General features: G+C 39.8%; 4 protein-coding genes across 6 annotated transcripts; 1 reads left to right on the top strand and 3 right to left on the bottom strand.

The window, feature by feature from the left end:
- Positions 1-1,076: 1,076 nt before the first annotated feature.
- Positions 1,077-5,732, bottom strand: LOC116692067 (matrix metalloproteinase-19). Its single transcript, XM_032520064.1, has 9 exons — positions 5,214-5,732; positions 3,242-3,330; positions 2,966-3,096; positions 2,651-2,863; positions 2,232-2,477; positions 2,045-2,143; positions 1,741-1,905; positions 1,495-1,622; positions 1,077-1,412 (listed from the first exon to the last, which is right to left on the bottom strand). Exons 1-9 carry the CDS (start codon positions 5,328-5,330, stop codon positions 1,173-1,175), a joined length of 1,428 nt encoding a protein of 475 aa, XP_032375955.1. The 5' UTR covers positions 5,331-5,732; the 3' UTR covers positions 1,077-1,172.
- Positions 5,733-8,224: 2,492 nt separating this feature from the next.
- pym1 (PYM homolog 1, exon junction complex associated factor) lies at positions 8,225-15,310 on the bottom strand. The gene is made up of 3 exons (XM_032520097.1): positions 14,964-15,310; positions 9,654-9,747; positions 8,225-9,449 (listed from the first exon to the last, which is right to left on the bottom strand). The coding sequence occupies exons 1-3, from the start codon at positions 15,049-15,051 to the stop codon at positions 8,945-8,947; spliced, it is 687 nt and encodes a 228-aa protein (XP_032375988.1). The 5' UTR covers positions 15,052-15,310; the 3' UTR covers positions 8,225-8,944.
- Positions 15,311-16,413: 1,103 nt separating this feature from the next.
- On the top strand, positions 16,414-36,096 carry spats2 (spermatogenesis associated serine rich 2). Of its 2 annotated transcripts, none has more exons than XM_032520062.1 (13): positions 16,414-16,548; positions 18,746-19,030; positions 20,818-20,897; positions 21,713-21,821; positions 22,342-22,391; positions 22,546-22,768; positions 23,305-23,484; positions 23,674-23,809; positions 26,432-26,490; positions 29,942-30,051; positions 30,289-30,391; positions 32,635-32,780; positions 32,900-36,096. In XM_032520062.1, exons 2-13 carry the CDS (start codon positions 19,006-19,008, stop codon positions 33,155-33,157), a joined length of 1,479 nt encoding a protein of 492 aa, XP_032375953.1. In that variant the 5' UTR covers positions 16,414-16,548; positions 18,746-19,005; the 3' UTR covers positions 33,158-36,096. The 2 variants fall into 2 exon arrangements, with proteins under 2 accessions (XP_032375953.1, XP_032375954.1); XM_032520063.1 differs by lacking the exon at positions 16,414-16,548 and adding an exon at positions 17,942-18,106.
- Positions 36,097-39,098: 3,002 nt separating this feature from the next.
- On the bottom strand, positions 39,099-52,042 carry pan2 (poly(A) specific ribonuclease subunit PAN2). Of its 2 annotated transcripts, none has more exons than XM_032520040.1 (26): positions 51,898-52,042; positions 51,120-51,430; positions 50,851-51,020; positions 50,623-50,743; positions 50,412-50,489; positions 50,056-50,326; positions 49,220-49,565; positions 47,867-47,963; positions 47,531-47,650; positions 47,304-47,423; positions 47,075-47,203; positions 46,750-46,949; positions 46,169-46,317; positions 45,930-46,036; positions 45,724-45,822; positions 44,955-45,046; positions 44,462-44,606; positions 44,211-44,348; positions 44,032-44,091; positions 43,858-43,948; positions 43,613-43,770; positions 41,796-41,939; positions 40,670-40,849; positions 40,467-40,560; positions 39,440-39,643; positions 39,099-39,341 (listed from the first exon to the last, which is right to left on the bottom strand). In XM_032520040.1, exons 2-26 carry the CDS (start codon positions 51,405-51,407, stop codon positions 39,307-39,309), a joined length of 3,636 nt encoding a protein of 1,211 aa, XP_032375931.1. In that variant the 5' UTR covers positions 51,408-51,430; positions 51,898-52,042; the 3' UTR covers positions 39,099-39,306. The 2 variants fall into 2 exon arrangements, with proteins under 2 accessions (XP_032375931.1, XP_032375933.1); XM_032520042.1 differs by having other exon boundaries at positions 39,452-39,643.
- Between the last annotated feature and the right edge of the window lie 8,906 nt (positions 52,043-60,948).

The following is a 60,948-nucleotide window of genomic DNA, read 5'->3' as shown; positions in this document are numbered from 1 at the left end:
TGGAAAGCTAAGAAATAAAGTACAAAGACTATTTGGCAGAATGCTAGTGGAAGTGACTCGTAAGGGAGCTAATGAGGGAACAGGTGAGTGGGGAATTAAACAAAATGGTGAATTACTAAACAGGAATTCAAAACCATGACATATGTAGCATTTGTCAAGATTAGATTGGATTGTAATTCTTTTAAAGTTCAAGTATTAATTATGTAGTAACAAGAAATTCAAACCAACATACAGTATGCAATTAAGGATATATCTCAGAAAAATGGGGAATAACCAATAAATCACTGATGTGATCACTACTGTTTTTGAAATATTGTCTTGTATACATGTCTGTTAATGCAAAACAACACAAAACGGCATTAATTCACTGACAATTATGGCATAATAATGCTAAATGCTAAAAAGAACATTTAGCAAAAGTAGAGAAATGTAAAGGCAGTTACTCAGCAATGCCGATTTACAGTTTGCAACATTAACCGTCAAAAGCTAGCACTATTTATTTTCCCAGTATGACAAAGGCATGAGCCGCCCTATTCTGCCTCTGATTGGAGATTACCCTAACAAATCTCTCCTCATGTCCAGACCCAACCAACCAACGCAACAAGTACTAGCCAATCAGAGGCAGAGTAGGGTGGGTCATGACTTCAGCATCCATACTTACAATCCAATACAGTGTGTGTGTGTGTGGTGTGTGTGTGTCTGCGTGTGTGTGTGCGTGCGTGCGCGTGTGTCTGTGTGTGCGTGCGTGTGTGCGTGTGTCTGTGTGTGTGCGTGTGTGTGTGTGTGTGTGTGTGCGTGTGTCTGTGTGTGTGTGTGTGTGTGTGAGTGTGTGAAAAGAAAAGAGCCTATTAGCGTCATTACATACTATAGATGCTTTATTTTGATTGGCTAACAACGTCCAATCCTACTGAAAAAAACACCATAAAGTCTTAGTTTGTCTTATTCAATTTCATGCATGTTAATAGCTACTTCTTAAATAATAATATAAACAAAAAAAAGAAACATAACACACAAATATGTATTCTGCGGTTGATTTCATGCAGACCCCCCCCCCCCCCTCCCCCTCACACAAGGGATTTGGGGATCAAATAAATAAGCGTTGCTCACAGTTGTCATACTCAATCATTGTGCAGGACGAAGTGTGTGTTGAATCCCTGGTGGCCTCTGGTGGCTCAGTCGTCACACTGCATCCAGTGCGTGGCCGTGTTCAGAGGGTAGGCCTTCTCCACTGCTCGGTAGTTCTGGTTTACACGCCAGTACTGGGTGCCTTTAAACAAGTATACATGTCCGTTTGTCCATGTGACTGCAGCATTAGGGTTGCTAGGTGCCCCGTCGAAGAGTTTTCCAATAGGTTTGGGATATGAACTGAAGTCTGTCGTGCCAATTTCATCCCACTGCCAGTATCCAGAGCCCTGAAATAGCCCGGCAAATGGACGAGACATTCAACAAAAAACTCTCAAAACAAATAGAAGGAAATATTGTGTTTTCACTTACTTTGAAAAAGACAAGTTGTTTGTTCTTATTGAAGTAAAAGGCAGAGTCAATATCAGCCGGGATATTGGCCAAGCGTTTGGGGAAGCCTTGGTCAAGTTTAAAGCCAGTGTATCTCCATACTTTGTCTTCTGTGAAAGAACACGTGAAGAGAACAAATGCCTTCTTTAAACACTGCATTGTAAAAATGTTAAAATCCTACCAGCATCGTACATCAAACCCTTGTGGGAAACTATGAAATGAATTCACCTTTCAGAAAATAGGACTTGCTGGTCCGCTGAGAGTGAACAGCTGCATTGAGGCTCCCCGGCAGCTCCTTCCACAGTGCAGAGATTAATATGGGAGTGTTGTAGCCAGAGCTGGACAGCGTCCACACATACTGACCACTGAAGACATATGTCTTACGCAAAGGACCTGCAGGGACACAATGCAGGAGAAAACATACAGCTAAGTACAGTAAGAAGGTACAACTCCAAAATGACTGTATTAGTATCAAAATACAGAGTCTTTTTTCTTTATTGAGTGCAGTGTGGCAGCATCAGAGTCTCTATACCCAACATTACTGCATCCACAGAGGCCTTGCAAGGATCTGGAATAACTCCTGGCAATAGCTGACTTGGATTTCTAGATGGAGGAGTCTTCTCTGGCTTTCCTGAATAGGGACAACACTGCATATAGCATAAGTTGTACTTTAACAAACACCCACACACCCTGACACTGTGACTCTATTCTGCCTTTACCGTATAAAGCCTGGATCCCTTGGATGTCATCTGGATGTAGCCTGAAGTCGGAGCGGTATCCGTTGTAAACAGGTCCCATCAGTGCGCTGTAGTGTTGTGAGTGGCCCAGGCCGAGAGCGTGGCCAATCTCGTGGGCTGCAACAATCCTCAGGTTGGAGCCGGAGCTCTTACCCTCTGTCCACACTTCGTCGTTGTCGAAATGCACAATGCCTGACTCAGGGGCGTCAGCGTGAGCCAATACATGACCTTAATATAAAGTAAGAACTCTTCAATGAATTGTTTCAATCAATTAGCACCATATATCAAAGGTTTTCCAATTCAATGTGTCTGAAAGCACTGAGATTAGAAAACTTTCCCCGGTTTTCTTAGAGACATTCAGAGATTGTCAAGTTTTTAAAACGTAAGAAAGTTGCTCCTACCTCGTCCATCAAAGGGAACTGGACACGTCTTGTCTTTTCTGTGAAAGGAGATTTTGATGTCTGCTCTTCCTTGCTGCAGCTCCTTAAACTTTAAAGGTGACACATCGCTCCAGTACTTGAATGCACTCTGGATTGCCAAACGGGTCTTTCCCTGACCCAAGACAGGGGTGTAATTGTAGATGCGGTAGGTCAGCATCTTCTTGCGCCAGTAACCTGTTCAATTAGGAAACATTAGGTGACATTTTACATGCATGTATCAGACAATGCTACAGTAACAATTAGTATCGATTGTGTAACATGAATGCAGTTACCCACCCAGGACTCGATATTTAAGAGATCTGTCATTGAAAGAGTCTTGTAGTCCACATCGAGGTTTGTTCATCATCGCCAGAGTGGCTGAATCTAGTTTTCCTGATATTTTCAGGTTTGTCACTTTCTGAAAGATTCTAATAGACAAAGAAGAGACAAAAAGTTGTGACATTTGCACTGGTTCAAATAAACAAACAAACCTGGGTAAAGGTAAAAAATAAAACAGAGGGACACATGTTAATCTACCTTTAAAAATAGATCAAATGGATGAAACATGGTCACCTTAGGGCTTCCACTATCTCCTCAGGTGGATGCTTCTGGCCTTCACTGTGCAGTGGGATGTGCAGATAGTCATACTGCCTTAAATACGCCTAAAGAAAGAGCACTAATTGTAAACAGGGTATGAAGTATTTAGGTCATCTGCTCATACAAAAGTACCAATACCATACTAAACAAATACTCCAAGTCCGGCATTCAACATTCAAGTTTCAGAGTCACAATTTACTTACTAAGCAGGCTGTTTCCTGTCATATTACTGTTGTATTATTTGATCATTATTACATGTATTTTACAGGTAAGCAGTACTTTGACTACTTCGAGTACGTGTTTGACTACACGTTCTGTGATGCCATGTTCAACTGCTACACTGCGGTGCCCTGCTACGTCCTGCAATGTCCTGCAACGTCCTGCAACGTCCTGCTACGTCCTGCTACGTCCTGCTGTGCCTTGTAATGCCGCACAGCGTCCTGCTATGCCATGAACTACTACAAAGAACTTCTACAAACTACTAATTTTTTCTATTTTTATTGCCACTCTTCATTCTAACCCCAACCGGCCCGTCAGACACCGCCTACCAAGAGCCTGGGTCTGACCGAGGTTTCTGCCTAAAAGGCAGTTTTTCCTCGCCACTGTCGCACTGTTGCTTGCTCTGGAGGAAACTACTAGAACTGTTGGGTCCTTGTAAATTCTGGAGTGTGGTCTATCTGTAAAGTGTCTTGAGATAACTCTTGTTATGAATTGATACTATAAATAAAATTGAATTGAATTGAATTACTTTATATAATGAGGTCAGGTAGTTAAATCTACAGTTTTTTTATGATTGTGTGTTTTGTTTGTAAACTCATGATCAGAAAAGTAACTATATGTCAACGTACATGTACTGTATGTACTGGTGCACACATGTAAAAAGACTTTTGTCAACCAGAATTATTACAACAATATGTTTTGTTCCCTGAATGAAATGCTAACTACCTGGGCAGCATTGATGTTATCAGAACCAATGGTTGGTGAACATTCACTTAACCCTCGTGTTGTCCTCGGGTCAAATTGACCCGGTTTCCTGTATATCAATGTTCTTCTTAATTATGCAAATGTAAATCCAAACAACATGATTGATTCCACACAACGCTCTTTGTCAAGTACAACTCTATTTTCATTAATTTTGGGGTGTCTTATTCAATTTTATAGCATTTAAAAAAAATATTGGAGTGGTTTTGAAATTGTATTGAGTATAAGTTGACATATTCCAGTCCGTGATTATCCATCAACATACATTTCTTTAATTTCATTATAAATAATTCCTAATTTCTGCTTTTCTGACTCAAACATTTGGTATGATTTCCTATAAATGAGCTTTATTGACCATAAAATCCAAAAATTACTGTGAAACTAAAGTTAATAAGGTAGTGTTACGTAGTGTAGAAAACATAAAAAAAAAAGCAACAAACACTGAAGTGGCAAAAGTGTTGAAAAAGTGACAAAAACATTGATAAAAAGTGTCAACAAAAGTGTGGATTTTCAATTTTGACGGGAAGACAACACGAGGGTTAACTCCCTAATAAGTACTTCATGCCAAAATCATCGCAAGGTAGTTTTAAATGATTTGAACCATCCAAATTAAAAGTTACAACGATTTGTATACAGTATGTTTTACAACTGAAAACATGTCTTCCTCTTTTTGTCAAACAAAAGTATGGAGTTACTTATGATTGCATAATTTAGTTTGAATAATATTCGATAATCACAAGTGTTACCATACGGATGTACATGTATATATACACTAATCCTCTTCAACTGTGAAAAATATTCAGGTCAAAGATTTAAAATAATGGATTTTGTTTAAGTACAGCTACCAAGGAATACTTAACCAGAATTCTTTTTTGTTGTTGCAATTTTGTAGGTTTAAATTCTCAGTTTAGGTTTGTGTTGTGTAAATGTATGCTTCAGCGTCTCAACATGTTCTACATTTTCTTACCACAGCTTCTGTAAAGTCTTCTCTGCTCAGGGCGACGGATGAAGCTGGTGTCAGCAGAACAACAAGCAACATTAACTCCAGACGATTTTCCATTTTCCAGTTCGGGGGTTTATCCATTACGCTGTCAAACAATAACTTCTCAACTGATAACAAACAAGTTGTGGGCCTCTCTAAGCATCGCTGAACACTGCAGTTTCTCCATCTACATCCATCCTCTGAGTATAAGTCCTCCCTGAGGTGTTTTTGTTTTGGGATTCAGTTTTTATACCATCTAGTGTCGGTTCAGGACCCTCCTCAAAGCCACGTAATTAACATTTACAAGGAATGTGATGTGTGGATGACAAAAAACAACACATATTTCAGACACCACCAGCGTGATCACGCCTTCTCGCACCATCATTTAGAGCCACTTGTCTCGAAGAGTTTAAGAATAACTTTGGAGTACTTTTGTTTAAGTCAGAGGAAGCAAATAAATCAAGTATTAACTTGCCCACCATCTACTGAAGGTGATGACTTATAACCAGTCATGTCATTGCGGTGAAAGAAAAAACATTTTTTTCAGATGACATGACAGATGTACCAGAAATACTGCGTTATGTTGGTGAAACGTGTACAATATTCACCAATAAATCTTCACATTTTTCACTTCATGGTTACAGCTGCATGAAGAAAAACAACTAACCACACTTCCTCCTTGAGACAACAGCTTATTATATTGTTCCAAGTGTAGGAGGCCATTCAAGAAAAAACAATGACGCCCCCGTGTAACCATCACTACAAATCGTCCTCTGAATGGAAACAGAGAACGCCTCATTTTTCTGCTCTAACAGCTCATAAAACATGCACGGCAGATGGGAACGAGACTCAGACATGTTTAAAACAATTAGTTTCTAAATTTAAGCGCTGGTTCAATTTGAATGTCACAAACACTGGACAACCCCTTATTTCTCATTAAGGGGTTGTCCTAGGTTCAGGCATATCCCTTTCCTTCTGCCAACTTACAACCTAACAATTGATTGTTATTGAGGCATTAAGCTTGCTGGAAGCATAACAATACCAAAACTAAGAATTTAAATGTTATTTCCATGGTATGGGAAAGTTCAATTTATATTTCTGAACATGTGCTACTCACTCTTAACGCCAGAAATCAGCGAGGTAGGTTTCAAACTTTTGATGTCATCAAGTATTAAGTCTGGAGCTGCTCCATAGACAATCAATTAGAGACAGATTTTTTTCCTTTTTAATACCCGAATGAGTTTACTTCTAGTTTTCCTTAGCGTTCTCAGTTTTGAAACAGAAGTAGTATACACGTACTCAGACTTTTCCCTGAGGTGCTCTTCAAAATCCTTTCCATTCATGTCTATGGAGCACTTCAAGACTTTAGACTTGATGACATCACAGATTTAACATTTGGCACTCTAGTTTTTGGATTTGGGAGATTGTTGTTCACGTTAACTAATATTCTTGGACCATCTTTGACCATAGGAATGAACATGTATGAATAAAAGAAGGATTCCGGTGTTTTCAGTAGTTACAGACTGAGACGACATACTAATTGAAGGTTTTGAATATGTAGTGTGTTCACAAATTCAGTATACTTAAACGGTTTACTAAAATATGCTTGTTTTTGGAATATGCTGTTGACGCAAACTATTCTACCACAATGCAATGCACAAAGGAAAGGGAAGTGGTTAAAATAAAAAAAAATTAAATAAATTGTGTATGTCGGTTAGCTCTTGGAAGATCTCTGAAAACAAAAGACGAAATACTTGGAAAACCTTTTTGCTTTTATTTGTGAAGTTTCACAGGCAGCTCTAAAGTCACATTTGTTTTGACGTCCCATAGTGCACATATTCTATCATTTCCTGTTTATATGAAGCAATTTGGTTTGTTGATTTTATATTTACAAACTGCAAAAAAAGTTATACTTTACTAATAGTATGTATATACTGTATACAAGGAGATTGTAGTATGAAATCAGGATGGATTAGATTAAAAAGATTAAAATTGGATTTTATGGGGTACTTTATTGACTTTACACATCCTTTTTCTTTCTTTTTTCCTAAATATTTAAGAACAGGTCACAAATATGTAGCTTCATGAAGAGAGGCTCAGCCATTCGCTAAAACAGCTGGACACTGTGGCCTTTAGCAAATGTCACTCATCAAGAGTTAATAGTGTATCTGAATGGACCTATTTTCAGCTGCGGATTTACACACAACTGGTGGTCTAGTGCAGGGATCTTCAACAGAGGGTCCGGGACCATTAAGGGGTCCTCCGAGTTACCAAATAATTGTTAATTTTTTGAACGTTTTTCATTACAGAAAAATACTTTGCACATCCATAACGTGAGACAGGTGCGTCGGAGGGGGGAAAGTAAAGTTGCAAAGCAACTCCTGCACCCCGTCTTAACTGGATTCTTTTGAATGATTTTTACAAAATTAAAATGTCTTAACATGATTCCAAAAAATTATCAAATATAAATCAGTCTTTTTATGAGAAAAAAACACACATTGATGCTAGGCTTAAAGACCTATAGAGTAGGTAAGGTAGTCACTAAGTTAGAGTTAATCCTAAGGATTCACCGCGCAACATAAAAACATGATTGATAAAATCATCAATATCCTATGCACTAAAAAGGTATGTATAAAGGCTTTAGGCTGCCCACACATTATTGTAGGCCCAGTTTAATACGCAATTTGATTTATTACAATATATGTAGGGGTCCCTACTTTGTCTCTCTCACAGTTACTGGGTCCTTGACTTGAAACACATTGAAGACCCCTGGTCTAGTGGATTTTTCACAGAAGCAGGGTGGTGTACATGTACGTTGGATCAACTCATAGTAACTAGTGGCCATGTTCATCATAATAAAAGGAACATGTCACCAGGTGCAACAGTGTGGCTCATTGATGTAATTTATAGTACTTATGATAGTTTTTTTGTTTTAACAATGGAGCTCTATGGCACAGAGGCTACAGAAACAATACTTGTCAGTACAAACAATTAACTATTGGTTTTGGTCTTTTTTATGGGATTTGTTGACAACAGGAAACATATACAATATCACCAAGTGTATAACTTGTTTCCAAAACATCCCATGACACCATGTTTTGCCTTCCAAAATAATTTCCATTCAGGAAACTCAGTAACTGTTCGTTTTACTACTAATAACCAATATGAGATAAACATTTTATGCAGCATGTAGTTTTAATTAATGTAATGAATTTATAAACAATGGCTCAACATCAGTGTGACTACAAGAGGCCACTTGATCATTGACAAAAAAATGGGTTAATTCTTAGAGCAGACAAGTCGACAAACTGTATTCTCTTGAACAGAAAATATTTTATATGAGAGTTAATACCTGTTGTGACGAAAAAGTACAAAATGCAAAGCACAGACACGCACAAAACAACTCACAATGTCTTTAAAAGATATTTATAAATGAGTGGCCCAGCCGATAAGTGTATGAGCAGGAGTCGTATTGTTATCTGGTGATCTGAATCTAGAAAAGAGGCCGCTCAGATTGGATGTGGTGCCTGCTACGTGGCCTTTCTGTCATGATCGGCTTAAAAGGTGCAGGGACTGTGTTCACTTCCAGAGTTCATCATGGATATCAAATAGGTAGAATATGTTAAATGGAAGCCATGATCTACAAAGCTGCAAGGGTCCCTTCCCTGTCTTGTAATATGTAGTCTGTTCAACTCTTCTGCTTTTTCTTTATTGCTTCAAGAGTCACGCTCGAGCTGCTGTAACTCATCTTGTAAGATCTTAACCCGACCCAGCTTTTCCAACTGATCCTTTGTTGGCTCTGTTATTTCCCCTGAGTCCACCTTCTGCTGCAATTCCTCAGCTTGCCGCAGCTTCTTTTTCAGGCCTTTGATCTTCTTGGCCTTTTCGGCTGCTTCTGCCGACGAATCACTGGGAGACGAGGCAGAAACCGGCGCCTTCGTCTTGTTTGAAGACTCCGCGCAGTCTGAAATGGACACGTTCTCGACAGCGTCGCTCACCGAGTCCACGTCCGCATCGACGTCGCCGTCCTGGTGCTGCTGGTGTTTCCGTTTTTCTTTGCGTTTCATGTTGCGTTTGGCAGACTTCGACAGACCGGCTGTCTCGCTGTCCCCGCAGCCGGGGATCTTTTGCTGCTGCTTTGTCGGAGCGCCCTCGGCCGGGTTCATCCCGGGTGGCAGGTCCGGTTTGCTCTTGAAAAACTTCACAAACTTGTTTTCGTAGCTGAAACAGCGAGGAACAGAAATGCAGGATTAAAAACTGAGGTGAGGAGATGAAAATGACATTTTGCTCAAGAAATATTCAACTAATATAACAAATATGGGCCCGTTCTAACTTATCCCTACTTGTTGCAAACCCCACTACTTTCTCAATAACATTAGGATTTACACATTCTGTGTACAACTGTAGGGAAATAACACCACTTACACTGGCACTTCTTCCTGGGGGGTATAACCGTCCTTCACCCGCCTCGGCTTCCTCCATGTTCCATCAGGTCGCTGAGTGGCAGCAATGTATTTCCCTGAAGAGCAACAGGTACACCATTTTAGAGTGCTGGTATATTTGCATAGATAGTGTACATTTTTTTGGAGCCAGCAGACCTTTATGTTAGTTGCAGGCTGGCTTTAAATGTCATCAAGACCAAGAAAATACCTCGGTGCTCACTGGAATCCTTTGGAGGTTTGTCAAAACTGCATTCTCTTCTCCTTTGATTATTGCTCTGTTGTATGTTTGTTGCCTGTCCAAGGACTTTAGATGAAAAAAAGCCTTTTTCCTACATTTATGTAGACTGCCCCAGTCATTTTTTTTTAAAACTCCAAACTACCCCAAAATCTGTGTTGTTGAATATTAGCTGGAATTGCACCCAACAGGTGACATGTTAATTCTATTTGAGATGATCTTTATAAAAAATTGTGTAAGCATGACAGGGAATTTCTGGACAATTAAACATAATGACCATGTACACTAAAGACATAAATCATAATTGTAAGAGCCAGGTATAGTTATATTATTTTGAAAGGACATATTTGGTAATCGAGACAGAAGAAGAAGCAAAGTAACATCTGTTCACCTGTTCTGGTTTTGTGACTAAGAGAGGGGGTGAAAAATCATTTTTTGACGCTTTTCTATGTTGTTTATGACTTTTGTACATAACTTTGTATGCCAGTAACACAATTATGGGATGTATTGGAAGAAGAACCTTGTTTGTGTGTGCAAAAATAAATCTGTAGCCTAATCCAAGTTATTCCCCTATGCAGCTTCTCAGTGGCCAAAAATTGAGTTTCAGATTACCGCCTATAATATTTATAAGACAACGCATTAATCAACTAATTTACTGCAACATATTGAACAATAATATGCACAGTCACTGCATCACTTCGGAACAACAATATAATAGATATCTATAAATATGTGGCCTTAGTGTTGAAGGGCTGCTGTAAGTTTTTTAAACCAGCAGGTGTCACTGTGCCTGCTAAATTTTAAACCCCCAAAGCTTCTCACACACACACTTTGAAAGTAACCATTATATGACTTAGATCACGGTAATATGTTTACGTAGTGAGGGTGGCGCTATACGTCATGAGACTATTTCAACCGTCTACATTGATGCTATACATACCGTGGTAGCTATCCCTTCAATATGTCTTGGTATTTTAGACCAGTGGTTCCCACCTTGGGGTCGAACCCCTCCGAGTGGTCACGAGATAAATCTGAGGGATTATGAGATGACTGAAGATAGGAAACAAAACAAAAAAACTATTTTTGTTACACAAATTCTACTTGTTTTTTTCTTAAGTCTTTGCTTTTTGTTGTTGTGACATTCTCCACAGCTTTACCTCTTCAGTCCTCTAGACAATCCACATTTACATTCCGCCACCTGCTGACGTCGTTCACGCCACTGTCTCACAACTCCAGACGCAGCAGCCCAAAGCCTTCGTCGTTATCACTGGGGATTTTAATCATGTTTCACTGGATAAATCCCTTCTGGACTTTCAACAATGTATTAACTGGGGTGGCAGTATCTCAGTCAGTCGGGAGTTGGGTTGGGTCGCTGGTTCAATCCCCATATGGACCAAAGTATGGTGGTGGACTGGTAGCTGGAGAGATGCCAGTTCACCTCTTGGGCACTGCCAAGGTGCTCTTGAACAAGGCACCAAACCCCCAACTGCTTGGGGCAGCTTTCCGTGGGCAGCCCCCCTCCCTCTGACATCTCTCCATTAGTGCATGTATAGGTACTGAGCATGTGTGTGTGTAATTCAGGCCTGTGTGTAATAACAACAGAGTGTAAATTGTAATTTCCCCTTGCGGAACTATTAAAGTATACATTAATAATAAAGTACCCTTAATAATCAAGTATACATAAACTGCCCCACAAGAGACAAAACTCTGGACCTCCTGTATGTAAATGCCAAGGATGTGTACGGTGCCAGTGCCACTGCCACTGCCACTGCCCGCCCCCCCCTTGGCAAATCAGATCCCAACCTTATATCCCTCTTGTCTAACGGCAGCCTGTCCACACAAGGACTGTGAGGAGGTGGACACAGGAGGCTGAGGAGGCACTGCAGGACTGCTTGGAGTCTACAGACTGGGGTATGCTCTGTGAGGCACATGGGGAGGATATCAATAAACTGAAAGACTGCATCACAGAATAAATTCTGTGAGACCACCACCATGCCCTCCTGGACTGTACGCTGCTTTCCAAATCACAAGCCGTGGATCACCAGTGACCTGGAAGTTATTCTTAATGAGAAGATGAAAGCTTTCAGGTCATGGGACAGACAGGAGCTAAGGGAAGTACAGTGCAAACTGCAGGATAAACTGATGGAGTGTAAAAACACCTACAAGAGGAAGCTAGAGGCCAGTCTCCAGCAGGACAACATGACGGAGTAGTGGACAGGGATGAAAGAGATGACCGGGTGTGGGGGGAGAAGAGGACACACACCAGGCAGCCGGGAGAGAGCAAACGAGCTGAACTTTTACTTTAACAGGTTTAGCTCACAGCCACCCCCTGCTTCCTCTAGCACTCAACCAACCCCCTACACACACTCACTGCCTCCTCCCCTCCCTCTCTTGCTCCCAAACCTCCCCCCTCACTACAGCACATTTCATCTCCCCACACAGACACTTCAAGCACCCCCCCTTGCTTTTCACTCACACCTGGCCAAGTGAGGAGACAGCTGGAGAGGCTTCACCAGCTCAAGGCTGCCGGCCCGGACAGCATCAGCCCCAGGGTCCTCAAGACCTGCGCCAGTCAGCTGTCTGGTGTGGAAGACATCCTGCCTTGTCCCGGTCCCCAAGAAGTCGACTCCATCTGGCCTCAAGGACTACCGCCCAATGGCTCTCACATCCCATGTGATGAAGGTGCTGGAGAGGCTGGTCTTGGCCTACCTGAGGCCGCAGGTGAGTTCTTCTCTGGACCTTCTACAGTTTTCCTTCCAGCCTCGTCTGGGAGTGGACAACGCTGTCATCTGTCTTCTGCAACGAGCTCTTCTGCACCTGGAAGGAGGTGGCGGCACTGTGAGAATCACATTTTTTGATTTCTCCAGTGCATTCAACACCATCCAGCCACTGCTACTAGGTGAGAAGCTGCAGGTGATGGATATCGGTGCGTCCTTAGTCTCCTGGATCACTGACTTTTTATTTTTTATTTAACCTTTATTTAACCAGGAAGTCCCTTGAGATTGAAATCTCTTTTTCGAGGGAGACCTGGCCAAGACGGCACACCAGTTACAATTTACTACCTGACAGACAGACCACAGTTTGTCCGTCTGGACCGTGTTCTGTCTGATGTGGTGGTGAGGGGTACGGGAGCCCCACAGGGGACTGTGCTGTCTCCTTTTCTGTTCACCTTATACACCTCAGACTCCAGTACAACTCACAGTCATGTCACCTACAGACGTTTTCTGATGACTCTGTAGTTGTTGGATGTATAAGGGATGGACAGGAGGGAGAGTACAGAGCACTGGTGGATGACTTTGTGGAGTGGTCTGGTAAGAACCGCCTGCTGCTGAATGTGATAAGACCAGAGAGATGTTGATTGACTTTAGGAGGAAGAGAATGGTTCTGCGGCCCCTTTGCAACCTGGGAAGAGACATGGACATGGTGGAGGAGTACAGATACCTGGGTGTCAACATCAACAACAGGCTGAACTGGAAGATCAACAGCACTGCTGTTTACAAGAAGGGGATGAGCAGACTCTATTTCCTGAGGAAGCTGAGATCCTTCAACATGTGCAGCAGAATGTTGGAGATGTTCTACCAGTCTGTCCCCCCCCCCGCCATCTGCTGGGGCAACGACATCGGAGTCAGCGACACAAACAGACTGAACAAACTGATCAGGAAGGTTGGCTCTGTGGTTGGCTGCAAACAGGACACATTTGAAGCTGTGGTGGAGAGGAGGTCACTGAACAAACTGTTATCTATCATGGATAACCCCCCGGGTTCAACAGAGGAGCACCTTCTCTAAGAAGCTCCGACAGCTTCGATGTTGCACAGACCGCTACAAGAAATCATTCCTACCACAGGCAATACAACTTTTTAACAGTTCATCATTGAGTGGTAGATAAGACTCACGGACACTACAACTGCACTAAGTGCAACTTACAAAGTATTGATGGACAATACGTCTACAGCTTTATCAATAATAGTTAAACAGTTGTACTTTTTATTTATTTATTTTTATCCCCAGCTTGTATATATTTAAATTATTTGTTCTTATCTTATGTTCTTATGTATCCTGTTATTTCATGTATATTCTGTATGTGTGGTGTGTCTATTTTGCGGAATTTCCCTTTTTTTAATCAAAAGATCTATAAAAATCTCTATCTATCTATCTATCTATCTATCTATCTATCTATCTATCTATCTATCTATCTATCTATCTATCTATCTATCAATCAATCAATCAACAAAATAAGAGTAGAAAATCACTGCTCACTACTGATGTGTGACAAAGGTGTGCATGTAAATAAATATTTCCAACTTTTTTTAGGGACCTTAAGGAAAAAGGTTGGGAACCACTTTGTTAGACCATTTTAGGCAATATCGCGACCAATAAGAAGGACTGCTTTTGGACATTTTGAAGTTTTATATAACCTATGCATTAATGAAATGATGTATCGTTATTTGTCGTTAACCTTGAATCGATTTATGTCTGGTTATTTTATCCATTAACGGTTTCTCAATCGATATTATGATATAAAATCATATATACTCAAACTTGGTCCTAATTAATGCAGGCGGCATTCATTTTAAACTTATCTTACCACTACTGTTACTGTAAATGTGCTTGGAAATCAATCAGATTCTGAACTCAAAATTACAGCAGAAATACCCGGTAACGTTAAAGTAGTTAAATAGCTAGCTTGCTAAATTTGCTAGCTAATGTGGCAACTGTCAGGTTTACGCAGAAAGGTAGTTAGCTAATGTAACTAATTAAACCAGTTGTAACTCTAAATATAGCTACATCAGTAACAAAGGTCATATTTTCCTGGCAGCAGCATAATAGCTAGCTAACGTTGAGGCAATGAAAGAGTGGGTAGTATCATGTTAGCCGTTTAGCATTAGCTAGCTAGCTGCAAAACAAAACATCTGAATTAAAAACGTCGTTCGACATGTTGTTGTTAACCATCAATACTAGGCCTACAGTTAGAAAGAAATACTTAGTTGTAGTCACTTTGTTAAATCAAGATCGACTTGTTTTAGGCAGACAAAGGTCTGGCACATGCAGCAGCCTTACCAGATTCATCTGTGACATAGGGGGTTGCCATTTTGGTGTTACGTGTTGCCCCGCTCCCCTCACTCGGTTGGTCGGTAACGTTAGACATTAACCTAGCTTTGCAGTGTCCACCAAAACGTCCGGTCGCTCACTTTGATACCACACGGCAGCGAAATACAACTTTTTCAACTCTTGCTTCCCTCGGGATGAGAGCTGTCATGGCAGCCGGTTATTACAGTGAAGACGAAGCGCACAGCAGCTAATGCTAACCAACGATAGCTAAACTGTGTGTATGTGTGTGGCTAGCGCGTGTATAATCGGGCGGTAAGAGAATCCCAACTGTGGGTACACGATATGTCCTGCCAGCACAATCTGTTCTGCGCATGCGCAACATGGAAGCTGAAAACCGTGCTTTTCTTCAACTTCGGAAATGACGACGTGGATTATAGGTTGCCAGATTTGTACAGTCAACGGGTATTGTATGTTGTATGTGTTGTATGTAGGTATGTTACAGCTTGTTAATGCACAGCAAAGCCATTAAGGCCTTGGACTTTCCTTAAGCCTTTTTTGTTCATGATACTTTCCACTTCTACTCCACTACAGTTTAGAGGGAAATGTACTTAAATAGTGCATGATTCCAGCTTCGCAAATAATAATAATACGTTTATCTGATATAGCGCCTTTTACAGACAAAGTCACAAAGTGCTTCACAAGATAAACATTTGTAAAAATACTGTAGGCTTCAACAGAAAATAAGCAAGGAAAAAAATAATTGAAAGACCAATAAAAGTCATTAAAAAAATTCAAACCTAAAACCCAAAACTACAAACATGAGTCAAAAGTGAATTCAAACAAGTGTGAGATTGCCTCCTTTGAATTATTTTTAATATAGGCTACATTTATTAATGTATAGGTTTGTACGGTTGTGTCACTTTAGGCTCTTGGTAAATGTGGCGTCATTTTCACTGTTTTCCGAATTTATACCATCAATCAATCAGTCAATGGATGGATGGATGGATGGATCAATCAGAAGAATGAATCAAGAAACATTATTTTGGTGTCATTAAATCCTTTTTGGTAATCTATATAAGAGATTATTATGTGATTATTTGTGCAATGATAATACCTTTCTGACAACATATTTATTAAAAAATTAACAAGATATTATCAGTTGCAACTTCATACGAGCCACCCGGATAATGTTTATTGACGGTTTAAACATGATTTGTTAAAGGTTTTAAATCAGCAACAATAAACTGTCAAATACTTACTCACAATTAGTTAACATTGACAGTACAATAACTAACTCAAGTTTAATTAACTATCAGTTTATCATATATAACTGATGGTTATTATCAAGTGTTATAGCTACTTTTACTTAAGTAAAACATAAGAGTACTTCTTCCTCCACTGTATAAACGAAGTACCTTGGGCTCAAGCCTTTGGTAAAACTCTTGGTTTAAAAGGAGGGTTCTTTGTGTCCAACCTGGCAACCCTGAAAAAGGAAAATATGCCCACAGCAGACTACTTGGCATTAAAGACGACGCGGTGGAAACTGCGCTGACCCGTTTCCAGAATCTACTGTTCAGTTTTCTTGCCAACACAGGTACGTATTTAATAATGTTCATCTACTAACACATTGAGGCACTCACTAATCTAATAACTAATGATTTAGTAGTAGTTTAGCTGTTTAACGTCAAAGTTGAGATGCTAAGGGATGGCTAGCTTTAACGTTACAAAAGAGCGTTGAATAATAAAGCAGTCTGCTAGCTGCGTACTAGCGAAGGCTGCATTCAAAGGTCCGTCCTTAAAGAAGGCGTTTACACTTTGTTGCATTTAGTAATTGTCAGTGTTGTTGTGAGAATTTAACGTTAATGGCAAATTTCTGCGGTCAGTAACCCAGAGCCCCGCAGAGCTAAGCACATACCGTTAGGTACTGCTAGCAAGCTAACATTACCTCCGGACTTCAGCCAAATAGCTATGTGAAATGAGAACCACTGAACGGGAGAGCCTGAAATTCACCTAGAAGTTAGCAATATATGCAAAGGTTGGTTAAGATGCAAACTGAGATTTTTCATAAAAAATGTAATAAGGTTACTTAGCTAACACGAAGTTGGTTATTTGGTGGTTAGTCTTGAAGCTAAAGTATTATTTTGTTCCTGAAATTAAGGAAAAGTGGACATTTGGACAAGTTTTTACAGCTGTCTTGCAGTATAATCGGGAGGCTGATTTGACTTCTACAGCAAGCAGGATTGCACTGACTTTGAATTACTATATTATTTAAGATGCTTATTATGTTATTCCACATTATAACACCACTGCAAATTATACTATGTGTCATTCCCCTCACTATTTCACAATGTACCATAATACACTATGTTAATGATTCATTGGCATTTTCAATATATTCTATTATATTAAGACTGCTGCTATTAATCACACCACTGTCGCTTTAACACAAACCTAATCCTCTGTATAGTATATAACTTCTACCATTTACTCTATTGTAGTTAAAGCACCTCCTTATTTATTTCTGTTAGGGCTACTTTCTATACATTTTCAATTTTCTGTTTACTGCTGCAACAACAACTGCTGGTGATCATTAAAGGTGTATCTTATTTATCTTTTTACTGGGAAAGAAGCCCCTCTAGATTACCACACATCCACCTTTTTTTCTTTTTTTTTTTTTCTTTTTTTTTATAAATGGGCCTTCTTCATTTATCTAACTGCTTTTTTTAGTTTTATTTGAGTGCTGAGTTAGCACTTTCCCAGTGTTGCATCACAAGTGCACCTGGCTCTCTCTTGAAGACTCAAGCACCATCCCTCTTGATAAACATAATGCATCCTAGTGGTTGCATGAGTGGCTACTGCAGTGTCACTTGTTGATTGTGCTGATGTGTAGTTTGACGTCTGTAGAGGTGTGGTTGAACCAGGACTGAGTGGCACGCAGAGTCATAATCAACAGGGTGTGGGTTTGTACAGCTTGTAAGTTTCCCTTTCCAGAGAACCAGGGTCAAAAAGGGAAACCTAAAAGTTGGGAAACAGCTGGCCCATAAAATGAATCCAGATTGCTGGAGGTCTGGTGGAAGCATTTTTAAGACTACAGGGGACATAATTGAAGCAGACTTGGGACAGGGCAGCAGCAGTCAGCAGGAGTTTCTAAGGTACTATTTAAAATACTGACTAATCGGCAGTGTGATGGTATCCTTTCCAAGACTTTCTCGGTTTCATTTGAATTTGCTGTTTGAGTTTCAGTTTAAAGAATTAAAATCAAGGCAAAAAAGTGTCCAAAGGCACATATTCAAAAAACATTTGTGCCGTTCGTTATGAGTTTGGCTATGGGAAGAAAAGAGTTTTTGATTATGCCTATTAAAAGCATTTGTCAATATGTCAAATTCTCAGATACGCAGTTGTGTTGTCATTAGCACTTTATCACCTGCCATTCCTACAGAGAGCTGAGAACAAGGAACTCACCTTTAGATATGTGTTTCTCTGTAGTCTTAATAACTAGATTACATGCAGTGTTTCTGCCAAGGACAAAATTAACTGCAGATTTCTTTTGAGAGGGCTCTGTCAGACGGACAATACCTTATTGAAATCTGTTTTTCATTTCATAGCCAGGAAATGGATTTAATTTGCATTCATATTTTCAGATGTTGCAAAAAGTGGAGATTTGGTATCTGTTCATTTCTGCTTCATACAGCACAGCGACAATTACTTGGATTTTGATTTTATTTTTTAAATTCCAGTTCATGGTGCAAAACCATTTTCATTTTCTCTCCCCCCCCCCCCCCCCCCAACAGATTTGGATCAACTTGGTAGTGAAACGAGAGAAAAACCCCAAATCTTTTCCTAAATGGTGGAGGACTGATTTGAACCTCATTCTTCCATCCCTCCTGCCAGTTGGGAGCCTCGTTGGCATCTTCTCTAACAAGAACAACGGTGGGAGAGTGACCACTCTCGGAGCCCTTATTAGACCACCATCTTAAACACATTTGAAGTGTTAATACTGTCTTGAGGAAGTACGCAACCAAACATTTCCTGGATACGTCTGTGTGACAACATGGCAAAGAAAAACAACCCGAAGGGTATGTTTTGTCTTTTTTAAAGTGTTTTAAAGAAATTAGAAAGAAATCAAATCTATTGTGTGTGTGTGTGTGTGTATATATTTAGTGTACTCTCTCTCACACACACACTCCCACACACAAACACACACGATAGGCATTTGTGTTTTAATGGCTTGAAGTTTTAAGTTGCATGTAGATCATAGCTTAAGATAACATAACAAATAAACCTGTGCATATTGCCAACAGTTGGCAATACCTTTTTACAGGGAATTTGAATAGCTGTTGAGGGAAATGCTGTGGACATTTACAGTGACGTTAACCTACTTTTATGCATGGGAAAAACAACTTTTACAAGGCTTTTTTTGTAGTCTTGTAGTCTTTGTAGGCTTTTTTCAAGAACGCTCTGCCAGCAGTCTTGTCTTTAAATGGCCAAGATTAACTGCAGACTTTACCTTGCCTTTTCGTATTCCACTGTAGGCTTTTTTTTAAAGATTATTTTTTGGGTTTTTTTCCCTTTTTTATTCGATAGTGACAGTGGATAGACAGGAAATGGGGAGAGAAAGAGAAGGGATGACACGCAGCAAAGGGTGAGCTAGAGGCCGCCGCAGCTGTAGGCTTTTGTTTATCAATTTGAAAAAAAAAGAAATGTCCTCAGACCTGTTGTTGAAAATATGTATTTATTATGTTTTTCTTTACTTAGCCAGTTTTATTCAGTGTCTGATAACAGAATTCCCCTGAGGTTGTTCTTCATGCAAAAAATGTGTTTTTGGAAGCCTTCATGGTTATTGGTTATTAAAATCGGACGCAGATTCAAGACCGTTCAGGCAGTTTTATAGTTTATTTATTTCACAACTGCTTGCTGGTGGCGCTGGTAACTAAATTGTCTGTGCGTAAATGCCTAAATGAAACCTCATCCACCTCCACAATACAATGTCCATTTTCTTATTGTGTGGTGTCTTTTAAAGGTCCAGTGTGTAACAAGTTTAGTTGTTCATTATCAAAATCGGCGTTGCCCGTTCACATACTTGTCCTTTTTCATGAATATTTACCCCCACCAACAATTCCAAGTATTCCCGTTGGCTTGAAATTTTACGTTTCCAATTGCATGAACTGGGGTCGACGCGCCATATTCATGCGCCATCTTGAAATGCGTTAACCGGTGAGGGACATACAGGGCATACTGCTACGCCTTTCACGTTTTTGCTGTCACATGATGAACTCACAGGTGCTGCTAATCTGCTAATGGATAACGATGCTTCCCGGTAAGTCGGAAGAAGGAAACATGGAGGACCACACGTATTCAAAACCCAAATTTCAGGGACAGGCGTCTTCCTCTTTGCCCAGAAAAAGAAAAAGGAGATCAAAAAAGAGCAAAAGACCGTCATTTTGAAGCGTGAAGGCTACCGTAGCTGTAACACGTGCTTTGAGCTGCGTGGTGGGAGAGAGTTGATTGCAATATATAATCTCAAAAGATGGGAGAAATTTCTACACATTGGACCTTTTAATACATATGACGCCAACAGTAAACTAAATCAAATCTATTTTCAACTTATTTGAGAAGATAAAACATTTTTGATTTTATATCTGTCCAGGAGTCAGCATTTTACTTTGAATAAAGACAAATGGATTTTCCATGCACAAATCACAATCTGCAATCGTAACATCAGTCATAAATGTAGCCAACGAGTCTTTCTATTAAATCTCTTTGAAGATGTCTAGTGGTTGTTTTGTTTAGCAAATGATGCTCTAAAGGGGTTTGCAAAGTGGATTCAAGGCCAAACAGATGATGATTTATTTATTTTTTCCAGATACGTCAGGGGTGGTGTTTGACACACGATCAAAAATGGCCATGTCCCAGGGAGGAACAACTGAGAGGATGAAAGAAAAGGTAAGAAGTATACCCACTGCACATGACTGCCACAGAGACTGTGGGTTTTTAAGTAAAGGGTAATGACTTTTTAATGCAATATCCACTCCCAAAGTCAAAAAACCCTGTGTTGTTGGAGTCGCTCCCAAGCTTTGACGTTCAGTTTCATTAGTTGTGGGCTTTGTCCAGCAGTTTTGGAACCAGTAAACATGAGAGGTTGTCAGCATGAGCAACCGTTATAGTATTGCTAAAGGAATAATCCAACATTTTAGAGCCAGTCTTAATGGTTCATTTATCAGTGTAGTATTTAGATGTTCACTATGCACAGTATTTTAGATTTTCACTTGCTCACAATAACAAGAATTTTGCTAAAGGCAAATAATTTATGTAAGTTAATGACAAGTATTGTCCTCTTTAAAGCTGTTAATCTATGATGGAAGTGTTTAAAAGAAATGTGGCTGTAGTGTAATTTATATTAAAAAAAAAAAAAAAAAAATTGTGTGGGGTTTCTATGCATCAAAATACATTTTGAGTTGCACTGAACCTAAGTGGCAGTTAAAAAAGCAGAGCCAAAACTGCTATCAAATATATTGGTTCTTAAAAACGACAATGTGATTCATCAATAGCTGTCTAAAAAAATAATAATAATAATAAATTAGTAAATAAATAAACAATGAAATTATTCATATCTGCATTGGAGCAGGTGATTTGTTTACACATAATAAAAGAAAAAGACAAATGACTATATGATAAGAAATGTTGAATCACATTGAGCTATTCAACATGAAAATCTGTTCCTCTCATACTTGTTCCTTTTTCTCTTTCTAATTTTACAGATCAGTGCCGTCAGGGCAGTTGTGCCCAACAAAAGTAACAATGAGATTGTGCTGGTGTTGCAGCATTTTGAAAACTGTGTTGACAAGGCCGTTCAAGCTTTCTTAGAAGGTATGTTTTTGGTGCTTGACTTTTAAAAAATGTGAATTATGGTCCTCCTAAGCTTCCTTGAAAAAATTACTAGTAGTATTGCATGTTTTTGAACAATTACACGTGTTTGCCTTAAAAAGTAGGTAATCACACCATATGAGGAAAACACTTAAGAGAACCTGGATGCTTGTATTATATGATGCACCTTACCTGTGAACACCCTTACCTGGTGTTATTGTAATTCCCGGCCCTACCTTGTTTACTGTACTTACGTCGAACCTGGCATGCCGCCCACATTTCTTGTGCTTTACATGACCTTGCCGACCTTTTTTCTTGTGCATGCCACGCATACAGAATTCTGCTTGCGTCACTTGCGGGATTTGCAGGTCTAATATTAGAACAAGTAGGTTGTGCCACACATGTCAAACTGCTTTGTTTCTTATTGAGCAGTATCTTAACAACACCGCAGGGCATTCTGATACTGAGATGGGGTTTAAGTCTGTCATGCATCACAATTATCATTGTTTGGTTTACAACACAGGCAGTGCAGTTGAGATCCTGAAGGAGTGGAATGTCACCGGCAAGAAGAAGGTGAGAACCTGAAAGCCTGCATCTTAAATGCCTTTTTTGTTGAGTAAGCATACTCATGTCCGCCCTAGATTTGAAAGATTAATAAGTTCAGATATTTGCTGAACTTATTAAAGTTAGATGTTCAGAGTGACATTTAAAATCTCTTCATGTCCAGCCCAAGAAGAAAAAGAAGCCCAAGCCTCAGCCAGAGGCTTCAGCTGAGCCTGCTCCACCTGAGGCCACATTGCCTGAGGAGGGCAAGGATGAGGTCAACGGCTTTCACGCCAACGGATCCGTAATGGACGTAGAGTCACTTGATTCCCTGAGTGAACAGCTGGACTCTGCCTCCCTGGATGCAGCCGAGCTGGACTCTGAACCTGCAACATCCGAAACCACCGGTAATCTTAGCCCTTCCTTCTTTTGGCTTCATCATTTATAAGAACTATGTCATAAACCATTTTGGCTATATGTCAAATGTTTTCTTCTCCTTCTTTATTTTTGTCTCTTTTATTTGAGTACATTGCTTCTCATTTTTTTGGCCCCCCTAATATGACTTTGTATTTCCAAAAGCAGAAGTTGAAAATCTTGCCATGCTGCGATGTTGTTATATAGCAGTTTGGGATGATTATAATAAGGTTCAAATATTCTTCAGTAAGGCCCAATGCTCTTCCATGTGGTTACCTTTAGTAACTGCATATATTCATAATCTATTACTATATGTCAAATTGTTAAATGTGTTACCAAGAAATATATCTGATCCTGCCATTTTCTCTTTTGTTGCTGTATTTCAATGACTTCTGTTGCACTTGAATCTTAAAATAAACTGCCTAATACTTTGTTGCTGACAGACATGTGGACGACTTTGGCTCATCTCTATTTTAAGCAGTTACTTGGGGAAAGGTAGTTTATACACAACTAATCTGGTTTCTCACAGGTGCAGAAGCAGAAAGTCAAGATAGCATTCCAAGTCCCCCCTTACAGCAAGGAGGGAGGAATCACCAGGTTCCCAGAGGAAACAAGAACCGACACAGGCCAGGCTCCAATTCACATCCGCTCACTTTATTCTTTCCACCCAACACTGATGAGCATGGATCGTCAGGAGTCAAGAAGATGGGTTAGACACCTTATACCTTTTACCTTCCTAAAATGGTCTGGTCCTGCATGTTCTTTATTATAATACAATGATTAATGATACACAATGAGCTGTTACCAAGACACATGTTAAACCTGATCTGGGACAAAATGTGTCCTAGCACTTCTTTTTCAGTATGTGCCTAAGTCATGTTTAATGTCTGCCCCTCAGCTCCCAACATTGACCGCTCTGTGAAGGACCTGCAGAGATGCACCGCCTCACTGACTCGCTACAGGATAGTGGTCAAGGAGGAGATGGACTCCTCAATCAAGAGGATGAAGCAGACGTTCGCTGAGCTCCAGAGCTCGTGAGTAAATGTCTTTTGTTTTTTTTAATTTGCCTCAGGTCTTGGCTGTGCCCTGAACAATGTGGAGTGCATTTGGACAATCATAAGAACAGTTCTTATTTACAGTGGTGGCCTGACAAAAGGCATAGCCACTTAGGGGAAGGAAAGGAGGGCTAGATAATAAACTACATATGTCCGTGAACCAGGATAATACGATGGTTTTGGAGTATGTAATGGAAATTAGTTTGTCCGGTTTGAGAATCTTTTGCTGTCGCAAGCGGCAACAGATTGAAAAGATGCAAGACCAGCGTTGGTTTTGAGAATGCTTAATTGAAATTGAAGTGAGGATCAGGTATTGCATGTGAGAGACTTGGCTGCAGCATGTGACCCAAGTAACGAGGTGATCAGTTAAGAAGGGTCTTGTAAATGAAAGTGAACCAGTGACTCTTACGGCGAATGTATAAGAGAGGTCCAGTTGACTGAGGACAGGGTGCAGTGGTGTGTACTGAAAGGGGCATTTGTGGCAAAGCTGATGGTATGGAATGGTAAAGAGTGTCAAGTTGTGATCAGAGTTTGGTTTTTGCAAGCAACCCATAATGTCACCATAATCTAACATGGGTAGAACTGTGAAAGTAGCAGTGCAGTCTGGGTACCGTTTATCTCTCGGTGAATAAAGGCTACAACAATGGCTGTAGTCTCATTCTAGTTTTGCTTTACTGATCCCTCCCTCTCTGCAACCAACAACCTCTGAGCTTTATGTAAATAATTGTGTGACAATGTCACCAATATGGAAATGACCATATGACATAATTTGCAAGTGCTCAAAAAACCCTGTCGAGCATGTTGAAAAGTGAGGTACAAACAAACACTCGTAGGGCGTTTTTTTTTGTTTTTGTTTTTTTTGTTTTTATCTTTTTAGGAACTCAGACATAGTTCCTGTTCAAGGTGCTAAAAATGTTTTAGCACCTCTAATGGTTCAGAAACTTGGGCACTATGACATGAAATACAACACATAATATAATAATGCTTTTGCATTTTTATAGTTAATTAAAACTATATATATATTTGAGGAATGCAGACTTTTTTTGAAGGTGAGTCATCTGATTTATCATGACCTTAATTTATTATTTCAGCCAAGAAGAGGTGAACTACGATTTTCTCTTACGTATGCTAGTAGTATCTATGAAGTGTGTAAGCAATAATCAGTGATAGCCAGCCCTGATTACTAATGATTAAAGAATGCACAAAAGTTCCTGAGCGGAGTGCCGCCGGTTCAGTAGTTTCCGGAACTATTTGGTTGAAAGTGGTAAGTTGTGTTTTTTTGTTTTTTAAGGGCATGTTGCTTGTTTAGTAAAGCATTGTGGATGTCATTGCAATTTTATAAGTTTTGCTGTAACAGCAGTGTCTCAAAGGGCATTTTTCTTACCTTTGTCCTACTTGATGACACTGGTACAGTGCTTTGCATAATGGGTAACATTGGATAGACGCATATGTTGAACCTCGAGTACCTTTTTACGAAGCCTCTGATGTGACAAGTAAAATATTATAGACTAACTAGAGTGTAGGGTGGTATTACTACTATAACCATTAATATAAAACTGAAGAAATACTGTTATCATTTGTGTTGTCATTTTGTTTACGCTGTAAGCAGTCACTTCTAAGCCAGCACAGTGCAAGAGGCAGGCTTCACCCACAGCTTGTTCTGTGATTAGCTTACACACTTCAAGGATACTACTAGCATACGTAAGAGAAAGTCGCGGTTCACCTCTTCTTGGCTGCAATAATCAATTTAGGCCATGATACGTCTGCAGGAAAAGACGACTTGACTCCAAAACCTTAATGTAGCCTCAGAAAAACACAAGCTTAAAAAGAAAAGTTTGCATTTGTATGCATTCCTCAAATAAGTACTGTACCGGTGAATTTCTATATTGGCCAGTAAAAGAAAATGCTTAGATCTACCAGTGCTTTTTGGCTGGTGATTTCATTTAAAAAAAAAAAAATGACTTTTGGAAATGGCTCGTGGGTATCTGCTGTCCAAAGGCTCCATAAAGGCTGCACCATAGGTAGAAAGAGGTCATGGCTGTAGAAAGATCAACATCCTTTTGACTAGGTCAAATAATGGGTCATCCTACCAAGCTTCCAAGAACCACTATGGACTGTGAGGGGATTTTGGTGTAGTGGCCACAGTTGGTAGCAGGATCATGTTACACGCTTTCCTAAAATGCCTAAACATTTGCAGATTCTTGTATACGTCCACAAATCTCAGTATGCATTTCTGAATTTCACGGTCAAATGGGCTCAGCTTTTTGTGTCTTTATTAGCTGCTTTTAAATTATTTAACAATTCACTCAAGGTTATGACTTATCATTTGAAAATGGAAGTCATATGCTAATCTATGGCACCACGGAGAGCTGCAGTATACTTTTACTGCTAATATCACACAGTATAGAATTTCCTTTCATGCATTAATAATTAACTGTTGAATTGTATCGCACTTGGCTGTTTTGCATTGTTATTCACTGGCCCTGCTGTGTTTCTGATGTTTTGTGGAATTGGAAATTCAGCTCAAAGTTAGCGTTCATAACATTTCTTCTTATCTCGGAGTGATTGATGAAAAATGACCCCTCCTCTCTTTTCTTCCAGTTTAATGGACCGAGAAGTGACTCTACTGGGAGAGATGGACAAAGTGAAAGCAGAGGCCAGTAAGTACTGTATTTTCAACTATGTAGACTAAACCAAAACTTAGCTTGTTAGGAGCTGGTAGTATTCTTCACATATAATAATGACCTGACTCAAGGGCCTGGAGAATCTGACCTGGCTCACTTCCGGAGAGGTAGGAAAAGAGATGGTTGTGTCCCAGTTTCTACAGAACTGCTTTGTTGCCCTCAGGGCCCTGATATACCGTGTGTGCGTGCGTGTTTGTGTGTGTCAGTCATGACAGAGCAAGTCAAAGTCTGCATATTTGTACAAGTAGGCCACTCTATCTTCTTCTGTCGTCTCAGTGCATAGTGTTGTGTGTTCCAGGCCTAGACAAAGTGAATAGTGTCAGGTGTCAAGGGAGACTCAATGCTGTCTTTGTGCAAGGTGATTGGGGAATTGAGATGAAAGCGAAGAAGAAGTATTTCTTCGACATTACATGAGCCAGGTTTCCTCAAAATGTACCTGCTACTTATCCCCTTCCTGTGTTGGGCTGGCATTACATTTCTTTCATAACAATTTGATCTTCTGAAGAAAAAGATATAACTGATGTATAATGTAGCTATACAAATGGCAAAAATTAAAAGAATCCAAACCGAAAAAATGGATGTTTTCAGTGTTGATTAGTACAGTCCATTCCTTATTGATCCGTACTGTATCTACCAGTGTTACAAGTAAGAGTACTCTAGCTGCTACTAACAATTATTTTATCAATAAATAATTTGGTCTATAAAGTAATAATAAAACGTAATATAAAGCTGTGGTAGGCACTTTATCTTTGGCGTCGTTGAGCAAAACTTTCTTAATAATCGTTCAGCATATTGTAATTCAAGTAGTCTGAGAGAAAACTCGCCTTCTGCACCGTCTTTTGACTCTCTATTCAGGCTGTAGATATCTAGTCTGACAAGAGACTTTGGCCAATCACAGGTCTTTTCAGAAAGAGAGAGAGAGAGAGGGAGATTATTTTGGCTGTTCCATGCATGCATTGCCTGTGACAAAGAGAGGAGATGAAGTGCTGCAGGAAGTTTTTATTTTTTTATTTTATTTTTTTGCATTGTACCCACTGCAGCTTTAATAAAGCACATTTTACAGTCCCAAAGGGCTTCACAAGAGCAAAATTGTTAAAATGAATACACACAAAAAACGTAAAGAATGAAAAATAAAACAACTTAAAAACAAACATGAAACAAAGAAGCGAGTCTTGAGCTGCTTTTTAAAAGTGTCATCAAAGACCGCAGGACGTACGCCGATAGGAAGGGCATTCCACAGCGCTCCGAGCCCAGTTCAGACCAAAGTTTTGCGACTTGACGAGTTGAAACTTGCAACGAGCCGGTCTGCAGCATTCTGAAACCGGCCAGTTCACACCAATGCGATGAGACCATACGGTGTATCATCTCCATAACAACACCTCTTTGTATTTCTGTTCTAATGTCCGACTTTTAGGCTTTTTTGTAGCTAGATATAGTGTTTTTGTATAAATAGGAATGTGGATAACGTTAGTGAGATGCTTGCTGCAGTTGCATTTCTAGTGATGAATCGGCAGAAACTCGTGTTTTTTTTGTTTTGTTTTTTTTAATTCCTCTGATTCACTGCTTCGTTTGAACGCTGCTGGGCGCTTCATCTCTTCAGTCACTCTCTAGCTCGCTTGACCATATCGGGTCAACGTGCTTTCGGACGGTCGGTGAGGCTCCTTCTAAAACTCTGCCATTTCTACCAGCTGTTTGTAACATACAAAATATCACGGATCATTTTATGTCTATAGTTTATAGCAGACTTTACCAGCTGATTTCTCAATTGGCTGTTGAAACAGGTGACGTCCTAATCCAGCCTGTGGAGACTCTGAGCTGAGTCACAGCGAAACCATCAGCTCGCTTGAGTCGAGCTGAGACGGGCCGCTTCAGACCGCTGCAACTTTTCCCAGCGATGTTTTAAAACGGTTTTCTCTCGCCGCAAATCTTGGATCTGAACTGGGCTTTAGAGAACCTTAAGTTGATAATCGAGCTCCAGGGACACCCAGTAAGCCCTGGTCACCTGATGGTGATATAAGGATGAAGCAGGTAAGAGACGTAAACAGTTACCTGGCAATGCAGGGCTCTATGTCAGAACAAGAACCTTAAAATGAATCCTGAACTTGATAGGAAGCCAACGTGTAGAGGTTAGGATGGAAGTGATGTGAGTCATCCAGCTGGAACCGGGCGAAAGCCTTGCAGCAGCGTTCTGGACCACTTCTAGACGGTCCAGGGACAACTTGCTGAGGCAGGTGAAAAGGGAATTGCTATAGGATGGGATGCTATAATGTAGATGCGTGAATGATCATCTCTAGCTCAGATTGTGATACTGCAGACCTGGGTTTGGGAATGTTCCTTAATTGGAAGAAACATGTACAGGCCAATGATTTGATATGTTGATCAACATACATAGCATGATCAAATACAGAACACTGAGATTTCTGCGTAAATGTCAGAAAACAGTGAAAAAATGGCCATCACATGTTCCATCAGTGGTGGGAAGTGGTGGGACTTCGGTACATTGAAGTCTTATTTTGATGCTAAGCTTCCTGTTACTTTTATTAATGACTTGTGGTTGCTTTTATTGTTATCAAACTGTTGCTCAGAGGTATCTTTTGTCTCTTTCTGGCCTTTTCACTTTTGAAATGGGAACTATTGAACAGCATTTGTTCTCCATTTACAAAAAGCCCTCATGCTAACTGACATAAATTTGCAATAGAGCACTTTCTTCAACCTAAAAGTGTGAACGACCATTAAAAAATATAGAGTATAGAGAGCTTTTGTTTCAGGAGATTCCAAACTTTTGAACGGCAGTGGACCTGGTATCTTGATCTGCAAATGGATTTATCTTTGACCCTTGTTTACCTTTTTAGATGCCAACTGTACTTTGAACTCCTCATATCAAAAGAGCTGAGTTTTCACAGGAAAAATGAAACTTAATGGGACTGCAGGAAAATCAGTAGTACAGAAACCAATGGAAAATAAGAATTATAACAATCTGCAGCTTTAAAAATAAAATAAAAAAATTGACTAATCATTTAAGTCACTTTTCAAGTAAAAAAATCCAGTTTCTCACTTTGTTGATTTTCTCTTTATGTGACAAAAAAGTGAATATGTATAAGTTGTGGACTATTTGTCGGACAAAAGACATTTGAAGGCACCACCTCGAGCTTCAGGAAACTGCAAATGACATTTTCTAGACCAACCGATTTTTATTTTTTTATTTGAGAAAATAGCTAGCAGATTAATCGGTAATGGAAATAATCAAGATACCTGGCAGGCATGTAGAAGACATAGCGCATGAAGATATTTAAATATTATATAGAGCCCCTCAATTGGACATAATATGTCAGAATTTGTATCCCACCCTGAAGCAGAAACACCATGCACAAGAAAGATGGAAGATGTTGTTATACATCTGATGAAGTTCCCATTTGTTGTGTTTCAGTGGGGATTTTAGACTCCCGGCAGAAGAAAGCGGAGGAGCTCCGACGGCTGACCGACCAGTCAGCATCCATGTCTGAGGAGCAGCTGACTGAACTGCGTGCGGACATCAAGGTTTTTTATTTTTTTTTATTTACAATACAGCTGCTCTGTTTCTTTCTCCCAATGTGTGACTCCAACTACATGTTAAACCGGTTTTAATGGTTGAACCCACAATTGAAAACAAATTAAAAAAGCTATTTTGTAGCAATGTCTTTTTTCAAGGTGAACTACAAGCAAAAAAAATGATATTTAGCTGCATATATGGGCATGGTATATAATATAACTCGTTGTCGTTTCTTTTTATTGCAGCACTTTGTGAGTGAGCGTAAATACGACGAGGACCTCGGGAAAGCTGTAAGATTTACATTTGATCTTGAACCGCTGAAGGCGAGCATCTTAGGGTTTGGATCAGGTAAAGTATGATTTTCATCCTTTTTTATCTACATCATACCTTTTTCATGTGTTCAAAGTGATACGCTCTGAAAAAAATATCCTCATCCCTATTTATTAATCCTAAATGATACAATACACCGTCCCCACAAATCAGTAAAGCAAGCTTTTCAGCTGCTCCGTTTCAGCATTTTATAGATCATGTCCACAGTGGCTCATAAACTAATTTCAAAATGAGACAAATGTTTTTTTTTTCCCTTCAGAAACCTTTTGTTTAATTTAAAAATGCGTACTCTTCTCAAATGCATCAGTGTTGGTTTAGCTGCCAGCTCTCAGCGGTTCAACGCTCCCACCACACTGGAAGATCATAAGAATCCAAACTTAAAAGATTTAGGCTCGATGCATAAATCAGTTCAATTAATAGTACATTTGTGCAGGCATCTAGGGTTTATATTTGGCACCTAAAATAATTTCAAAACAAGTCAAGCATGGGCACACACTAAAGATCGTCTACAGAATTATTAATCTTCTCAGCAATGTTTCGGTCCGACTTCCTCTGAGTTGCGTATAAAAATGTGTCATGAAGTATTACATTGGCATCATGTGGTTTTAGAGAGTCAGTCAAAACACAAACAAATGTACAATTGATACAACTTTGCTGAACTAAAGCAGGGCTCTGTCTCATAAAGTAGGATTGTTAACTTCTCAGACCGAGGACCGTAAAGTACAAGTTAAAAACGGGAGCTCGCTGATTAATTTGCAGCCTGTAATAGAGCAATAGATAGAGCGGTTCTGTTCCCACCCTTTTGTCCTTGGACCACATATAGTTCATTAGTGCTAACGATGATTTTCATAGTGGATTGAATTAATCAGTTAGTAGTTTGGTCTATAAAATGTGGATCAGTGTTTCCCAAACGCCCAAGATGACGTCCTCAAATGTCTTATGTCACGTCTACAACTCAAAGATATTCCGTTTACTGTCACAGAGGAGAGCCAAAACTAGAAAATGTTCACATTTAACAAGCTGGAGTCAAAGAATATTTACTTTTGTCTTACCGTCAAAATTGAAAAATTGAACACTTTTGTTGACACTTCCTATCAATGTTTTTAACTTGTTCTTATGTTGTTTTTTTCAACACTTGTGATGCTTTTTTCCAATGTTTGTCACTTTTTTGACGTTTAACACTACATAACACTAACTTATTAATTTTCGTTTTTTTTTTTTAAATGTATGGTCAAACCTCATTTATAGGAAATTATACCTAATATTTGAGTTAGAAAAGCAGAAATTGCTATAAAATTTAATGAGACACCCCAAAATTAATGAAAGTCGAGATTTGTACTTGCCAAAGAGCATTGTGTGGAACCAATCATGTTATTATGGGATGTTAAAAAGAACGTCGATATAGAAAATTTGACCACATCATGGTTAAGAAAATAACTCAAACCGACTCATTGGTTATCAAAATACTTGGCGATTAATTCAAAAGTTGACATCGTTGCAGCTCTATAGTTCATTGCATGCCACTCTTTGACCAAACCTTTATTAGACTGTTATCATATACGCTGTTTCATACTGTACAGTATCAGTTTTGAGTCATTTCATTCTATTCTGGGTATCAGCAGACCAAGCCAAGCTTAATAGATTTGACATTAAGCGTCGGCCTGGGAGTCTGCGCTGTATTTTCTCTACACAAGAGGCGGGACCAACGGGCATAGTTCAAATGACTCCGTACGTAATTGGTTAGTCCTTCAACCAATCGGACCAACGATCCGGGGGACGTAGCAGAGACAGCGGCATAAACGGGTTGCTTTGTTGGCGTTTAGTGGTCGCTATGTTGAATGTAAACTAGAAGCTGCTTGGTCGCTTCTCTACCGTCGTCGTGTTAAACCCTCCAGGTAGATACGCCAGTTTGTGATTGGTTGTGATTGGCAGGAGAATTAAACCTGTATGTTTCCAGACCGAGCTGCTGGGGGAAATCAAATCGCTGGCAGAGTGGGCGGGGCTTACCCAGTCTGATTTCATTCTACTTCATTTCATAAATGTTGACACAGCCTGTCTTTTGCCGCTGCAACATTTCTTGGACAAAAGTTGAGAGTGTACACGGGGTCTTAAAACCCCAAACCACTTCAAATTGCAAATATGGACCCTGCTAAACAAAAGTTAATCTGGGTTCTCAGTGCCAATGCAAAGCGTATGTGGTTGTTCTTTATGAGACGGGTCCCAGCTTGTACTGTTAGTGATTGACCTTGTTTCTTTTACAGTCTACCATCCGCATACGGGCTACTCACACCGGTCCCGCTGTAGCTCCACGTCCTCTGCTGTCGCCAGCCCGAGCCAGCTGGAAACTCCTCCTCCCACCCAGACCCAAAGCCCCCCCAGTGAAAACCGCCCTCCACCAAACAAACAGGTCAGCTGTGAAAGCAACTGTGTTTTCATTCAGACCATGAAGAAGTGGACTTACTTCAGCAATGTACGCAATTCGTAGTCGCTCACTGACTTTTTTTTATTTTTTTATTCTCGTCTCAGATTTTCCAAGGCAACAGGCGTACTTTCCAGGGACAAGGGTATCATTCGGGTGCTCAGAGGTATAACGGCGCTTCCTACCATGACCGGAACGCCGCTCGTGCTAATCACCGCCACCAGAGCGACAGTGGCTCTTCTGGTCCTTCACAGCAGTCACACGGCTCCAGAGGTCCCCACCATTTCCCCACATCCTCCTACAACCCAGACCGACCCTCTCATAACGGGCTGCCCCAAAGGCTTCCGCGGACGCAATGCCCCTGACATTGGAAATCCCGCGCTCAATCAAACCCATCTAACTAACCCTTGCACTCGTCTCCCCATAGCCTCCCCATGCCTTCTACACTCTCCCCTCTACTAACTCCTTTCAATGAAGAATAGAATACATGTTTACATATTTCTGTCAGTCGAGCTGTAGTGCCACCTCTCTACATCAAACTTGAAACGCTTTCACTGTCCTGTAATCGCTCTTCCCTTCTATCTTTAGGCTCCCTTGGAGAGATCTCATTGCTATGCTACTCTGTAGTCTCTGTTATTATTTTCTACATTTAAGCTGTCTGCCAGAGACCACCATGATTACCTGGAACAGTTTGTGCACTATTGAAGTTGAGCTCTTAGTTCTATTTCCATTTTTGCCGTAGCTTATGTCAGCTCTCTGATTTGCACCTCAGATCTCCTGAATTGTTTTGTTTTTTTGTCTCCCAGAGCCATTTCAATGCCTTCACCGTGGTAAGCGTAGTGTAAGTGCAAAAGCAGTTCTAGCATTTACAGAGATTATTGTCATCATGAGAATAGACCTGCAATCAACACTACAGACATCATTAATCATGATCATTATCATTAATTATTACAATGTAAAAAAAAAAAATGAAGCATATCAAACTGTAATCCAGAGCTTTTCGTATGGCTGCTACAAACCATAGGGGACTTGGTAACACTAGGACTTAGATGTGTTTGAGAGTAACTCTGTGAACAGGGAGGGTGCCGCCTTAAAGGAATAGTTCGACATTTGAGAAATGGCTCATTCCCTAACTTTGAGTTGGATACAAAGATGGATACCGACCTCATGTCTGTACGATTTTAAACTCAAAGCTTTCAACAGCAGCGGGTTAGCTTAGCACAAAGACTGGAAGCAGGTGGAAACCAGCGCCTAAAGTTCAATAATCAACACTTTCTATTTTGTTTGTTTATTTTGTACAAAAAGTGAAGTGTAAAAACTACAAGTTGTGTATGTACGGGGGGGTTATGTGCCCGGCAGGCAGAGCAAAGCCAGCTGTTTCCCTTGCTAAGCTAATCGGCTGCTGGCTGCAGCTTCATATTTACCGTGCAGACCTGACAGTGGTATCAATCTTCTCTAATTCTCTGCAAGAAAACAAAGATGCACATTTCTCAAAATGTGGCGCTTTTCCTTTAAATATTGCCTAAGACGGTGACGCGTCGCCCTCCCGCTGGCCAACGGTTATCGTGTGTGCTGTTGTTGGCTTGCTGTCCGTTATTTTGTAACAAAGAGAGGGCTCATTACCTTTTGTAGAATGCTGTTAAATAATGTTAAAACTCACAACAAAGGAAACTGTCGACATGCTGTTCTACATGTAGTCCTCGACAATTATTCAAATGGATTTTCTTCCACACAGTTTCTTCTTTGTGTCGTTGCGTTGTTATATGCACATGGACGGTATATTAATGACATGCTTGCCTTTAGTCACAGAGAGACTTCACATTTGCCTTTCTAGAGACATAGATGTCTGCATCATGACGGCTTTCTAAACCGATGGTACCTGTAGAGCAGACGATTTCTAATATGTGTAAGAACAAGGTCTTTTCTTCCCCTTTTTATATTCTCAATTTATCCCACCCGCGAACGTATAACTGATCAAACCAATGAATGAATTGGAAGGTTGTATTGAACTCAGATTTTTTTTTTTTTATATATATATATATATATGGCTGCCAAGTAGCTTCTTTAAAGGAGAATTCCGATCGATTCCAACATGTATCTCTGTTTTTTTGTACATGTGGAGTGCTTTCAGAGAGAAAAATGAAACCAATCTGTGCTGCCTACACCGTGTTATCCTCCTGCTAGAGTTAGCACCTAACAGGCTTAAACAGGGCAAGTTTGAAATGTGTTTTTAGCTTCTAAACAGGTTCAAAATGTCATTAGAAGTGCCTACCCATGTGCAGGGATTCCTTCTGAGTGAACACAGTAAATCTGACTGCTAAGGATGTGGAAGAAATGTAAGAAAGTTGTGTTAATTCAGCTGTGTTTAGTTCTTGTGTTGAGGAGGCAATTAGAGAGCTTAGGGACCGTCCACAAACTACAACACAGAAAGGAGATACAAACATGTTTTCTAAAATAATCATATGCTTTCTTTTTTAACGCAAGTGCTGTAGTCCAACTAGCAAGAGACAAGTTATAATTGAAGTATGTTTGGAGACACTACCTTATTTAATCATTCAATAGATAGCCTACCTATTTTAGTTTCATCTCGTTTCTGTGTTGTTTGTAGACGGTCCCTAAACTCATTCCTTTAACATCCCTAGCGGTCATATTCCCTGTGTTCCCTCGGAAGGAATCACTTCACATTGGGAAGGCACTTTTAATGACATTTTGAACCTGTTTAGAAGCTAAAAACACATTTAAAACTTGCCCTGTTTGAGCCTGTTGGGTGCTAACGCTAGCAGGAGGACAACTCGGTGTAGACAGCACAGATTGGTTTAGTTTTTCTCTCCACTGACAGCGCTCCACATTTACAAACTACAGAGCTACATGTCGGAATCTACCGGAATTCTCCTTTTAAGGCTGCTGTTGTTGGGGTTATGTCTCATCGTAGTGTCCACAGCTTAGAACACAAAGCTGGCGCATACCTCAGTGCTGATGATTTGACATGGCCTGTCTCCTGGCAGTGGGCTTTTATTTAGGGACCGGGACCCCTGGTGATGCCTCTTCTCTTCTTGTAGTTATGTACATACAACTTGACCGTAATGTAAGACTGGTTGTTACATAATTGCTGCATTTCCTCCATAATATGTCGTCTTCCTTTTGAGCAGACTTGAAAAACATGAATTTCTTATATGTTCTCTCCCCCGTCCTTTTGTTTCCTTGTGGGTTTTCATATGAAGGGGACATTTTTCTTCTTATTTGAGAGATTCAGAAACCCCAGTAATTATTAGTTAATATTGTGGAGAGAAGAGCGTTAACTTGTCTGCAGTCTTTGGTGAATATGTGCTAATAATGACACGTTTTGACTGAAAGGAATAGCTTGACATTTTGTCTCTTACACTTCGGACGAAGCATAGATCTCGTTTTTGTCGCTTGTAGGAGTGTGTTGATTGGGCTCGTTGTTGCCCCCCCCCCCCCCCCCCCCGTAGCTGGTTCTCATCGTCAGTAGTTGCAGATGTTTTTTTGTTTTTTTACTCCAGTTCATCTCTGTGCTCTGGAGGTGCTGGATTTGTTCAATCATGCCTCAAAGAGAGTAGATTGTGTCTGCCTCACTTTAACCACTTTTTTTTTTTTTTTACATTCCAAACTGCAGGAATATTAGGTTATCGCCAAAGAAATAATTTTATCCTGTTTTAAAGTTGTTGCCTTTTTTTTTTTTTTCTCGGCCTGTAAAGAATTCCAAAGGGGATAAATCCAACTTCACCTTCTTCTCTTCTTCTTCTTGTACCACTTTATTTTCTGATTCCTTACTGTATATACATATATGTAGCTATATAATTTTGTGCTCACATGGGGCATTTTGTATGTGATATTCATATTAGGCATAATGGAGGTTAGACATTTAGTTAATTCATTCTTCCAGTAGACCTTGTGTCCTCCTTCTCAAGACAACCTTTCTGAGACAACTGTTTACTCAAGTGCCTTTTCTTGTCTCCCACTGATTCATTGACATCCCCTCCACCGAGTATGGACCAAAGACATCGACCGTCCCCAACACGCCCTCCTCTCTTTCTCCCCACTCACTGAATTGCACACTTTTTATTTACTACGAATAAACAGTTTGCAATACTGACTGTGTGTGTGTTTTATAGCTCTACTCGGATGTAATGGAGGTTTTACACTGTAAATATATACAGCTGCAGTAATTTATTAACATATTTGCTGCTACTGTTACTGTTCACTTTTAGTTTTAATTGTTAAATTAAATGCAGTAACAAAAATAAACTAGAACAAGCTGAACTGTTGAAACAGCCAGCAGAGGGCACCATTACTCTTAGAAAATGTTTTAATGAGGTACGTTTGGTGGAAGACCTCATCAGTCAGCAGTGGTGAAAACTATTCATATCTATCTCATAACAATACAACAATGTTATGCATGTATTCCGTTACAAGTAAAAGTCTGCACACATTTAAAGTACTATGTAAAGTAAAGAAATGCTCCTGGGATTGATATATTACATAATTGTTACTACAGATCCATGAGCAGCATCTTGCAGTTGTAGCTGGTCAACGTGAAGCTAGACTCTGCACTTTATAGTATATAGTTTGGGAGTTTAGTCCAGTGGCCTATGTAAAATCTTCATCTGAAAAGTATAGCTGTGAAATAAATGTAATGGAGTAAAAAACATATATTTTTTTAAAGTATCCTAAAATAAATACTCCTAGTAAACCACCAGAAAACTACTTAAGTACTGTACTTGAGTAATATAAAGTACTAGTTACTCTTATGGTATTATCCTAACCAGTAGCCTGACTACAGAACATTGCACTGAGACAACCAATAATAATTATTAATGCCTTAGTCATTCATAAACATTCTTGTGTTTCTTCCAACAGGTGGGCTTCATTAGAGGGTGTCAAATATTCAAGTCAGCTTAGCAAAGAGTGGTGGGAGAAAACAACCACTTAAGAGACAGTCCACCCTAAAATCAAAACTACAAAGGTCTGCTTTCTGGAAGTAGATGGCACTGTGTGTGTGTTTGTGTGTGTGGGAGGGGGAGGTGGTGGTGGTGGTGGTGGTGGTTGGCTGGTTCTTTGCAAATGTTTCACTGCTGTAAGGTTGGTTCACTGCAACATGTCACCGTACAGAGAAGGTCAAAGAGATTAAATTGAAGGGACATCTGACATTTCTGATGCAAAAATTCATTAAGGATGCAAAAGTGTTGAAGAGGAAGTTTTTTCACAAGAACGGCTGCAAACAGAAAGCACGTCGAGTCAAACAGAAACAGGAGGGGAATTTGACGCAAAATCGATTTCACCCAAAATCCAAATTATTCTGGATTCACTGGTGTTAGAAAACTTACAATACATACTTTTTCTCTGATTATTATTAAAACTGTTTGCATAATAATACCATATTATACTGATCACTCTGAACAATGAGATAAACTCCATCCACTTTGTGGAAATAAGCAGCTGTTGAGAGCTTCCAGTTGGCCCTTTTCTGTACTAGTATGTAGTGTGGAAACAGTCTAAAATGAACTTTTATATAACTTCAGTGATCTGTCTATTTTTGATGATGAAATTATTCTAACAACTGAATACAAATGCATGCAAATCATATCCAGTATTAAATATGCATTACTGGATTCTATAACTTATAATCAGCTAATGACAAGACCGATACTCCGATACTGTTTTTTTTTTTTTTTTTATGTAATGTACGTATGTTTACTTGTACTCTGTTACAAGTAAAAATCTGCAGATCCTACTTATGCAAAAGGGCAGATATTTAAAGTATTAAAAAGATGGCTCCTGGGATTGATGTATTTTTACATATTACATTGCAGTTAAGTGAGCGGCATTTTGCAGTTGGTTAGTCGTGACCGGTGCAAAAAAATGTAACGTTAACTTAAAAAGGCACAAGAAACATTTTCTCCTCCTTCACAGTCCAACTCACTGCATGTATGCCATTTGAAAATCCTCATGTAGCCTACAGATAATGAGATGCCACCCTTTGTGTTTTCAATGGGAATGGCCCTAATCCGCCAGTAAACCTTTCAGGAAAATCAACAGGCACATTTACAACCAAGCATTCAAAATGCTACACATTTCTCAGAAAGCTGGGAAGCAGACGACACTAAATGCATTGTTAAATAGGAATAGACTTCATAGAAAAACCATGTTAAAAACATTACATATATTTCCCACTTCCTGCTATTAAACACAACATATCTTCTAGTGCTCATGATACATTTCATTTATTTATTTACATGTACATTTTTTTTTTTTTTATTATAAAAAGCTCCAAAATCATAACATCCCTTTTTCTGAAAACCTTTCCTGGACAAAAAGTAAAATTTTGACATGATTAAAAGGGTTTAGTCACCGTGCCGAAGTGGACTGTACAGGCAACAAAGACCTCCATCATACTCTTCACATAAAGCTAATGCAAATAAGTACACGATATGGCACTAACTGAACTAGCAGATGTCAGCTAACGCTGTTGAGTGGGAAGGTGTCACGGTGCAGCTCACAGCCCCATCACAGAGGGAAACACAGCAGCACCTGTTGAAGGAAGGAGAGTGCTTTCAATCCACTCTTGACTCACTTTCCCATGAAGCCCATTAGGATCCGCCCACATGTAATTCAATGTTACGTCGTACTTTTTGGGCTACCTTGACCATCTCCTGTGTCCGATTCCGGGACTTTCCAGTCCATCTGGCGGCCTTTTTCGTACAGTCCCTTCAGGACCTTCCTCACTTCGTCGTTCCCCCCTCCGCGACTCAGCTCCAGGTACTTCCTGTAGAGCTGCAGAGCGGTGCGTGCGTCTTCTATGCTGTCGTGGGTTTCCCCCTGGATGCTGAGGTCTGGGAGCCACACAGACAAACAGACACTTAGGAATGCCTAGTCATGATTCCCACAGCTGCGTCGCAACCATTAAGCACCAGTTTACAATGCAGATATTTGAAATGATCTAAATGACTCACTTCTTTGTATTAAACACAATATATCTTCGAGACATTTGAGATTTAAACAACTGCAAGTCGACTGCAATCGACCAACTCATGTTTAAGCCCCCTGCCTGTCCACAGAAACATCAAATAATCAATTAATAATTTGGAAGCAGACATGAAGTTGTGTGTGCTTTATTTTTTCTCTCCCTAAAGGTGCAATCACAGATGTCTTTAACCACTTGGAGGCAGCAGAAACAAGCTGTAAAAACATGACCAAGTTATCATGTTTTAAGGTGGACTTGTTAGCGTTCAGTTGCTTTTTTTCCACATCCAGCAGACACAGAGCAACATTAGCATCTATTTGGAGTCATTATGTCTGTCCACCTGATGAATGTTAGTCCAACATTTACTCTTTTCTGGCCCGTTTCTGTGTCTCTACCAATTCCAGAGGGAAATATCTGGCTCTTTAGCTGCTAAATGCTTCATTACATGTTCACCAGCTAGTCTCTAGTCTACTTTCCACTGAGAACAACTGCCTTCTGCAGATGAAAACGACCAGTGGCGAGATGTGAAAAAGAAACAGAACTACAATATGCGGGCCGGAAAGCTGAACAATGAACTGTAGAGTTGAAGTTACTGCAGTCGGGTGATAATTCTCTGTAGATTTGTCACTGCGAGCGACCCCTTTCACGCAGTCCTGTGATCTGATATATTGCTTATAGCCGCCTTTACTTACCTAGAAAGTACCAGGCGAGAAATCTCAGAGAAATCATCCTCTTGCGGGGTAAATGGAACAGGTAGACAGTGTCGACGACTTGGTCCTTTAGAACCTGAAAAACGGCAAAGAGACAGACTTAGGTCACCTGTGTTCCCTTACAGTGGTTTTAATTACGCACTGCCATGCACTACAGAGTTAACTGTAAACCAAATCTAACGTACCAGTAAATTAATAACCCGAAAGTCCTTCTGTAAACCGTGGCCAACAAAGCGGACTCCCGTGTCGATGAGGAAGCGCAGCTTTAAGTAAGTGGACTTCAGTGTGGTCAAATGCTTCGAAGAAATCTTTGCATCCAGGTCTCCTGGCTTGATGCCAGAATATTGGGTCAAATAGTCCACGACCTGGGGGAACAGACATTCAGAGGGGTCAGGTGGATAAACATGTACGACTTTTTTTCTTTTCTTTTTTTTTTTTTTTAAATAGGATTAAGTTAAAACATTGTAAAACATTGTACCTCTTCTTCAGGGTTAATGTTTTGTAACTAATGAATAAAGACTTTTCTCTCAAGTGGGCAGAAAGTCCTCTCCAGACCAAGGCCGCCCAATTTGGGGCCCGTGCTCCCTTTGTTTTGGCATGGCATGGCATTTGACATGCTTGTGCTTAATCTCCTCTTATTTTGAAAGTGCTCTAATATCCTACCCGTAATGATTATGAAACGTCCATTTTTTGCAGCTAAAAAGTATTTAATCTGAGTTTTATGCCAATGTACTGTAAAGCACAGGGCTGGTTCATTTCCATATTGAAAATGGTATCTACAAAGAATTACGGTATTCTTTCTTTTTTTTATTGTTATTTTTGGGGCTATTTAGGCCTTTATTTCCACAGGACAGATGAAGACATGAAAGCGGGGAGAGAGGGGGAATGACATGCAGCAAAGGGCCACAGGTCGGAGTCGAACCCGGCCGCAGAATTACGGTATTCTTTAACATCTCTCATAACATTTATTTCTGGCCTATGGCCGTCCATCCAGATACATTTTGGCCCTTGGCATGAAAGAATTTAGACAATCAAAAGGGACAAGGGATCAATCATCGTGACCCGAGCACAAGAAAAGATCAGGAAATGTTTCTGTAATGCTTGCGGCAAACAAAAGAAAACACAGTTCAACCTCTCTGCTTATAAATGTTTTTAACACGGACAAAAAGACACGGTTTAATGACAGTGAAGGCAACATGATAGGGGTAGTGATGGGGAAAAGGTGTCAGTCAGGGGTATCCTGTTTCATTCAGCACTCCCTTTAAAAGGTTATCTTGATGTGTTATGGTTTGTGTTATGTGTTGTGTTTACCTGCTCCTGAGTGGAGATGTAGTCATCGATGAAGGGCACCCCCTCGTTGGGCCCCTGGCCCCTCACACAGGTGATCCTGGCCACAGACATCTGGCTGGGCTTGATGGTCGACTTGGTGCCGTCACTGCGAAGCTCCGCCTCTTCCTGCAAACATGCACATCATAGGCCGGCTTTATCGGGTCCTATTACATCAAGTTTAAGGCTTAACAGTAACAAAAACTGTATTATTATGAGCATAAACACACTGTAAACTAATGTCTGATCATAGATTTTAAAAACATTTTACTCTAAACCGAGCTCAACAATAAAGCATTATTCACATTGAGGTGACTCAAGTTATACTATCATTTTGTTTTTTTCATAATATTCAGGCCAATATTTCTCTTCTTTTTGGAATATCAGTTTGTCCATGTTTCCTTGCCTTAAAGAGAAAAGTTAAAAGATTTTTTTTTTTTTTTTAGTTCTGTTATGAAAGACTTTAGGACTCTAACTCACCTCCTGACAGGTTTAATTTGCCGAACACAAACAGAAAAAGAATAATTTGGTAAACAGACCCCAGTAATAAAAGGTGGTGTCTGGGATTCTGGAGAAAGATTGTTGATATTTAAACTGAACACCCAAAAAAACATATTCTAACAGATTCTGACGATATCAGCAAAATATCACTGTTTCACGGTATTGCAATCACAACTTTAAAATGTATTATTTTAAAAGGCCTGGGTAAGAAAAATTAATGGTTTTCCTCCATTGAACACAATATATTTTATTTTTAAACACACTGGCAGAGACAGGTATTTCTAACTTTGACAACATTTTGAAAAACAGCTTATACCTTAGGAACGGTATGACAGGAAATGTTAGTATTTTGAAAATGTGACGTTTTTGTTTTTTTGTTTTTTTCTTTTTTAACGGTAACCGGCCCATGCCTGGTATGAACACCTTTTTTTAAGCACACAAACAGGACGGAAAGCTAGCAGACCCTAAGGACATATTCACTAACTTTGACAAAACATGTAAGGGATTAGAATTGCAGATTCCACCTTCAACTACCAATGTCAAAAGAAACTTGAGTAGTACATGGGTTACTAGGTTTGTTTAACTTTTCATGCATGTGCATGAAAAAGACTTTGAAGAGTACTCACTATCGGACTCATGATGGACAGTTTGAAAAAAATAAAAAATATTAAAATCTATGCAGCAGAATCAGAGATATTTTTTTTATTTTATGCATTCCTCTCCCTTGTCAAAACCTAATGCCTATATTAGCCGCAATCCAACTGAGTTGGAGATTTGGGCGTGTTATGCTAGTAGCAGCTATTGTAGCTTTGAGACACTAGCCTGCAGCAGAGATGAGAAGCGAGCAACAGAGGTCTCACTTAAGATTTATTTTAATTTTTTAATACTCCCTAACTAACACCTGTAAACACGCTTTGATGCTAGTTCTCCTTTAAGACAGGGAGTGAGGGATTGAGAGGAGAGGTCTTTACAAAGAGCAATGAAATATTTTAAACAACTACAACTGAAAGGACACCTCTAGAAGTCTGAATATGTTGGTTTCTGCTCAATGTCAGGATGCAGCGTCTTTTAATACAGTTCAGATAAGCAAGCCATGCTTCCAAAATATGAGCAGGAGTAGGGGGGGAATCTAATTACTGACGGCTGTTTGTATACTCGCCATCACAGTAAGTTACAAAACTTGTAAACATGCTTTCTGATGACCTGAATTCTCCGGGTGACCTGGTTTCTTGGGTGCTTGTAAACATCCTGTGTGAGTCGGAGTGCGGTAAACACACAGTGGCATTATAATCCAGACTCACCTGGTTGAGTGTGACAAACTCGGCGTCCAGCCCCACCAAGTCATTGGCCTGCGGCATCTCGTTGACCATGAGGGGGATGAAAGTGGCGTGACTCTTCCGCTGCTTCCGGGCCAACGAGGCCTCCGTCAGCAGCACGCTGGCGTCTATGGGATTTTTAACTGAGACAAACAGCATTGCATGAGCAGGTAAATCAATGAATGCCAACCTACAAGTAAACTCTCCAGATGTAATGTCCTGATACTCACTGCGGAGGTCGTATTTGGTGTGGTAGTTCCTCTTGGCGTAATACAGAATGCCTGGCACTTTCCAGCTCACATCAAACTGAGCAGCTTCGGTCTTTGACAAACAAAAAAAAAAAAAAAATTTTACAGGACTCCAAACGTGACATTTTATTAGAATAAATGAAATCAAACATTTACCTTGTCAATTGGCTCAATTAAGAAATCATTGAAGAGGTACCACTGCTGATGTGTGACTCCCTGAAACAGACAAAACATGTTCAAATTTGATGTGATCCAGCATAAAACATCAACTACACTTTGGCTTAACTTCCCAGAAGCAAGACTCTCTCAGACGGTGTTTTCCAATGTAAGCTCACCTCCTTTCTTTGATGGTACGTCTCTCCCACCTTGATGTGTGCAACCAAGTTCCCACCTGTGCGAGCGTCCAGGATATGAGGCACCGTGACCACCAAGTCATAGACAGAGGCCCCCTCCTCCTCTTCAGCAGCACTTAACTGATTGGAGACAGTGTTAACGAGTCGTTAGTTGCGTGTAAATCTTAACACACAACAATAAAAACGAAAAAAGAACCAAAATCAGTGTTTTGCTCAAGCGCTTCCTCTCCCACCTCCTCTCCTTCGGGCCAGCTGCTGATCTCCAGTCCCTGACTTTTGCTGATGGACATCTTGAGAGTAGGAGGGATCCAGACGTGTCGCAGATCCTCCGCCCGAGTGTTGAAGGTGATGCCCTCCATGCTGCATATGTCCTCCCCGCTACAAGGACGCACAGTTTTTTGTTATTGCAGAGCACAACTAGTCAATAAGTTGCTAGATGGAAAATTGATTAGAAAATTCATTATCTACAAATTGTTTAAATCTATTTTTGCCAAACATGATAGATACAGTTCATCAGGATTTGATGGTTTTCTTTCTTTTATATAATGTTTGGATCTTGTTTGGACAAAACAAGATAGTCAAAAGGAAATTACGATGGGGCTTTTTCTTTACCGTTTTTGGATGTTTTATTGACCGAACAAATCATTAATTAATCAAAAACCTTAATCCAACATAGAAATAATTAATGATGCAACCCTATTTATTTGATGTTATAAGGGATCTTACTCCAAGCACCACTCGGTGGGCATGGGGGGTGGGGGCTCTTTGGGTTTTGCAGGTTCCTGCGCCTCTTTCTGCATGGCCTTATTGAAGGCATACTGTGAAGAAAAAAGAAAACAATCACGTAATTCATTGTGAATTAATGAATCAATCTTGAATCTTGATGAATTAAAGGTGCTCTAAGCGATGTCGGGTGACGTTACTTCTTGTTGATGTTCAAAGTATTTTCAAGCAAAACAAGACTAGGTTGCCCCTCCCTCCTCCTCATCCCATCTCCTCCCCCTCCCTTCTGTTCTTCCGTGCACTAACCCCCGCAACCCCCACCGCCAAATCCTTCTTCACGGTTATTGGCTGGAACACTGGAACGCTGTTTGTGGATGTTTCGTGGTGCAGGTGGGCACAGTTTGTTTTTGTTGGCGTTTGTAGACCCTGGGCTGTCTACAGAGACTGGTTTTTTTACAGTGTGTTCAGGGGACATGCAGCTAACAGAAAGCGAAGAGATGTTTTATACAGTGTATTCTAGGGACATGCAGCTAACAGAAAGTGAAGAGATGTTTTTACAGTGTGTTCTAGGGACAGGCAGCTAACAGAAAGTGAAGAGATTTTTTTTACAGTGTATTCTGGGGACAGACATCTCGTGGATGTTTGCTGTATGTGAAAAAAAATGTTGTAGCCTAAAACACGCGTGACATCGTTTAGAGCAACTTTAATCTTAAAAGTGCGTTTGAAACGTGCAAGGATGGAAATAAAACCAAAATGACATTTATTCATTTACCTCCGCCTGAACCTTCCAGAATTCAGCCTCTTTAGCACTGTTCACCTCGCAGTTGATAACCAGAACATCCGGAAGACATCGGATGTTGCGTGTCTGCACCTACAGTAGCACACAGAAACACTGTGAACCGGGTGGAAATCAGACTGTCAGATGTACTGTCTGTTAATATGAGCTGCTGATGGCTGTGAGTGGGAGCTGGAACTCACTGTGGGTTGATACTTCTCACAATTTTCACACCACGCCTGAGTGCTCTGCTCCAGACAGATGCTTTTTTTCAAGATCTCAGCAAAGTCATATTCCTTTACTGTTTTTTCTGAAAAGTCAAAGAGAAATTGATATATTGTCTTTTATCTGCCCCAGGTTCTCTATGCACTAGTGTCTCAGGGCAAGACAGCTACACAAGACTATCTACGCCCCAGCAGTATGAAGAATACTTTAAACGCACCTTGAGAGTTCTGTTCGGGGTAATGCATGGTGAAAAGCAGCGTGAGGGAGGAGCGGACCGTCTCCTTGCCACAGCGACACAGGCTGCTGTTCTCGACTTCGCATCCAAACAGTTTTCCGATGGCGGACTCCCCAGAGGAACCCAGAGAACTGGATAAATGGATCATTGACACAACACTAATAAAGTACATCTAGCCTTAACTTGTTTTTGCAAAAGCTTTGTGTCTAGTAGAGCTGGGTATCATCCAAAATTATACAATACCGGTACCAATACTGTGACCTCAATACCCATTCCTAAACAATACTTTTTTTACAACATCACTTTTACAACATTACACGTTCTGGCACAAATCTCTTGAATTTAAAGCTCTTACTACGTGAGCCCCGTCTCTGTGTGCAATGTAACGTTTTTCCTGCTTGTCTCTACAACGTGTAACAATAAACAGCCAATCACAGACATTATTAGATCTTGGTAGAAGCATGCTCTTGAGGTATTGAAATTGGGTATTGAATGGTGAGGCTCTAGTGCACGGAATACTTTAAGACTGGACGTGTCAGAAGTTTATATTCTACTGCTCTGACCTACTGCTGGCTCCCCTGTAGGCCTGTGGGCCCTCCTGTTCCTGTGTCTCCTGGTGGAGCTGGGTGAGGATAAAGCGGTTCCAGCTCTGGATTAAGCGGCCGAGTCTGGCCTTCCCCGTTTGCTCATCTGAGTCTGCGAGGATCAGACCCAGCGCTGAGGCTTCTGGGATGGTACGAAACGCTCTGAGGAAGTTACTGGCCTTGAAAGGAGGAGATAGAAGAGGTTGGATTGGGAAATCTACATGGGAGACAATGTGCAGTTGCAACACACTGTGGATTAGGGATCAAACTTCTGTTACTCAGAGAAACAATAACTGGTATCTACCTGACATGGATCTCCTCGGGACAAATCCAACATGTGGAAGAGGAAGCCGAGCTCACAGGCCAAGCAAAACTCCTTCTGGCACAAATGATTCTGCACTAGACACCGGATTGGCTCCAGGAAATATAATACCTAACGTGCCAACACAGAAACAGGAGCAAAACAACTATGCATGGGTGAAAAAAACAACAATCTTTATTTAATTTCACTAAAACCCTTCCTTGGTTCTTACCTGGATCATGCAGTTGCAGTAGGCATTGGGGATGTGAGGCTCCAGGCCAGCAAACAAGGTTCTGTTATAATGTTTGAAGTCAAAGTCCTCCAGTCCAAGTTTGGAGTATTTAATTGTGACCTAATGCCGCAAAAAGATCAAACAATACTTTTCATTTTTAAACAAAGCAACACTAAAAAAAAACAACTAAAAAAAACACCTAAAAACCATAAGGAAATGCATCCAACCTTTCTGTACTTTTTTGGCACCATGTAGAGATGTGGCTCTTCATCACGCCCGATTGGTGATTCAGGGACCTGGTTGTAACTATCAAAATCGAGCTCCACATCTTTAACTTTGTAAGGAACCTGAAACCAACACAGAAAACAGAGATTAGATTGAAATCCATGTACAAACGTGACAATGAACACAGCTAATTAGTTTGTTTTCCAAATCTGAATATAGTGGAAATGACACAACTAAGGCTGTTGTAGCTTGTTTACGTGTTTAACCATTTCATGCTTCCACAACGACAAGTCTGATGGGAAGTCATGTAAGATCTACATTGTGTGTTTTCGACATGCCTGGTTCCGCGGGCGTGTACGAGGATTTGCTGCGTAACCAATGAAGCCAACAGTTTTCATTGTGCGCAGGATTTCTGGGTCCACAGGGGGAGCTCGTCTGTTGGAAAGAAAAGTGTTTTTAGAGGCAAACCTTTAATAAATGGGAGCAGTTAAAAAATTAACAGACAGGGAACGCTCGCCACTAGCCAAACGCTGTAAGTGATACACTCAGACGCCAGTTTATTAGGTACACCTAGGTTTAACGTATGCAGTCTAAGCAAAAGCTACATGTACATCAATAAGGGTAGACTAATATTAGAAAAACCTAGCACGTAAAATTTACTACAGGATTGTGGTACCTAATAAACCGGTCACTGAGTGCGGCTACCTTTGAAGGCTGTCAAAAATTAATAAGCTTCCTGTGATTGTGCCGTTACATATGAACTAATCTCCCTGGCATGGGAATGTGTTTGTTCTTCAATGTGTTTCCCCTGAGCAATGGGACCCTATTTTAGGCCGAAAATGTCTGAAATATATTTTTTTTAAATACAGGTTTTATAACAATTAAATCGGTTATATAAAAATGTGATGTGTCTCAGTCTGGCCCTCAACTTGTTTACAATTGTTCCATTTGTGACTCACAACATGACAACGTCAAACACTGACATGACTTCAAAAGAATTATTCAGTCATAACTGCAGAAAAGAGAAATGAATAAGTTCCAAGCCATGACTAAACCTTTTCATGGTATGTGCAGGGAGATCATATATCCCAGTGTGATGTTGGTTTGATGTTAGCATGTCAACTTTCACCACAAGTTAAAAGAAAAAGCTGGCGATGTTCTTTATTACTGCTGTTGTCGGCAAATCCCATGAAGAGACTAAAACCAACAATGCCTTCGTCTGTTTCTCAATACTTTCCAACTTCCCTATCTTGTCTGTTGCACTCAGTCCCAAGCCCATTGGTTCCTAGAACATGTCACAAAAATATAGTTTCACGTTTAATAAAGGCTGAATAATTTCCTAAAACAGTATTAATGCTAATTAATAAAAGTATTTGCTGGGAACAATGTGTGGCTGCAGATTTGGTGCACTGGTGCATGTTTCCAACAGCAGGATGGTGTATTTTAAGTTGACTTGAGATTAACTATAGTGCCCTGAATTATATTAAAAGGGACATTTCAACTAGTGCAGTGTGGCTTACTGGTGTGTTTTTAAAAGTGTGGACAATTACGGAGCTCTAAAATGCAGAGGAATAACTAACATAATCTCTGCATACAGGAGAGAATACATATTAGTGTTGTTGCTTTCATTTAGTTTTCCTCATTACCAGTCATACAAAACCAGTTGAAGTAAAGACATAGTATACTCCTACCTGGGGCTGGGTGTAGCCACTGCAATGGACCATTCCGACAACAGCTGCTCTGTGCTGGTCAGTGGCATGGGGATAAGCGAGAGGGGCAGCAGGTCATGGTTCCAGTCCAGCTGAGGCAGCGTGTCCACAAGGCAAGGCAGAGCAAACTCGGTCTCCCGGGAGTAGTCATTAAATGAAACCTCTGGAGCATCCGACCACAGGTGCACACATCCCCCAGAGTCCCCGAAGGCCAAGGCTTGTTTGCTGGCCGACACATCAAAACTCATGAGCAGCTGGCCCACAGTGTTGACGTGAAAAATGTCCGCCATATTGGCGAGTCCAGTGGGCTCACAGAACTGGCACTGACCTGGACGAATAAACAGGAGGTGGAACATTACTTCCGAGCTGCATTCAAGATTCCCTTTATTGTCATACAGCAAAACACAGAAATGTAAAGCGTGAACGAAATTACGAGTGTTGCTCTTTTTAAAAACACAGACAAAAACAACGTAATAAATAGCGCTCTATGAATATTTTTCAAAAACTGAATCCGTAATTCCCAGAAGAATATTTCTCCGTACGAACATGTGATGTATTGCACTTGTAAATGAATAATTATTATTTCAATTTGCATAAAGCAACATATAGCCTGGACAATCATTTGCAAGTACCACTATTCAGGAAATATTTATACTGTAGTTACTAGGTATTAGTGTGTGATGCTAAAATACTAAAATGATGATGTTATTATAAAGTTGTGTTACATTTATTGACCAAACTCTCCAAGAGAAATAAGTCTACAAAGACACTGACTACAGCATTTGCATGGAGGTGACCCCACTTTGCCTGGCTGATACCTGTCTGGGAGATGATCGCCAGGCGTGACGTGTAGGTCGGAATGAAGCGCAAAAAGACGGGATCCACATGCACCTGAAGAGGCGTCACAGCTCGCATCATACGGAGGTCATACACCATAAGGAATCGGTCGCACGCCAACCCATTCATTCCTCGGCTGGAGAACCCGCACGCAGCCAGAAGGTTTCCATGAACGTCGAAGTCTGAGAGGCTTCCAGAGAACGCATCAAACTCATGCTCCGTCTTGAAGCTACGCAAGTCCCGAAGGGTTATCTGTTTTTAAACACAGGGTGAATGTGAGTGCTCTGTAAACCAAAAAAAATATCTTTCACAAACTCATTGATCAACTCGTCCTTACCTTGCCAGAGGTGTGTCCGCAGAAAAAAAAACGGCCGGTTTGACGCATTATAGCCACTCCAGGTACATCAACAGTGAACTGTCAAGTGCGTGTGACAAGACAGTAAATAGTTAATCACTTGCTTTTACGTATATTATTCTTATATTAAATGGCAAATTATGTCATGTATAAATAGTTGTGGATGCAGATGAACTTTATCCCAATCTCTCACCTTTTGAGTTTCTTGAACAGTATTCAAGTCAAATTCAACCGCATAGTTTTGTAATCCACCTATGAGCAAGGTGTTGTTGTCAGTCATGAGAAGACTGTGCATATCAGCTCCTTCCTCCATCCTGGAAGGTACGCATACGCATGTAAGTTTATGGTTTCAGTTTGTCTAAAATCAATCTCAATCAAAGAACAAGAACATTTGTTCCAGTCAATACTTTGTGACACTTACGGGTAATCAAACATAACAAGGCCCCCACGAGTGTGGCATTTAAGGTTACACTTGGAAAGGAACAGGACGCCTGTTTCCAAACTCTGAATGTGTCTGATGTCATCTGCTGCATGTGCTTGGAATGAGGAGTGGCGGCCCATTGTAGGTCCGAAGAATGAGGTTACATGACCCTAAAGAGAATCATTGAAGGAATAAGTATTTGTGCATCTTAATTAAGCCCCCTGCATGTTTTAGAAAGTCTATATTCCATAATCAAATCATAATCTTACTCTGTGGTTTCCCATCCAGAGCATTTCCTCCTGGAGATCAAAATGTGTTGCAGTGACTGGGATGCCAACTTCTGAAACTGCACTGTGTAGCTCGGAGAACATTCCCTCCATTAGGTGCACAGGCTCGGGGACTGTTACAGCAAGCCCCTCTGGGTCAAGCTCCACACCCTGCAGTAAACTGGGGTTAAGGTGGGGGTCCATGGAGGGCTCCATCCCCGTGTCCAGAGTCCCGTGAAGGCTGGGTGGGTACTCACCCATCCCAGCGTCAAGACCGTCAAAGTTCATCATGGGTAGGCTACAGCTAAATCAACCTGCAGAGGAAAGACACCTTCTATAAACAATAATACCACCCCTCGCTACTAAACTTTGTTTTCTTGATAATAAACCAAACTCAAGTATCGACCCATAAGGTTATCTTTAGGCTAACTTTAATGTTAGTTTTGGCTTGGCTAACAGTAGCCCCAGAAGCTAACTAACGATATAGTGAACTGCTAGAAAAAGCCTTCAAAGCCAAGGTTGCATTCATTACTGCAATGCGTTAAAAAAAAGCTAAGCTAATGTTTCATCGCTTAGCTAGCTAGCTACAGTTGTGGCTCACTATTGGTCAGCTAGCTAGTCGCCGTTAGCTGTTAGCTTATTTAGCGAACGTTAGCGTGAGCCAGACACACAGCACATTTTGTCAGTTGCTATCCAAAATATATCAACACGACTGGACAAGTGTGTGTTTCAAAAGTAATGAACTACCAATGTAAAATATCAATATAAAGTTAACACCGACCTCCTATTGTGATACGATTTACCGTAGAGGAAGCCATGCTCACTGCATTCACAACAATAACATGCACACACACACAAAATTAAAAATTAAACACTTCCGGAGCAAACAGGGGTGCGTTCAAGACCCGGAGTGTCCCCTCAATAATATTACTCCTCAGCATTCATCTGACAGCTATTAGTAACTGGTTACTTTTTAGTTCAAGATTTATACATATGATGATCGGTTTATAGAATATAAATTGTGATGGACTAACTACCCAACAGTACACCAAGTTGTTAAAATCAACTCAACTTTACATAAACATATCAGTAATATTCCAATATCGAACCAATGACATACTACATGAGTTCTTTTGAGATTCTAAGTAGCCTACATTGTGCTGTCAAAATAGTATTGACAGTATTTTTAGCAGTATTTTTACTTTTAATTGAGTACTTTGATACTGTACCATGGTATCGCTACTTTCACTCAGGTAAAATATCTGAGTACTTCTTACACCACTAGTTTGAGATAATTTAATGAATTGCAAATTTGCCCACGAGTCGATCAACAGAAAAATAACCGGTATCTAATTTAATAATTGATAAATCATTGAAGTCATTTTTCATACAAAAATGCCAAACACTCTTTTGTTTCAATTTTGTAAAAATGAAAGGATTTGTCGTTTGTTTTTTCTGTTTTATATCATATTATACTAAATATCTTTGGGGGTTGGGACTGTTGGTCGGACAACACAAGACATTTGAAATCGATTGATTTATATAAAAAATAATTGGCAGAATAATTGATAAGTTAAACTACTAGTAGTTACACCCCTGTGAATTTGTTTTGAGAGCCCTGGTCTAAACAGTACAAAATACAACCTTAGTATAAACATCGTCCATGTAGAAAAATTCAACAAACTGAGCAGCAAATGTATTGTTTTCTGTACATTTATATTGGTAGTAGGCTGGCAGGACTATTTCCACATTTACCAGTGTTTGAAATGAATGAATAAATAAATCAAAGACAAAAAAAGTCTGCTTTGTTTGGTCATTGTTTGGTGCGATAAGTGAGTCAATGGCAGGCATATCTATAGTACCCATGGATGTAGTAAGAGAATGACATTACTAGTAAAACCATAAATGGGAAAGATTAAGGAAGCACAAAAATATTGTATGCCTTCCCTTATCATTTCCTTTCCTTTAAATAAAAAAAAAAATTCAGTTGAAAGGTTGTTCTCTGGTAGAGGAGAGGGGCAGATCCCAGACACAGATGGAAAGTTTGTCCAATCGGTGAGGAGAATTCATTCATTCTCACGCTGTAATGTAAAGGTTAATCTCACTTCCTCGACACAGCCATAGATGTGAAACCTGATTAGGACATATTTAGGTTAATTGGTGTGTCACACTTAGCAGAATTGCCAATCACACAAAGCTGCATTATATTATAAGTGTAAATCATTTTAGATCATAGTATTGAGTATTTGTCATCATGTTACCCCATATTGATGACTGGGGATGTGGAAATACATTAAATATGAAAAATAGAGGGATATTTAATTTAATATTAGAATTAAAAAAACTTGTTCATAATGGCCCAGGGTAAGATTACCTATAAGTATTCCTTTAAGCGTCACCTCACCTTTTTCTTAGGGGGAATGTAACTAAATACAGTACATCTACTCCAGTACTGTACTTAAGTACAGTTTTGACATACTTGTACTTGTCTGGATTATTTCCATTTTATGCTACTTAATAGGCTACTTCTACTCTACTACTACAACACTCAGGTACTTATAGTTACTTTTAACATATAAAAACATGATATACTTAGATGCAGTACTACTCATCCACCCAGTAGTAGACAAAGCATCACAAATTATAAAAGAAATGCTCTTATTCGTTGGTGATTAAAAACTGAAAAATATTCTATGACATTGGTAAGCCATGCTGCATACTGAGTAACTTTTACTACATTTTTTTTTTTTCCAGGACTTTCACGTGTAATACAATATTTTTTGCAGTAATTCCACCTTTTATTTATTTTAGTAAACCTGAGTCTAATTCTTCCATCACTGGTGTTTTTCTTCCCTTTTTGTGTGACTCACAATAACATAATATGATGTAATTATTCTGAACTCACTTTTCTTCGCAGTGCGTTACATCATTATTTATTTGTACTCACCATGAACTCACCTGAGGGATGGGGGGGGAAAGCCCTGTGAGGTCACTAGTGTGCCACTTACAAATAGCAGCGGATCAACACAGCCGTCACATCACTCCCAGCAGGAGACACTGACCGGACACGGCTCACTACGAAAAAGAGAGAGAGAAGAAGAAAAAAACGAAAAAAAACAACCATAAATGGATTCTTGTTTCGCGGCTCTTGCTGTCCTCCTGTCGCTTCTCGCGGCTGCGTGCTGCGCTCCAGCCGCGCGCTCTTTGCAAGATGCATGTGCGGATGTGCGCAGCAGCTCTCTGGAACTCAATCACATTGCCCAAACGGTCTCAATAGAGGTAAGTGCTTTTATTTTTATTATTAATGCAGAATACACTCAAAATGTTGGAAATCACATTTCCATACAGAATATGTTTTGTTCACTCAAATTATGTTATTTAGTCTTTTTTACTACTATATTTTCATGTTGAAACATGTCTTTTATCCAACTACGCGATTAGAAAATAGTTATTCTATTGTGAATTTAAAATGAAGTGCTGACTGAGCAGATTTTTCTCATTTGAAACTATCATTAGTGATCAATTGGCTCCACTTATTTAGGTAAATTGACTTTAGCAGAATATACCAGCATTCATTGCTTGACATCTTTATACATATATATATATACATATACATATATATGTATATATGTATATACATATATATATACATATATATGTGTATATACATATATATATACATATAAATATAAATATATAATTACTGACTAATTATATAGTTACTTAGCATGTTTGCCTCAAATCTATCTGTAAAGGCAAGAAATGGATCCAAGGATGAGACAAATTTCAACACCGCTCTGGTTTGGATTGAGGCCAGAGACATGTGTGACCCCGTGACCCTCAAACAGAAGTCTACGGTAAGCATCAAAACCAGCAACACATGAAACAAATATCATATGAATGTCAGTGTATGCAATCACATCAGTGACAGCAAGCCACACAAACAATGAATTCTCTCCTTCCTCAGACATGTCTTGGCAAGCTACTCGACGTCCTGATGAGATACAAGTCTGCAGTGGAGAGGGTCGCTGGATTTCAAAGCTGCTCAGCGTTTGTCAGCAAAGTGAAGCCGGCGATGCTCAAACTGCACAAAGACATGACAAACTGTGTGATGTCAAAGGCAGAGGTGGGTGACCAGAAGGTAAGCTCGATCACCTGAAGTTAAATGTAAAAAGACAGGTATATCAGAAGTCTGTGCGGCACTTATCAGATCAAAATTGGTAATAACGTTTTTTTTTTCCTGGTTATACAGGAGTCCCACATCAGTAAGGAAGATACTCGGCCCATTGGCCGCTGGCAGGAGGCTCTGCTGTGCCACTACACCATGGACAGGCTCTTTTCCTTCTCCATCCTCACCGCTCGAGTCTTTGCTGTTGGTGATCCGGCTCACCACACAGAAGGCTCCGCTCACAAGTGCACGTAGAGCGTTAAATGTTCGCTGACATGCAGCTGTGAAATGTACAAGCATCCCTTCTGTGATCACATTGATCAAAGTTTCCAGTACAGCCTTCAGTTGCTGATAATAGTGTTTCCACTCTTGTTTCTCCCATGTGTACATGGCATGTATTTCCAATGGAATTATTATCTAACATATTTATTCTAATCCTATTTATTGCATTTATTTATGGATGTGTATTTTTTTTATTCAGAATAAAGACAATATTCGTGACCAACAATATGACTCTCCTCATCATGTGTGTTATGGTTCATAAATGATGGCATTATGCTGATTATTCCTTGCGTTTAAAGCATCATGATGAGCAATTCCTCACTCAGGGGAGTTAGGAAGTTACCTGCACTTTTCTGTGAATGAGTTTACCAAGCAACACCCAAACAAATATGCAGAGACAAGGAGGAAGCTGTGCTTTCCTTAAACACTCCTGCAGCTGTTCGGAGAGCTACAACTTCCTGCATACTTCCTTCCAGTCAGTGCCCTCTATTATAGTGCTCACTTCTTTTCCCTCACACCCTCTGATGATTCAATGTCAGTGTGTTGCTAATACATTTGAATGCAAAAAAAGGAAGGTGTGACGTTGGGGAAGAGGAAGTAGCAGTGAGCTAAAGGTAACGGATTGCTCAACACAGAGGTTTGTTCTCCGAGTGACTTAATATCCAGAATTTGTTCAACCTCTCATCCTGTCTTTGAGGGTAGAAAGTCCCAACTTTGATGTTTACATCTACGGGTGGAGTGTCTGCATGTCTGCCACGGCACAAATAATTTATTTAGCACCTGTCTAAAAAAGAGACTTTCCAAAGTGCTTCCCGAGAAAGGTGAGATCATCATGATATGGTTAAATAAGATGTGCAAACAAAAGGAAATAATGCATGCATAAAATAACACAACACAACAACAATAATAAAGTAAGCATAAGATGCACCAGCGGCCCTGTGAAGCTGCAGTGCTCATTATAAAGTAAAGCAAACTATTGAGGTCCTCCATTTGTTTTTGATAAAGTTAATGTAGTGTAATGGACCAGAGGGTATTATCGGAATTCTTTGGCAACCTATGTAAAAAAATTAAAAAGGTTTAGCATGCTGTGCAGGGCAGTATAACTGCACATCGCTTTTGTTTGTGTGAGGATGATGCATGCAGGAAAATTAAGTGTTACTGTAAGTCATGGGAGATTTGATGTCATGCAGTGTCAAAAAAATAACATGTGAACAGCATGTGAACCACTTCACAAATGAACTCTGTAAAAGCTACAAGTCAGGTTTTCCCCATCAATGAACAGTTCATTGAAGGGAAAAACCTTACTTGTAGCAGTTCAACTGCAATATTGTGTATTAGTTACTGACACTTATCTCTTCAAGCTGAAAGCAATCATGATAAAAAAAATTCCTCTCTCAGAAGAGTTAACAAGTTACCTGTACTTTTTGCTGTGAATTAATTTACAAAACAACATCCAGACTAGGACTGGGCAATATATCAAAAACACATGAACAGTATGTTGTGATATTAGACAAGATATTGTCTTAGATTTTGGATATCATAACACCGTAATATGGCATGATTGTTGTCTTTTCCTAGTTTTTAAAGGCTGCATTGCAGTAAAGTGATGTACTTTTCTGAACCTATCAGACTGCTCTAGCTGCCACCTTGTTATTATATCCCCATTAGTGATGATCATTTATCTAAAATATCATTGTGAAAATATTTTGTCAAAGCACCAATTGTCAATCCAAAAATATCTTCAAAATTTCCTATTCCCTATACCTAGAGGTACTAAGTCAAGAATATCATGATATTTGATGTACTCCATATCGCCCCGGCTCCAGTCCAAACAAATATCCTGCAGCTCTTTTGAGATCTACAACTTCCTGCATACTTTCTCCTTTTTTCACATGCTTTCAGAGTTCTTCAGATGACCTAAGATGGCAGAGAAAGGTATAAAAGTGGAGGATCCTTGGGTTACAGTTAAGGACCTGTCGAAATATCTCAAAGTCACTGACGTAGTTATTTATGTTGCAGCAATGAGAAAATGTAGGGTGACGAAGTCATGGCTCTCCCTTAAAATGAAACTGATGACATTGTCTGAAATTGGCAACCTCAATGTTCTATTATGTCACTGGGATAATATTCTGTGAAAACCTGACGCAAAAGACAATTGGCCTACCATAACATCAGCCTCGTGTGTTATCCTTAGTGAAGCACTGAGTAGGGATCACCATGATTTGTAGTCGTTTGCTGCCTCAGAGCCTGAACAAACATAACTCATTCTGAAATCTGGGATAAGACAAGACACAAGAAAAAGACAAAGCAAACAGAAGAACAGAAGTCAATCAGTGGCATCAGAGAAGTTACATTAGCTGTTAAACAGCAACCCCCTCACACCCTTTACAGCCAATAACCCTCATACCCTCATTTACAACAACAATACAAAACCACTTAGTTAGTCCAAAGGCACTTTCTCGTTTTCACTTGTCCATCAGTATGAAAATAAATTTGACATGTTTAAGTTTCAGGGTAGCTGTCAGATATTTGATGCTTAATAGAAGAAAAGTAAGACATAAGAAAAGTAATGTTTCAGAATCATTGAGGTCTGTCCTGGCCTCAAATCAATTGAGATTATGTGGCATGAATTGAAGAAAGTCATTCATGAAAGACTGTCCTGAAATATCAATATAATAACAGTGTTGTATGCGGAAATGGTCTAAAATTCCTCGTGGCCAATGTGGAGATATGATTAACACATGCAGGGCAGGTCACTGCTATAAAATTTTAGTAAAATCAAGGGTTCACTTTCTTTTTCCAACTTGACTTTTTACATGTTTAAGAAAATAGTTTTTTTTTTTTCAAAACATGCAATTATTGTTAATATTTCAGGTAGATGCATAGCCATTATTGTGACTCTGAGAAATATCAGACCACATTTTATGACAAATTTATGCAAAAATGCAAGGAAAGCCACTTCATTTCTCATAATCACTTTGACTTCAATTTATTACAGTATGAAAAGATACTGGTTGTGTACAATTTAGATATTATCTGTGTCTTTATAAGTGTATGCATACAAACATAAAAAAAATCCCGTAAAATGTCTTTCAATAAATTACTTGATCTTGATTTGTCATGTACTTACTGTATTTCGCTGGATAAGCCAACAACAACAAACATCCCCATCTGGTTACTTCCTCAATTAAGTTCTCAAGATAAAGTGACTCTTGTGACCGTTGTTTGTGCATATGATGCGCCAAACAAGAGTACAGTTATCCCGATGATATTTATGTACTTATGTGTAAAAAAAAAAAACATGGTGTCAATCATTATAGGCTGTGAGGTCTCAATCAGTAGTGGAAGTATTCAAATAAACGTAGTATACATGAAAATGCCAAGTCTTGCATTTGAAATTGCACAAAGGTGCAGAAGTAATATTGTGTATTAAAGGTATCAAAAGTAAAAGTACTCATTGTGCATAATGCCCCTGATTTTATATCACACTGTATATTACATTATAAAAATTTTTTTACTGATTATTACCATATTGAGGTGTAAGCGCAACCTTTACATGTTGTAGGCAGTCAATGGGAGGCTCATTTTCAATACTACTGTTTTGCATATAAAATCTGAACCTACAAAGGAGTATCTACGCAGTAGAGGAGAGGCATGGCCAGTGTAAGCTATTAGGGGCCCTGAGGGAAAAACATGCTCTTAACCTGCTGCTAAGTGCCACGTGTACAGTACGTTGTTACCTCTAAGGTCCCATTAGGTCCATTGTAGTCTGGATCGGCGACAATTCTTTTCTCACATGATCACCGGAGCATTTCTTTAAACCAGTGGTTCCCAAACTTTTTCAGCTCAAGACCCAAAAGAGAAATTTGGTGTCTCCCCGGGACCCAAATTTACAAAAATACACCATGAATCATTGTAACATCTACATTTTTAAACTGTGGACAAAAGACTGAACAAACCATGAATTTAAATGTATATGAAGTATATTTATTCCATTACAAAACTAAACAAAAACAGAAAAGGTGTCTATTCTACTTTCTGTGTCTCACCCCTTTCTCAACTCATTTTCTTATTTCCTAGGATAAGAGAAGAGAGAGAGAACCCCCCCCCCACACACACACACACACACACACAGCATCTGAGCTGTACAGACCAGTGTAGCTCATTCACATAACATTGATATGCATTTTACTCTGCCAATTGGCGACCAAATAAAACGGGTCTGCGACCCATTTTGGGTCCCGACCCTAAGTTTTTGGAAACATTGCTTTAAACCAATCACAATCATCTTTGGCGGCGCTAACTCTGCAATAATCCCTCTGCAAAATAGCCTCGGGAAGGAACTTGTTTTGGTGGAACGTGTGTACGTTCAAAAGTAGTCAAAAGTCGTGCAACAGATTGGACAGACATCTGGATTAACCCTGCAAAGATCTAAAAGAGCAGTTAACCATAGTCCTCATAAATCGACCGGGGTTTAGAACACCAACACAAAAAAAAAGCGGAAGGTGACGGACATCGGGCCGAAAAGAGGGACAGCCGGCGGAGTTTCCAGCGGCACCTGAACAATCTCGGAAATTAAACGTTGTTGATGAACGCAGCGCGGCATGACAACAATGGAGCACTGTGGCACAGAGGGAAGCTATGTCAGGCTTTGACAATACTTATTTCTAGGATATGTGAAAACAAAACTACAGAATGTCACCAGACGTTGAGTACTTTCCACCAGTGGTGTAAAACCACTTTTGTACCAACTACTATATGCCATTCAGTTTGCTGACCTATGGGCTATTTTTTGTGGTACTTTTAAGGAAATATATTCAATTTCTGAAGGTTTAAAGTTCTATTTCAGCAAATGTGTAAAACATGATTTGGTTATTTTTCTTATTAGGCCGAGAGAAGCAACTGTACACAGAGTTTACTAAAAAGAGTTTTTCAACAACTCTTTTTAGCTGTTGGTTTTTCCAGTCGCTGCCATCTCGCCAGTCAAAAAGAGTTTGTGTACACAAACATTGTTCTTAACCCTTGTGTTGTCTTTCCTCAACCATGAAAAAACCATTTGGTCACTTTTTTTCAACATTATTATTGTTTTTTCCAACATCTTTGTCACTTTTTCAATCTTGCAGGTGCTTTTTTTTAATGTTTTTTAGATATTTTTAATGTTGACATTTTCAGCGCTTATTTCAACAGCTCATTTTTTGTGACAAAAATGTTTTTTTACTGAAATCGGACCCAAGGACAACATGAGGGTTAATGCTCGCGTTCATGTGTAGAGCCCCTGGTGATCCTTTGAGCAAAATATCAGTGTTTTCAGTGTTTGTAGAGTTTTAAAAATAGTGATTTTGCTGTGGTCATAGAAGTGCCCCTAGCTCTCCCATTCAAAAG

The sequence above is a fragment of the Etheostoma spectabile genome, chromosome 7 (assembly GCF_008692095.1).
Source record: "Etheostoma spectabile isolate EspeVRDwgs_2016 chromosome 7, UIUC_Espe_1.0, whole genome shotgun sequence".
Classification (NCBI taxonomy): Eukaryota; Metazoa; Chordata; class Actinopteri; order Perciformes; family Percidae; genus Etheostoma; species Etheostoma spectabile.
The sequence above is the reverse complement of the archived record's forward strand: the minus strand, read 5'-3'. Positions and strand labels throughout refer to the sequence as shown.

Coding starts and splice junctions, on each gene's coding strand:
- LOC116692067 (XM_032520064.1), bottom strand. CDS start 5,330: ATGGATAAACCCCCGAACTGGAAAATGGAAAATCGTCTGGAGTTAATG. Junction 1,906..2,044: donor TGTGGATGCAGTAATGTTGG/GTATAGAGACTC, acceptor GTGTCCCTGCAG/GTCCTTTGCGTAAGACATAT. Junction 1,413..1,494: donor AACAACTTGTCTTTTTCAAA/GTAAGTGAAAAC, acceptor GGGCTATTTCAG/GGCTCTGGATACTGGCAGTG.
- pym1 (XM_032520097.1), bottom strand. CDS start 15,051: ATGTCTAACGTTACCGACCAACCGAGTGAGGGGAGCGGGGCAACACGT. Junction 9,748..14,963: donor CTATGTCACAGATGAATCTG/GTAAGGCTGCTG, acceptor GTTGCTCTTCAG/GGAAATACATTGCTGCCACT. Junction 9,450..9,653: donor CCCCAGGAAGAAGTGCCAGT/GTAAGTGGTGTT, acceptor TCGCTGTTTCAG/CTACGAAAACAAGTTTGTGA.
- spats2 (XM_032520062.1), top strand. CDS start 19,006: ATGGCAAAGAAAAACAACCCGAAGG. Junction 23,810..26,431: donor TTCGCTGAGCTCCAGAGCTC/GTGAGTAAATGT, acceptor CTTTTCTTCCAG/TTTAATGGACCGAGAAGTGA. Junction 30,052..30,288: donor AACTGCGTGCGGACATCAAG/GTTTTTTATTTT, acceptor TTTTTATTGCAG/CACTTTGTGAGTGAGCGTAA.
- pan2 (XM_032520040.1), bottom strand. CDS start 51,407: ATGATGAACTTTGACGGTCTTGACGCTGGGATGGGTGAGTACCCACCC. Junction 46,318..46,749: donor TACAGGGGAGCCAGCAGTAG/GTCAGAGCAGTA, acceptor CCATTTATCCAG/TTCTCTGGGTTCCTCTGGGG. Junction 40,850..41,795: donor ACATCTCCACTCAGGAGCAG/GTAAACACAACA, acceptor CTGTTCCCCCAG/GTCGTGGACTATTTGACCCA.